This window comes from Triticum urartu, chromosome 1, assembly GCF_003073215.2.
Source record: "Triticum urartu cultivar G1812 chromosome 1, Tu2.1, whole genome shotgun sequence".
NCBI lineage: Eukaryota > Viridiplantae > Streptophyta > Magnoliopsida > Poales > Poaceae > Triticum > Triticum urartu.
In genome coordinates this window covers 116,028,841-116,100,929 of record NC_053022.1, presented here as the reverse complement: position 1 = coordinate 116,100,929, position 72,089 = coordinate 116,028,841, and the positions used below count along the sequence as shown (strand labels likewise).

At 48.4% G+C, this 72,089-nt stretch overlaps 1 protein-coding gene across 1 annotated transcript; it reads left to right on the top strand.

Annotated features, from left to right (window-relative positions):
* Positions 1-20,312: 20,312 nt before the first annotated feature.
* Positions 20,313-44,437, top strand: LOC125551105. Its single transcript, XM_048714266.1, has 6 exons — positions 20,313-20,879; positions 21,177-21,229; positions 22,597-22,634; positions 34,592-34,910; positions 35,039-35,343; positions 43,489-44,437. The coding sequence occupies exons 1-6, from the start codon at positions 20,537-20,539 to the stop codon at positions 44,087-44,089; spliced, it is 1,659 nt and encodes a 552-aa protein (XP_048570223.1). The 5' UTR covers positions 20,313-20,536; the 3' UTR covers positions 44,090-44,437.
* The last annotated feature ends 27,652 nt before the right edge of the window (positions 44,438-72,089 follow it).

The window sequence follows — 72,089 nt, the reverse complement described above, 5'->3', positions numbered from 1 at the left end:
ATTTTACTCATTCGAGGACATCCATTTGTTGCCTTGATTGTTTGGATTTTTCTCTTTTGCCAAATGGATGGACAAGAATGCCTAAGGACTTCCTCTAGCTATCTATGCTTTTCTCGTCTCAAACTCTATTCATGCTACATCACAAAGTTTGATCAAGTCAGATTCGAACCACTCTGTGTGAGGAGCACTCGGAGTCCCCGATTCGTCATAGACTTAAACTTCCAAAACCTCTCTGTGCATTTAGGTATGACGGATTCATCTATTTTGGTCACACCGAGATCACTAAGTTGATCTAGGTTTTCAATCTCGGTGCAACCGATTTGAACTTTTCGGTCACACCGAGTTGCAGTAACCGCGTGCGATTCTGCATCTCGGTGCCACCGAGTTGTTGCACTCGGTCACACCGATAGGGTCGGGATATATATACCCACGTGTGAGATTTTGGAAATTTCTTCAAACTCATCAGCCCGCGTGTGTGTCCTGCTCTGCCTCCTCGGGTCTCCGGATCGTCTCCTCACCGCCAGTGACCTCCCGCCGCTGGTTTCCATCGCCGTCAACGGAAATGTTCTCCACCGTTGTCGCTGTAGCGAACTCCCGCCGAACTAGGGTATGGGTTCGACCCTTGTGCTATTCTTTTACCTTTGATTCATAGCACATTGTTTTGCCATGATCTTTACCACGTATGCAAACACTCTATCCACTGAAAACATCCTTTAGGTTAGATTTGATTTTAAAATTTAGGGTTAGGTCTCCGCCGAACTCATCTCGGACTGACCGAGTTGTAGAAATCGGTCTCACCGATTTGGCTTAGGCCATAGCACTTGCAATTTTTGGTCTGACCGAAAACTGCAAATCGGTGTGACTGAGTTCGATTCTCTGTGGAACTCTAGCAGTCTCGGTGCCACCGAACTGTGACTCGGTCTGACCAAGTTCACTAGTTTAGGTTCCAAAAGCTGCTTCGGTATCACCGAGTTTACAAATCGGTAGCTCCGAAATGCTTTCTGTGGAGAACTAAAACTAAGTTTTTAAGTCATCTGTTTTGCAAAACCTCTTCACTTTGTGATGCTCATCCACTCTATCTCATCTACATCTTTTCATAGGGTCTAATGTCAGTGAGTTTGCAGAGATATCTGATCAGAGTGACAGTCAAAACAGGTCTGAGGAACATGTGCAGCTGAGTGAGGGTTCAGATCCCTCGAGCACTTCTGATGATTGCAGCAGGAGCACTCCCAACAACTTGCCAAAGACAGCCACCAGATCTAGGAAGGAGATAACCTCAGAATCTGAGGATGAGGATTATGTTGCCACTGAGGAGGAAGTAAGCTCCAAGAAGAAGGTGCTGAAAAAGGAGTATGGCACAGCTGCTACAGTTAAGCCAGGAATGAATAAGAAGGCTCCAGCAAAGAGAATTCCTATGTCTAAGGCCATAGCCTCTACTCAAGAGATAATGGAGTTCACTCTTGAACCCAAAGAAGGGGAGAATGCAAGAAAAGGAAGGGGAGGGTCAAGAAGACCATTTCCAGAGTCATTGGCAAGCCCTCCATGATGAGAGATCCCTCTGAAGAAGAGGAAGAGGATGCTGCACTGGCACCCAAAGCTCAGAAGCTTATGGGAGATGCTATAAAGTCAGGGGCTACTCCATCAAAGCCCAAGATAGCTCCCAAAGCTCCAGCTCAGAAGCCCAGTAAGCCCAAGAGGAACACCAGAAGTATACCTGCTGAAGAAAAGAACAAGGTCCCAGTGCCTCAGGCTGAAGAAGAAGATGATGAGTCTCTTATTTTGAGAAAAATGAAGCCCAAGATTCCAGTCCACAATGATGCTCATCCAGTCACTGAGAACATGCACATCAGGAAAGATTCAGGACTGAGATTGTGGAGAGAGTCTGATCCTTATGCTGTGAGGAGGAGGACAGCAGTTGACTACCGGTTTCATACAAAGGAACAACAAGACTTTTATGAAACTATTTTGCTTGACAAGAAGCCCATTGTCTGTGACATGAGATGGGTTGATTGGGAATACATCCAGGAGAATGAAGATCACTTTCCAGGAGTTTATGATAGCTTTAAAGCATGTGAAGTAGATGAGTTTGTTGGACAAAAGCTCACAAAATGGAATGATGAACTGATCATGTAGTTTTACTCCACTGCTCACTTTTACCCAGATGGGAATATCATATGGATGTCAGAAGGTACTAGGTACCAATCCACAGTTGAAGAATGGGCAAAATTGATAAATACCCCAGAAGAACATGAAGATGACTTGGATGCGTATGCCAAGAAGAAGAAGGACCACAACACTATGGCTAACATGTACAAGGAGATCCCAGATAAAGCTTTGGAGACTCACAAGCTTGGATCTATACATTTCTTGTTGTCTGGTCTGCCTACTATCAACTGGATCCTAAGGCACACTCTGCTACCCAAGTCAGGAGATCGCAAGATGATCAGAGGGCACTCTATCAACCTGCTACAGCTTTTTGATGTCCCTCAGAAGTTCAAGGTTATGAGTCTGATTGTAGAGACAATCAAGAGGATTGCTGCTGACCAGAAGAGAAGCTGTGGGTATGCTCCACACATTCAGGAGCTCATCAACTCCAAGATGGGCACAGGAACGTATCTTTTTGATAAGGAGCATCTACCCCTGTATCCTAATTTTGAAGATAATACTGTTGTGATGAATGAGGAGGAACCATCATCAGTTCAAGCACAGGAGAAGAGAGCTAAAGCAAAGGCTGAGAAAGCTGCCAAGATGCCAAGTGTTGAAGAGGCATCTCAAGTTTTCCTGAAGAGCAAGCAAGATCAACTTGCATATCTGATCCAGTCTACACTGAGGATTGAGAAGGGCTTGGCCACCCTGACTCAAAACCAGGAGAGCCTGGAGAGGATCATAGAGACCAAATTTTATGATCTTGATCTAAAGGTAACTGAGATTCAAACAACAGTTGAGCAGCTTCAGGAGGAAGCAGAAGAGAAGAGAGGTAAGGCAACCACAGATGCATTTCAGCGAGTGCCAAGGAGTCAGAGATCTGCTGCCGTGCCAGTGATAGATTCCAGAGCTACAACATCAGCACCAGCAGCTACAGCTCCAGTGCCACCTCCAGCAGCCACTCCACCAGCTCCAACTACATCAACAGATGCCTTCGTCCTTGGAGTTCTCTCCACACCACCTCCCAAAGACCAAGCCTGAGAGACGCATAGCACTATGCATATTTGAACTTTTTGGTAACTTGTTGCCAAAGGGGGAGAAATATGTATAGATCATAGGCTTCGAGAGAGTGTTTTGCGTCTTTGCATTTGGTTGAACTTTTTATTATGTGAGATACTTTATGTCCTTGTGTGAGATACTTGTGTGAGCATGTGATTGATCATTTGCTACCTTAATGCTTGTTTAGATGATACTATCCTTTATATCCATATATGATCATTCACTTGCTTGGTGATGAGTGCATGCTTTTAATTTCTATCATTTTGAGTGCTCCACCAAGATGTATGTGACATGGAAGAGTAACCCATGATCCTAATCGATTGTGCATTTGCATTCAAAAGCAAATTTTAAATAATGCACAAATTTAGGGGGAGCTCTTGCTTATCACATACTTCTCAAAGTGACGATGTTTTTCAATCTTATTATCATCTGTCGAAGCTTTGATCTATATGTTGTCATCAATTACCAAAAAGGGGGAGATTAAAAGTGCAACTATCCCTGGGTGGTTTTGGTAATTCCTAACAACACATAGCCCATTGAGCTAATGCTATTTCAAGATAAATATTTCAGGAAAGCTCAATGTTTGGCATGGCATGGATTAGAAAGTGGAACCCTCAAAATACTAAGAACACATGTTGGCTCAAGCTCAAGACTCTACATTTTACATTTAGTGATCCAAGATCACATTGAGTCCATAGGAAAAGTCAATACTATTAAAAGGGGATGAGGTGTTGCTTAATGAGTTACTTGCTCAAAATGCTTAGTGATATGCTCCAAAACCCGCAACTACTTTCTCATATCCACATATGTCCCAAACAAAAAGTCAAACTCGGCCCCACCGAAATTTCCTGCCCGGCGTCACCGAGTTCACTTGACATAGCCACTGCCACAAACCCTAGTCATCTCGGTCTCACCGATAGGGATCTCGGTCTCATCAAGATGGGATTGCAACCTCTCTATTTCCCTTCATAATGTTTTGGTCCAACTGAGATGAGTGATCGATCCCACCGAGATTGCAATGCAAACTCTCTGTTTCCCCTTCGTAACGTTTCGGTCTAACCGAGATGAGCGAATCTGTCCCACCGAGTTTGCCTGACCAACTCTCTGTTTGCCTATTACCAAAATCGGTCCCATCGAGTTTGTGTAATCGGTCTCACCAAGATTACGCTACGCCCTAACCCTAATGGAATCGGTCACACCGAGTTGACATGTCAGTCCCACCGAAAATCCTAACGTTCACATTTTGAACTAAATCGGTCTGACCGAGTTTCATGATTCGGTCCCACCAAGTTCGGTGATTTGTGTGTAATGGTTAGATTTTGTGTGGAGGCTATATATACCCCTCCACCCACTCTTCATTTGTGGAGAGAGCCATCAGAACATGCCTACACTTCTAACATACATTTTTTGAGAGAGAACCACCTACACTTGTGTTGAGGTCAATATATTCCTTTCCAACCACATAAATCTTGATCTCTAGCCTTCCCCAAGTTGCTTTCCACTCAAACCCTCTTTCCACCAAATCCAATACTATGAGAGAGAGAGCTAAGGGTTAGGGAGACTATCATTTGAAGCACAAGATCAATGAGTTCATCATCAACACACCATTTATTACCTTTTGGAGAGTGGTGTATCCTAGATTGGCTTTGTGTCACTTGGGAGCCTCCGTCAAGATTGTGGAGTTGAACCAAGGAGTTTGTATGGGCAAGGAGATCGTCTACTTCGTGAAGATCTACCATAGTGAGGAAAGTCCTTCGTGGGCGATGGCCATGGTGGGATAGGCAAGTTTTCTTGTTCATGGACCCTCCGTGGACTCGCGCAACCGTTACCCTTCGTGGGTTGAAGTCTCCATCAACGTGGATGTACGATAGCACCCCCTATCGAGACCACGCCAAAAATCTATGTGTCTACATTATGTTTGCTCCCTCAAACTCCTCCCTTTACCTTCATATGCAATTGTTTTACATTCCGCTCCTATACTCTTAGAATTGCATGTGTAGGTTAATTACTTGACTTGTGCTAAGTTGTTAAAATCTGCCAAGACTTAAAATTGGGAAAAGGCTAGATTTGTTGGGGTCAAGTAGTCTAATCACCCCCTCTAGACATACTTTCGATCCTACACATCATCCTACAACAAGAAACTTCAAGCAAAGAGCTTCATCATCATCTACCCCAACCGATGAGACCATCAAGACAAGTTCCTTCAAATGCTTCACATGCGGAGGCCGAGGCCACAAGTCCTTTGAGTGTGCCAAAAAGCGAACCATGATCCTCAACGACGATGGTACATATGACTCCATGAGTGAAGGAGAAATGGAAGCACTTGAGAAAGTAGCAATGCATCGGCAAGTGAACGAAGATGAAGAAGAACAAGACTTTTGTGACGAAGATTCAAGCCCCGCTCTCATTGTCTCCAAGGTCTTGACTCTTCAACATCGACAGGAGGAAGACCAAAGATGCCATATCTTTCATACCAAGGCCGGCATCAATGGAAGGTCCATCAAGGTCATCATCGATGGAGGGAGTTGCCATAACTTAGCAAGTGAAGAACTTTGCTCCAAGATCCAATTGACCAAGATGAAGCACCCACATCCATACAAATTTCAATGGCTTAGTGACTCCGGCACTATCCAAGTCGATCATAGGGTACAAGTATCCTTCAAAATTGGAGCTAAAGAAGACATTTTGGAGTGTGATGTCGTTCCAATGACCGTTTGCCACCTTCTTCTCGGGCAACCATGGCAATTTGATCGAGGTGTCATCCACAACGGCCGTACGAATCACTATGTCTTCAAGATGAAAGGAAAGGAGTACGTACTTTGCCCTATGTCCCTAAGCCAAGGGATCGCCGACAAGCAAACCACCCATCGTGGAGAGAATAGTGAGAGAGAGAGAGAGAACCACACAAAAGAGAGTGAGCGCCACAAGCCCAAATCGAGTGCCTCCACGATGAGCGACAAGAAGAACTTAGTCCTATTTGCCACCAAAAGTGAGATAAGAGAAGTGTGTGAGAACCCATCTAGTGTCATGCACTATGTCCTTTTGTGCAAGGACGAGGCACCAAAAGCTAACACCTCTCACAATCTACCTTTAGTGTTATCTTCTATATTGCAGGAATTCCAAGATGTTTTCCCCGACGAGCTACCTTCGGGTCTAACTCCTCTACGAGGCATCGAGCACCAAATCGACCTCATCCCCGGATCTCCCCTTCCTAACAAGGCCCCCTACCGCGTCAACCCGGAGGAAACTAAGGAGATCCAACGGCAAGTACAACAAATCATCGACAACGGCCACGTACGAGAAAGTTTGAGCCCTTGTGCCATCCCGGTAATCCTTGTTCCCAAGAAAGATGGTACATATCACATGTGTTCCGATTGCCGTCCTATCAATGCTATTACCGTACGTTATCGTTACCCTATTCCACGCCTAGATGATATGCTTGATGAGCTTAGCGGAGCTACCATTTTCTCTAAGATTGATGTTAAGAGTGCCTACTATCAAATACGCATCCAAGAAGGTGATGAATGGAAAACCGCACTTAAGACCAAGTTTGGCTTATATGAATGGCTTGTTATGCCAATGGGTTTATCCGAAGCACCCGGTACCTTCATGCGCCTCATGCATTTTTTTGACCCTATATTGGTGTATTTGTTGTGGTCTACTTTGATGATATTCTTGTGTTTAGCAAATCTCTCAAAGATCATGTCACACACCTTAGGGCCGTGCTTCAAACTCTTAGAAAAGAGCACCTTTTTGCTAATATGGACAAATTCCTTTTTGGTGTTGACAAGCTTGTTTGCTTGGGGTTCGTTGTGTCTTCTAAGGGTGTTCATGTTGATGAATCTAAGATAAATGCTATTAAAACTTGGCCCCAACCAACTAACTTGCAACAAGTGTGTAGCTTCCTTGGCTTAGCAGGTTTCTACCGTAGACTTGTGAAGGACTTTAGCACCATTGCTTCACCTTTGCATGCTTTGAGTAAGAAGAATGCACCCTTTGTTTGGGGACCATCCCAAGATATCGCATTCAATGAGCTTAAGAATTTACTTACTCATGCTCCCGTGCTTGCATTACCCAACTTTGACAAACCCTTTGAGATTCATTGCGATGCTAGTGGTAATGGCATAGGAGGTGTGTTAACGCAAGAGAAGCTCCCCATAGCTTACTTTAGTGAGAAACTTTCCTGAGCGCAACTCAATTACCCCATCTATGACAAAGAGCTATATGCTTTAGTGCGAGTTTTGCATGAATGGGAACATTATGTTCGCCTTCATGAATTTATCATCCATACTGACAGCGGACTAAGGCATAGCCTAGTGGTGGGAAGGGGCTGATGCCTTCCCACCCACCCAGGTTCAAGGCATGGTACTTGCAATTTGGGTTTGTTGCACCAATTATACTATAGGGGGTTCCCTTACGGTCTTTCTGTCAAAAAAATATCATCCATACTGACCATGAAACACTTAAATACCTTAAGGATCAAACTAAGTTGAACAAGCGTCATGCTAAATGGAGTGAGTTCATTGAGTCTTTTCCTTGTGTCATCAAGTACATTAAAGGTAAGGAAAATGTTGTGGCGGATGCACTTTCTCGCATATGCATGCTTGTTACTAAACTTGAATTGGATGGCGTTGGCTTTGAGCACATAAAAGACTTGTATGCGCATGATCCTACCTTTTCTATTCCTTATGCCAAATGTTTGACGCATACATCTTGGGAACATTATTACATGAAAGATGATCACCTTATGAGAGCTAACAAACTTTGCATCCCCGAGTCTTATCTTTGTTTGCTACTTTTGCAAGAATCTCATGCGGACGACTAATGGGACAGTTTGGACGCGACAAGACATTCGCTACGCTCTCCAAGAACTATTATTGGCCCAAGATGTTTCACGACGTCAACTGCTTCACCAACCGATGCTCTACATGTCGCAAAGCTAAGTCTAAAGCTCAATCCCATGGTCTCTATATGCCTCTACCAATTCCGTACCAACCATGGGAAGATATTAGCATGGATTTTGTGCTTGGTTTGCCTAGAACTAGAAATGGAAAGGATTCCGTGTTTGTTGTTGTGGACCGATTCTCTAAGATGGCTCATTTCATACCTTGCAAGAAGATAGACGATGCTTCACATGTTGCCAATCTCTTTTGTAGGGAAATATTGCGCCTCCATGGAGTACCAAAGACGATAGTCTCAAACCGCGACGTCAAGTTCCTAAGCTACTTTTGGAAAACCTTATGCGCCAAGCTCAGAATCAAGCTACTCTTCTCCACGGCTTACCATCCACAAACCGACGGCCAAACGGAGGTGACCAACCACACACTCTCCGCTTTACTTCGCGTGCTAATCAAGAAGAACATCAAGGAGCGGGAGGAGTATCTACCTATCGCCGAGTGCGCCTACAACCGAGCAAGACATACGACTACCGGCAAGTCCCCCTTCGAGGTCGTCTACGGTTTCAACCCATTGTCCCCATTGGACATTCTCCCTCTACCACTACAAGAGCGCACAAATATGGACGTGAGTGCACGAGTTAACTATCTCAAGAAGATGCATGAAGATACAAGGCACACCATTGAGCGCCAAGTACAATGACTCGCGACCAAGCTCAACATCAACAAGCACCCCATGGTGTTCAACATTGGAGATATTGTGTGGCTACACCTTCGCAAGGACCGCTTCCCCCACGAACACAAGTCCAAACTTCGACCACGAGTGGATGGACCCTTCAAGGTGCTTGAACACTACAACAACAACGCCTACAAGATCGACATTCCACGCGACAAGTACTCCGTGAGCGACACCTTCAACGTCAAAGATCTCTCTCCCTACCATGGTGATGAAGATTTCAATCCAAGGTCAGATCTTTCCCAAGGGAGGGGAGATGATGCGGAGCATCCTACGGTCATCCCCATGGACCTACTGTCATCTCACGAAGTGCCAAGAGGACCTATGACACGAGCTAGAGCTAGAGCTCTCGAGACCAAGGTGACTTCTTTCCTTAGTGATATCACATATGATCCACTCGAGACATGGCTACTACCTAAGTCCGAGATGTTGTGCATGATTAGGTACCAAGAGGACCCTCCCAAAGATGCACGTGAAGACGGACAAGTCCCTAAGTTCATGGATGAAGAGAACCAATGGAAGGAGTCAAGAGCAGCTCCCAGGCCCCGGACATCCGGCCTTGACCCTGGACATCCAGCCCCTGGAGCATCATCCGCCCAGACGCCAAGCACCTACAGGCCCTGGACATCCGTCCCAGCCCGGACATCCGGCCCGAAGCCCGGAAATCCGGCACCCTCCAACCAGAGAGCGTCAAGGCCAGCTCCTCCAGCCCCGACATCCGGCCCCTCGCGAACGCCCAAACATCCGGCCCGACGCCCGGACATCCGGCCTCCCCTGACTATGTACAGTGTAAGGGCCATGGCCCATGTACCCCTTCGCCCACCTAGACTATATATACTCCTCCTCCCCATCTTTCTAGGGTTAGCATTGGTTTAGCTCATACTTGAGATAGAGCTTTGCTCATCCATATGGATCTACTCCTTAAGAGAGACCGTGACCCCTCTTCGGAGAAGATCCATGTTGGATTCAAGACCTCCTCGCGGAGAAGACCATCAAGACCTCCTTTGGAGAAGAACCGGTTACCCTTTGTATCGTCCCATGTTGACTTTGGATCGTGTGATCTCTATGTGTACTTAGATCTAGCATATGTGTGATCGTACTTGTTGGTTTGAGTGATTCTCTCGCGTTTCCCCTCGTGTTTCCCCTCGTGTTCTTCGTGTTCTTCGCGGGATCCGTTCCTTTCATGAAAGATCGGCCGTATAGGGTTCCACCCTACATCATTAATTATGGAATTTAACCTCCTCATAGCTTCCTTGTAGTAATGAGAGTTGACAAAGGAAAAACTAACTTGGCCTCCAATGATGTACTAATCCAAAATGTACTCTCCTTGGAGTAGTCTTCAACTAGCATTATGGAGTGCCAGTGAATTATTCCAAAAAACAGCCAGACTGTGTAAATTGTGTTGCAGCTTGTCTTAGTACAAGAACTCCGATCTAATGCTTCCTACGAGTAGTACCAGCAGCGCGTGCCTCGGGACTTGTTGATGTATACGTGGAACAATAGTGAAACTCGGCAGCTCATGTGAACCGCGCGCGTACGGCGGTTGGAGCAGTATTTTTGTTGAACTCAGCAACACGCGGCAGCTACAGTAGAAATTGATCTCTTATCCGTATTCGACGGCTCATGTAGCATCGGCGGCACACCAAACACCAAACCCTAATTTTTCTTCATACTGCAACCTTCAAAATTAATCACACTTTTGATCACCAAACGATGGATTTGCCGGATCAGCACAAGGTTTTTCCATGGCGGCTTATCATGCGCGATTGTCCATGTCGGCTCTTCTTCATCCGATCAATCATCAACTTCTCGATCCCTTAAGAATTCCCTCCAAGAACTCAACACCACATTGCGCTGGCCCCATGGTGGGCGCCAACTGTCGTGGATTTGTCACGACATATGCCCTCGTGAAAAGGACTTAGTCGTGGGGCCAACGCATCTATGTGGTAGCTTGAGAGGGGTTGAGTGGGACGAGAGACGCGAGGTTTTAGCCAGGTCCGGCCCCTCACGGTGGAGGTAAAAGCCTACATCCTGCTTCATTGATATTGATTATGATGATCACAATTACAAGGGTGCTCTATTTCGAGAGCTATAGACTTGTCTGTCTAACCCTAACTTGTCCAACTCGTGAAAACTTGTTCAACTTGGGGTGCCCCGCCCCTCCTTATATAAGTTGAAGGGATGGGTTACATAACTAGTCCTAGTAGGACTAGGACTATTCTATAACAAGCGGAATCCTAGTCTTGCTTCCTTTGCAAGGGGAAACTCCTTATTCCTTTCCTCTTAAGCAGACCCACCATCACATAAGTTGGCCTTCCCATGAGCCGCCTTATGGGCCATTGAGTCTTGTCATCCATCTGACCTGCCCGCCAGGTCACTAATGAGTCGCCAGGCTTGGCTGGGTCATCGGCGAGTGGAGAGATCCGGGCGGGTCACTTAGTGAGTCGCCAAGTTAGGGTGGGTCACCAGTGAATCGCCAAGTCCGGCCGGGTCGTACTTCCGGTCGGGTCATACCGCGGGGTATATCCCCGACAATACTCATGTCCATAACTTTCCAATGATATATCGCAAGCCCCATTTGGACAATGTCCGCGGAAGTTCAACCTAGCACTGGGGGAAGTTCAGGTCAAACAACTCAGGCAGTAAAATTGCAATAGAGGCATGTTTCATCATGACCCGAGAGCAAATCCATCAATGAGCGAGATTCCTATTTAAAATGGGCATTTAGTTGCTAAAAATCATTTGCAGATTACACTTACATCACAAAGAACACGACTGGCCAGAATAATTCGCGCGGGAGACACGATTGTGAAGATAGCCCGAAGGTCGGGTTCCTACAGAGGGAAGTTCAGGTTGTGATCAGAATAATATTCTGATCTCGTGGTCAGAATAGTGTTTACGTATATATATATATATATGTGTGTGTGTGTGTGTGTGTGTGTGTGTCTGTATAGAAGTACATATATAGATATAGATATGCATGTTACTAGTCTAAATTGTTCTCCACTATGAGTAGCCTAAGTTACTCCCCACTATGACTACTAGACTTAGTTTTTTTCGAGAGTACGCCAATGGCGTACCTTATCTTTGTAGAAGAAGAGCAACAAATTTACAAGAGAAGCCATGAGGAGGATGCAAACATCCCACCTCGGCCACACCTGATTACACCCCACGCACTATCACAAGCCTACTCTCTCACAAAGCGTGACAACCCGCCTACTCCTAGACCGCCTCTCTCCAATCTTGGATCTCCCGCAGGATAGCCTCCACCACCTGATGTGGTGATTTCTGTTGGGCTGTTCTATTGAATACATGTGCATTACGTTGTTTCCACAATGCCCAAGTCACCGCAATCACAAGAGTGTCGAAACCACACTTGAGCTCTTTTCGGAATCCCCTCCTGGCCTCCAACCACCAATCCAACAAATTGTCCTACATCATCGGCCTCGCCACGTTCAAGTTGAGCTCTTGAAGGCATTCATGCCACACTTCCCTAGCGTACATGCATTGGACCAAGATGTGCTCTGCGTTGTCTTCCTCCTGCAAGCATGTGAAGGAGTTTGATGGACGCTCCTGTAGCCCGTGCTTCGCTCTCCGGTGCGAGGTTCAGATGCGGTGCTGTATAGCCAGCCAGACAAATAGTTTGCACTTGAGAAGTGCCCAACTCTTCCAAATGCATGAGGCATACGCTACCTGCTAGATCCCCTGGCACAATCGGTAATACGTGGATCTAGCGGTGTACTTCCCGGACGGGTCCACCGGCCAAGAGAAACAATCGGCCCTGTTTGGATCCCGAGGCACAGTGTTGATAGCCAGGTTGAGGTGTACGAGCTGCATATGACCCACAAAGGTGAGGTATCCATCCATATCCTGCAACCATCTGTCATTTTCCAATGCATCTCTCACCGTGGGTCGGTTCCTAGTGCGAGTGTCCACCAATTTGTGCAACAAAGGTGCTATGTCCGCCACTGCAAATCCAAGTATCCATCTATCTCTCCAAAACAAAACCTTGCTGCCATCGCCCACCTCAATCTTGACAAGGCTATCAAAAACCTCTCTAGCGTCTTTGTCCTCCATCATAACTAGCCCCTGTCATGGCCTCGTAGGATCCGTCCTCTTTAACCATTCCAATCTCACCCGAAGAGCAAGGCCTTGGAGTTCCAGGTCCCTCACCCCCAAGCCACCCAAGTAAGTTGGTCTGCAAATCGCACTGCAGGCCACCAGGCGCTGTCCTCCATTCACTTTCTCTTTGCCCGCCTAGAAGAACGCGCGCATCCATTGGTTGATCTCCTCCAACACCCACGTCGGGGCCTCCGCAATCATGAAATGGTGAATGGGTTTGGCTGCGATCATAGACTTGGCAAGAACCAGCCGCCCAAACCTCTGAAGCAGTCCTCGTTGCCACGCCGGAGCAGCCTTCTTCGCTTGATCCACCATGGGCTTCCACTCCGCCCTGCTGAGCTGATGAATCGCTAGCTGTAGACCCAAGTATCTGCATGGGAAACTCCTCACATTGCATTGCAGGATAGTCTGCAAACACACTCTATCCGCCACCTCCCCTTGGATCATAACAGCCAATGATTTTTGGTAATTGATCTTCAGCCCCGAAGCCTCCCCAAACACCCATAGCACTTCCTTTACGAATCTCAGATCCACCTTTGTGGGCTTAACAAACAGCGCCACATCGTCTGCATAGGTAGACACACTTTGCTCCATCGAGACCCTAGTGAATTTACTCGTCACACCCATAGAAGCAGCTTTGGTCATTATCTTGGACAATACGTCCATCGCAATGACGAACAACAACGGTGAAAACTGGATCCCGTTGCCTTAGGCCTTGCACATGTTGGAAGCTTCTACCAGAACTCCCATTAACAATGACTTTCGTGGTGGCTTTCTTGAGAAGAATGGACACCCACATCTGCCATTTGGCTCTAAATCCCTTGTGCGACAACACCTTAAACAAAAATGGCCAGGCAAGCGAGTTAAACGCTCTGGATATGTCTAGTTTAAGGAACACTCCTGCCTTTCTCTGAGTAATCTTTCTAGACACTTGCCGCACCAAAATGAAGTTGTCATGCAAATGCCTCCCACATACAAAGGCCGGTTGGTTCGCAGCCACGATCTCCTTCATCCTCCACCTAACGTGATTCGCAAGCAGCTTTGCGAAAATTTTAGCCACGCTATGTGTGAGACTGATGGGACGAAAGTCGCCCACCTCCTCTGCCGCTGGCTTCTTTGGGATGAGAACAATGTGCGCTCGGTTTAGTTTGCTAAAGCCCCGACCATCACCCACATACAACTTCAGGAAAACTGTCATCACATCATTTTTGATAATGTGCCACACCTTCTGGTAGAAGGCAGCGATGAACCCATCTGGCCCCGGTGCACAATCCGGAGGCAAATCCTTAATTGTGTTCCAAACTTCCTCCTCAAAAAAGATCTCCTCTAGCTCCAACAATTTGTGGGTTTCCATCTCCAGGAACTCAAGATCCACGTCATCCTCCCTCGAGTGAGCTCTACCCAATAATTTTCGTAGGCCTCCGAAAATATCTCTTCCTTCCAATGTTGTTCAGTTATCAACTCGTCATTGTGCCTCACGTGCGGGATGAAGTTCTTGGATCGTCGGCCATTTGTCACAGCCTAGAAAAGTTTAGTGTTGGCATCACCCTCCCTAATCCACCTTAAGCGCGACCTCTGCCTTTCTATGGTCCTCTGCAAAGAGGCCATGCCTAACAACGCATGCCTGATAATGCACCTGAGCCATCTCTCCTCGGAAGAAAGCTCATGGGACTCCATGGCACAATCCAACTTCAGGATGATGTAATTGGCAATGGCTATCTGTATCTTTATGTTACCCGTCTTCTTCTGCCCCCATGCCTGTAGAGCTGTCGCAGTGTTGCGAAGTAAGCAATCCAACCTCTTGAAAGGATCAAAGACATCCTCCTCACACACCCAAGCATCGCGAACCGTCTGCTCGAACCCCTCCAACTTCAGCCAATACATCTCAAAGCGGAACCTCTTCTTAGCACAGAAGGGCACCGAGGTTGTTAAATGCAGCGGGGAGTGATCAGAAATGTTTGTACTAAGAGCTTGTAGCAACACATCCGGGTAAGCTAGCTCCCAATCCACCGAAACAAACACCCGGTCAATTTTCGTTAACACCGGTTGCTCTCTTTCATTCGACCACATAAACATCTTCCCATGCAAGTATGGTTCCTTAAGCTTGCAATCATCCACAAACTCCTTGAATCTTCTCATAATCCTCCGGTTCAGATTATTGTTGCTCTTCTCGTCTGCCCTTAGTATCATGTTAAAGTCACCAAGAACCATCCAAGGCCCTGGACACACCGCCCTTCTATTGTGTAGTTCAACTAGGAATTGCATCTTCGCCTCATCCCCTTGCGGTCCATGGACCACCGTCACCCACCAAGCCGATCCATCCTTGGTATGCACCCTCCCCGTGAGTGAATGAGTATCCAAGGCAATGCTATCCACGCCCATCACCGTCGAATCCCACCCCAAGAGAATACCACCCCGAGTTTCCAACGCTGTCACATAGGCGAAGCCATCAAACGATGGCCCCAAACATTGCATTGCTATAAATGGGTCGATTACATCAAGCTTCGTCTCTTGCAAACACACTATGTTAACCTTGGCCTCCACCACAAACTCCCTCACCACGTTTCTCTTGGTTGGATTATTCAACCCCTCACGTTCCAACAAAGTACCTTTGGGTTCCAATCCGTAGATACCCGTTAGACACCCAACGCCTCAACCCGCACGACACTCATGCCGCTCCCAACACAGTCGATGATCCGGTAGCCAAGTCCCTCGCCGGCGGCACCTCCTTACCAAACAAGGCAGCGATGACCCTAATGTGCTGCTCCCTCAATGGCGAGTCAAATATCTCAGCCAACTCGGCAATGTTGTCCTCGTTGCCATCCAAATCCTCCGGAACAATCCCAAGCCCCTGCATGAGCACACTTTCTGCCTGTGTCGCCTTGCATGCTTTACTCGTCGGAGCCCTCTTAGATCCCCTAGTCGTGCGACGCGGGGTGAAAGGCTCGGCCTCCGGCCTAAGCGACAACTGCACCTCCATGAGAAGCAGGGGAGCCAACTTGAGCACAAGCTCATTGTAGAACCACTTGAGCTTCCCGTATGCCATAGCCACCTGAGGTGTCATCCCACTCGTGCATATTCGAATCTGGTTTTGCATGCCCAATCCAACATGCCGATCAGCCGGTGTCTCCATAGCCCCCTGAGAGGTCGCCACTTGTCCCAAATCCAACTCCCCCTTCATGCATGCCAAAGTGCAATCCACAATCATTAGCGGGGCGAGCTGCCGAGCATCTTGAGACAGGGCCACCCCATCGTGCGATGCGCCTTCCTAGTGGGGGCCAGCCTGCTCAATCCGCGCACCAACCAGCAGCCGCTCTAGCCTCTCCTAATCAGATGGGCCCGCCACCTGGCCCGCCACGACTAGACCACATCCATCCAGAGATCGGTTGGGCCACACCTGCCCAACCGCTGGGCCCTATCATCCAATCCCAGGCACATCGCGCCCGCCCACAGACATGCCGATCGCCGACCCCACCACCAACCACCGATCCCCCAATCTTCCAGCCAATACCTGATCTTCCTCCGGGTCCCTACGCTCGACCATGGGATTGACATCCACGGCCCCCACCACCACCTGACACGAATCCTTATCTAGGCCAATGGCCCCACCCTCAGCCTTATCTTGCGCATGCTCTGATGCGACTACCTCAGCCTCCCTCTGCTCAGCGGCCACCACCGCATTGCTAGAGGTGCGTAGCGCATTTGAAATTTGAGCCTCCAGCCGCTCCGCCTCCCCCACATGCCGCTCCACCCCGCCCAAACGGTCAAAAGCGAAGAGACGGGTCGTCAACCTATCCTGAACTGGCACTTTGGGCCCGTGGCTTCCCACCCGAAGTAGTGGGTCCATCGGGGGAATCCGCCAGTCCCCATCCGCACCAACTCCAGCCAACCCACCGACGTGCTGCCTGCCCTCCGGCGCGCCACCTCCGCCGCCCGCGGTGGCTCCTCTCTGGCGCGAACTCCAAACTGCCAGACCAGCCTGCGAGTACTCGGTCCGTCGCCCATGTCCGGCTTTGAACCCGGCAACCCACTCTGCCCACTATCCGACGAGGCCCCCAGAAACCATGGCTCCTCCCCTTCCGAAAATGTCATCATCGAGTCCATATGAATGAGAACTTTGTGCTGTAGCGTCTTCGGCTCGAATAGCTCCCGCTGCTCAGACGGTTCCGGCACCGCAAGCCACCGGTGAGTCAGGATCTGCTCTGGCTCCGTCGTCCATGCCGTAAGTTTGAACGACGACATGTCCGCCCGTGACGAGGTCTCTGGTGCCACTGCCTCAATGATGCAAGACCCGCCCAGCAAGCTGTCCATCACATCAAGCTCCTAGGCATGCGGTGGAATGCCTTCCAACTCTAATCCCACCTTAAATTTCATGGCGGCAAACACGACTTGCGTCTGTCTGATCCACTGCCTGAATGACAGCCAATGCCCCCTGAACTCCAGCACCGGGCGGAGCCCCATCCTACTCCGATCCTCCCTCCTCGCGAAGACCACGAGAAAATCCTCCGGCCTGAACCAATGCACCGAAACCCTGTCCGGCGGGATGCCAATCCCGGAATCCAGCGCCTCCAGCACCAACGCCGGCGAGACCACCTCCCACGTACACCACCATGGCCTGCTAGAGCCTCCCCTCCAACTCATCCATCGCACCGGGTCCTCTTGACCACGCAAAGCTCGCCCGACCCGATCTCCGAGTCTGAATCCAGCTCCAGGCGCGGCGGAGCAAGATGGGTCCATGCCGGAACCTCTTGAGCAGGGCGCGACGAAGGAGGGGGCAGAGGTGGAGGAAGATGCCTCGGCTGCACCTCCCCACCTGCCGTGCGGGGGCCCGACAACACGCCCTCCATCCCTGACCGGCGCGCGACCTTGGCCGCAGCCTCACGCCTGAGCTCCTTGACCAGGGAAGGACTGCGCGGCCGCTTACACTGCGACGCGACATGGCCCGACAGACCACACCGGAGGCAGACGACGTCATTAGTACAATCCTTGAAGAAGTGCCCTTTCGCCAGGCACCGGAAGCACTTGTCACGCATATCCGACGAGACCTCCTTGCGGGGCGGCGACGAGCGGCGCTGGACGGGAGCCCGCCGTCCCTCCTCAAGGCGCCGCCGCCACATGGTCTTCTTAGAAGCAGGGGCCTCCTGCCATTGCGAGATCCGCCGCGACGAGCCCACCCCAGCACCTGCTGCGGCCGGAGCAGCCAGCACCACTGCCACCTCCGACTCCTCGGAGGCCGACGAGATCCCCAGACCGAAAACCACTGGCTGCTCTCCTTGGACGGACGAGGTGACCGATTGTGGGCTCTTCGCCATGGAGCGAATGGGGGACGGGGAGAAGCGGGGAAGGGAAAAGGCCGACAACCCGAGATGGACCGGACCCGGGGTGGCCGCCGAGGCCGGAGTGGCGCACGGCGGGAAGGTGGACGTCGGCGCCGGAGTGACGCACGGCGGGCTCACGCGCTCCCCAATTCCTACTAGACTTAGGCCAACTCCACCGTGCGACCCCATTCTGTCCGGCCCCGTCCGTTTGGGGTAAAACGGACAAATGAGGCGGCCCAGCGCACGACGGCCCGGACCCATCTGGTCCATTTTGTGTCCGGGTGGACCCATTTCGAGCGCAAACTTGCGCCGGGTTTGGGTCGCCACGGAAACCGAATGTACGCGCCGCTCGTCCGTGTCTGGCCGCGTGGCAGGGCGGCCACCTATCTCCCACCCGCCAACATCAATGCGCACGGGCGGCAGGCCCCACCTGTCATCGACCCAGTGGAAGGTCGCCGTCCTTCTTAAACGGGGAACTCGTGGACCGGTCGTCGTCCACACTGCCCCACTCCATCCCGCGGCCTCCTCGAAACCCGACAGCGCGAAACCCTAGCCCTCCCCCATCCTCGAGCTCGCCGGCCGGCCACCTCGAAGCCATCGGCTTCTGGAACCGCAAGGGGAAGCACGACCGCGAGGCCGACTCCTTGTCGGGGCGCCGCGCTGGCTCCATGAAGAAGAAGGAGGAGCCCGCATCTCCACCACGCCGGGCCCCCACGCCGCCCGCGTTCTCCATCGCCCCCATGTCCGCCGGCAAGCGCGACCGGCATTACATCCGCGCGTCGGTGTGCCGCCGTTATTAGGAGATGAGGACACCGCTCCCCTAGAGCAATGTCCACCTCCCCAACAACTGGCACTTGTCCACCGACCGTGTGCCAATCCCGCCGGTCCCGGCGAGCGGCCATGCGCGCCGTGAAGAGATCGAGCGCCGTCGCCGCCTCCTCCCCGACGATCTATACTACGACGACAGGTATGCCCTGGACTTCGCCCTCTGGGACACCTGGCTCAGGGACGAGCACGGCGTGCGACGTGCCTCCTTCTTCACTGGCACGGCGTCTGGGCCGCGGCTGCCACGTCGGGAGCGCGCAGCGCCTGCTCCCCAGGAGCGCGGGCGTAGGCGGGTGTGCGGCCTCATGCCCACGCCATCGCCGTCGCCTTCGCCGTCTCCACCACCACCTCCTCGCATGACAGAGGAGGAGGAGGCCCGTCTCATGGCGCGTGTCATGGAAGACTCCATGTACACGCACGATGAGCGCCAATGGGAGGGCCTGGAGGAGATGATGGCCCGCTCCGCCGCCAGCGAGGTAGCCACCCCCGAGCTGGAGATGGTGGCCGCGGATGAGACGATGGAGGAGGAGCCGGTGGCCGCGTTCCACCAGGCCTGGTTGGCCAGGGGTGGGGCTGGTCCTGCACTGCTCCGGAGATGGCCGCCGTCGTGGGCGTGAACTGGTGCGCCACTCCGCCGCGGTCACCGGAGCGGGAGGCGTCGCCACGGGAGGAGGTGGTGCAGGCACCTCCTGCCGTCCAGCCCGCCCGCGTCTACCACGCACCGCCGGCCCACCTCTGGACGCCACCGGCCTACGTCGACCTCGTCAGCGACGACGACGACGCTGGCGGCCACTGAAGACGGCGACGGCGACGACATCGACGGGCACGAGCAGGAGCGCGCTGGCGGCGCCGTTTTTTATTTTCTTTTTTTATGTTTAGTTATGTCCAGTTAGACGTGAAACTGAGCCATTTTGTGGCGACCCTAACTTAAGTTTTAAGTTTTTTAAACTGCGTTTATTTACTTTTTAAGTCATTTTATTTAAGTTTTTATGTTTTTTTAAACACGTCCAACACGGACAAGATTTGGGGTGCGGCCGCGTCCTGGGTGCACCCATGATCCATCGAACAGACGTGGACATGGGTGAAACCATTGCTGCACCAAAAGGAAAAAGTCGTCCGTTTAGGGTCATGCGGTGGAGTTGGCCTTAGTTGCCCTTGTGCAGCCAGCCAACCAAACACACCCTTGATTTCGTGTCCGCTCTTATCCCCCACTCCACGTTCTCCGCATAGGACGTCACCAATTCGCTCGACTATCTCTCGCTCCTCGCCGCCGAACCAATCCTTCCATCAGCCGCGGCTGAGCCAATCCTTTCCTCAGCCGCCCTCCATTCCATCCGCCACCGGCAGCGGCGGCGCTCCTCGCATCACGTCTCCACGCGCTACGTGGGCGGCATTCTGCTAGGCCAACCATCCGCCGTGAAGAACACAGACGTCTAATGGCGCCGCAGCTCCTGGGCTACTACTCGGTCTCCTCCTGGCCCCGGCTCCCGCAGGTTCCCCCGTGGCCCTGCGCATCCCACGTCCAGCGCCGGGTGATATGCTTTGGGCCGCCCCGCTGCCGCGCCGGCGCAGTCAGGGTGTTAGCGGAGGTGGACCCTGCGCTGGCCCTGGACCGCGGTGCGAAGGCGGTGGAAATCCAGTTTCCGACTGAGGAGGATGGTGTGGGGAATGAGGAAGACGGCGAGGCAGTGGACGAGAGGGAGAGGATGAGGCGGATGCGGATATCGCAGGCGAACAAGGGGAATACGCCGTGGAACAAGGGCAGGAAGCACAGCCCAGGTAGGATTGCACCCTAGTTTAATCCTTCAGTGGTAACTTTTGTGGAAATGTTTGATTAAAATGGAAGAAAAAGAGAGAGATTGGTACTGGTAGGTGGAAACTGTGTGATAGCAACGTGAGAACTCAACATGCCAGCGGCCACCTTTTAGGAAATTCATGTAGATGTTCTGTTCCAGAAAAACATGGAATAACTGCAACGATGAAGGTTTAAATGGATCTAGTAAATGACTTAGATAAGAGTTGCATATTGATTTGAGGAAACGGTAATGCCTTATTAAATTTAACTTGCATGTGTAGAGACGCTCCAGCGGATTCGGGAGAGGACACGGCTTGCTATGCAGAACCCCAAGGTGAAGTCATGTAAGAATTGTTGTTGCTATTTATATGTGGCGTCATGTCTTTTAATCCCTTGGTATTTGCGTAGTGTTACTTGAGCTAACTATTTCATAATGTAGGATTGTAGATAGCTAATTGAATACATTTAATTAATAGCAATATTGCTACAAGCCAAAATTGTTATCTTATATTGGATCGATTGAATGCCTGGGCACAATTGCATTTGGGTAACGCATGGTCTCTACCTCTCAAGTTTGCATCATCTGAGGAGATTAACCATCTCTAACTAAACTGGACAATACAAACACCCTTATGTCTTGGGGTGCTACAACGTTCTGGAGTTGCTTTATTTCATGGTGTAACAGATTGTCACCATACAGCTTCTATGTAGCTGTTTGTTTTGCAATGCAAAGGAAGGATAAAAAATTTCAGGACAGTGAGTTGGATAGATTATTGAAAAAATGTACGTTTAAGTATGCTTGGTTCCACATTTCTGGCTGTGGATACATGCAAATGCAGATATCATAGCCTAGAAATCTGGCATGTTTGCAATGAAATGTTCATCCAACCACATTTTATTTTGAGACACTTTCTAATTTATTGAATCATATGCTGATCGGAAGCAATTAACTTGGAATGTTTATGCCATCATTTCTTTTTGCTTTCTGCTGGGTATGTTTTGCAACCTTGCCAGGTAAAGCATGCTGAATAGTATTCATAAATGGTTCCAGGGCATCTAAATTTACTTATCACCAAAGAACTAGCCATGTACAGGGGTGCGTGGAAGCTTGCTATCCATGTGCCAGAACCATGAGTTGGTCGCGAGATCTTATGGATCTCACCTCTAGCCTACCCCAACTTGTTTGGGACTAAGGCTTTGCTGCTGTTGTTTGAAGTATGTATTAAGATGTAATTTTCCTGAATTCGTTTGCTATAGTTCTCTTTAAAATTGGGATCTTACATGAAATATGCAGTAATATGTTGATATGTTGCAGCAACATGGGTACTGCATGGCTGGTAATACAGATACTTCTACATATATAATGGGAAATGATTATTGTTATTATTATTGGTTTAATTACTTACAAATTAGTATAATGGTGTGGCATTACAAACTAACCACACATGCTACTTACAAACTATAATGGTGTGGTATTACAAACTAACCACACATGCCATAGCAGGCACAAATGTAACACTTGGTCCAACCGCAAAGGACCAGTGGGTGCACTAGTGTACGGTACTAGGTGTGATACCCATCGAAGCCTATATTTTTCTTGCATTATTTACTTGGCTCATTAATACTGTGTCAGTATGTTCAAGTTTTTGTCAGAAACAAGTTAATGCATTGTTTAGCTTGGCTAAAGAGATTGCTGTGCAGGTTAAGAAAAAGCTGATGAATCTCGGACATGCTCAGAGGTAGGCCCTTATTCTTAAGATTTATGTAGTACATTGATAAAACATTAACAATTATCGACAAGGTATTTTTCTATTTTCTTGTGCAACGTCTTACTAAGGGCATCTCCAACAGTAGAAGCTTATATGAGCACCTAAAAAAAAGGCAGCCCGGTGCATGTTGCTCCCGCTTGCGCAGGGTCCGGGGAAGGGTCCGACCGCCTTGGGTCTATTGCACTGGGCTGCCCCCCTTGTTTTTTTAGGTGCTCATATAAGCTTCTTCTGTTGGAGATGCCCTCGGTAAGACGTTGCACAAGAAAATATAAAAATACCAAGATGAAGCACTCACGTAAGAGCCGCAGCCTCCAACGCACATAATAAATCCATGGGTGCTTGGACCATTTAATTTGAACCAAAAGCCCACCTAAGCGTCGCCTCTAAATCAGGCACTCAACACCAACTATGTGACCGGGATTGGAGAGCAACGGCTGGGAATTTATTCCCTAGCGCCCATTTGTAGCGCCGCGTTGGAGATGGCCTGAACCATTATCCTCCATAATTATAACACCCTGCTGTGTGCTGTGCTTTGTAATGGTGGGTTTAGTCCCACATGGTTTACTTTAAGATGTATTAGAGTTGCGAACCATACCAGCTGGATTGACGCCCTTAGAGTTGCGAACCATACCGGCTGGATTGACGCCCTTAGAGTTGCGAACCATACCAGCTGGATTGACGCCCTTAGAGTTGCGAACCATATCAGCTGGATTGACGCCCTTAAGAGTTGCTAACCTTACCAGCTGGATTGACGCCCTTAGAGTTGAGTTGCGAACCTTACCAGTTGGATTGACGCCCTTAGAGTTGCGAACCATACCTGCTGGATTGACGCCCTTAGAGTTGTGAACCATACCGGCTGGATTGACGCTCTTAGAGTTGCGAACAATGCATGACTTGATGAAGTAATTGTTGTTGTTTCCCGCCACATTTAGAGAGACTCTTAAGATATATGATTGTGTTCATGGAAAATAATATTTTTGTAAGTACATGTCTCCTTTTTTGTCCTTGCTTGCATTGTAAAAGACGTGTTAGCAATTTTGGCCTTTTGGTGATAAAAATTAATTTTTTGTAAACATTTTTAATATGAGTATCAAAGCACTTCTACATCAACATGTTCTCTATATTTTATTGAATATGTTCTTAAATGCCGACCACGCCCATTAAACTACGGAACAATATATCTATCAGTGGTGTGTGATGAAAGCCTACTAGATTTCCTCGCACATGTGTGCTTCCATTTCACCTCAATTATTGATAGCCGTCCGATAAAATTGTGTGACATCAGTGACGGTGCCATGGCCCAGGGTTGCCTTCAGCCACCAAAAGTCGGCCCATCAGGTTGGCACAGGACCCCTAGGCCGGTATACGGCTCCGGACTCCAAATGAGCTCTCCAGAGCTCGTTTTGTCAACTCATGAGTTTAGAAATTGACAAGCAAGCATGATGACCTACACAACATAGACACAAACGAAAGAATGTGGGCACGTGGCATATGTACACATCATCCATCATGATGTGTATGTGCATGTGGGAGTTAGCACAAGATATGCAAGTAAATTTGATGCACGATACAAGAATACGTCATCCATGATGCAATGATACTTGTTATGCTCAACACATGGGGGACAAAAGGTGTAACAAGTATATGATGCATCAATACTAATATGCATAGCATTCATATCAATGTAAAACATATTACGCACACAATTATGGGAGCATGCAAAGTAAAAGATAGAGCAACCTAACAAGGAAACTATGGGGATGTCCTCATGGGCAATAGTATAAGCATGGTTGCAAGCAAGACAAAGACTTGAAAGAATACAAGGAGAAATTGAACAACATCTAAACAATGCATGTACAAAGCACGTTGTTCATGGCATGACATATGAAGGGAATTGCTCAAATGATGCAAAGGGAGCACGCCAATATCATCACAAGATATGCAAATACCATAGAGCAAAAGTTTGTCATCTCTGCCATATTCATAACTCAAGTTGAATTTAATGGGGATGGCATAGTCACCATGATAAGATTGCAAAGATTTGAATTTTCATATCTCATTCATAGCATATGACCAAGCAAGAGGGTTATCGAACATGATATGATATATGAAGTTATGACAAGATATCCTATGTAGCACGGTATCACAACTACTCAACATAACATACTCATCATCACACACATCATAGACGGGTGTCAAATCAAAGCATGTAGAAGGCCTAATAGCATGTGACATAGTAATAGGAGCGTCAGAATCATGCAAGCAATCCATATCCACTAGAGGGACACACACATCACCATCACCTATTTTGTTACCTTGGGAGTCCCACTCATGTGAAGTAGCTGTGGTGGAAAAGACCATCTTGTGGCCAACGTCATCATCTTGATGGAATCATGTGCGGGGTGCATCTTCTTCCACCATGGCCATTGTCTTGTCCAAAGGAGGGCCGAAGTTGTTGAGGATCGAGGTGTTATCATCCATGAGACCTAGCACCAAAGGAGAGGACACAATAAAGGTAGAGGTTAAGTTGTTTGCATTGCAAATGGCCTAACATGATGTAACACCCTCGATGCGACTATAGCTCCCACGTGTCGAGGCACGACTTAGAGACATAATCGCATTGAAGGCATATGTCGCAAGTTAGGCAATCTTCACAACATCCCATGTAATATAGATAATAAAAGGGGAGATAACATAGTTGGCTTACACTCGCCACGTCAATCAAGTACATAAAATAGCATTACATCATCCAAACACTCATGGCCTGACTACGGCGCCAAAATAAAAGACAACCCAACATGCGACACGGTCCCGATCACCCCCAACTGGGCACCACTACTGATCATCAGGAAAGGAAACATAGTAACGTTGAGAGTCCTCGTCGAATTCCCACTTGAGCTCGAGCGCGTCACTTGGAGCGGAATCATCAGGCCCTGCATCTGATGTAATAGTAATCTGTGAGCCACAGGGACTCAGCAATCTCGCACCCTCGCGATCAAGACTATTTAAGCTTAACAGGTAAGGTAAGGTAAATATGTGGAGCTGCAGCAAGCGACTAGCATATATGGTGGCTATCCTGTTCGCAAAAAAGAGCGAGAAGAGGAGGCAAAGCGCGAACGGATAACTAGAGGGCAACCTGCGGCAAGCATTACTCCAACACCGTGTTTACTTCCCGGACTCCGCCGAGAAGAGACCATCACGGTAACTCACACTATTGATTCATTTTAATTAAGTTAAGGTTCAAGTTGTCTACAACCGGACATTAACAAATTCCCATCTGCCCATAACCGCGAGCACGACTTTCGAAAGTTCAAATCCCTGCAGGGGAGTCCCAATTTAGCCCATGACAAGCTCTCACGGTCAACGAAGGAATAGACCTCCTCCCGAGACGTTCCGATCAGACTCGGTACCTCGGTTCTTCAAGACACTTCGACAGGTTAAAACAAGACCAGCAACACCGTCCGAATATGCCGACAAATCCCGATAGAAGCTGCACATATCTCTTTCTCAGGGCATACTCAGATAGGTCAAGCTACGAGTAAAACCAACCCTCGAGTTTCTCCGAGGTGGCCTCGCAGGCTGCCTGGTTCGGACCAACACTCAGAGGAGCACTGGCCCGGGGGGGGGGGGGTTTAAATAAGATGACCCTCGGGCTTCGGAAACCCAAGGGAAAAAGAGGCTAGGTGGCAAATGGTAAAACCAAGGTTGGGCATTGCTGGAAAAGCTTTAATCAAGTCGAACTATCAAGGGGTTCCCATTATAACCCAACCGCGTAAGGAACGCAAAATCCGGGAACATAACACCGATATGACGGAAACTAGGGCGGCAAGAGTGGAACAAAACACTAGGCGAGAGGCCGAGCCTTCCACCCTTTACCAAGTATATAGATGTACTAAGATAACAAGATAATATAATGATATCCCAACAAGTAAATAATGTTTCAACAAGGAACGGTCTCCAATCTTCACCTGCAACTAGCAACGCTATAAGAGGGGCTGAGCAAAGCGGTAATATAGCCAATTAACGGTTTGCTAGGACATGGTGGGTTAGAGGTTTGACATGGCAATTTGGGAGGCTTGAAAAACAAGTGGTAGGCATCGTAGTATAGGCATAGCAAAAGAGCGAGCATCTAGCAAAACAAAGATAGTAGTGATTTCGAGGGTATGATCATCTTGCCTGCAAAGTTGTCAGAGTTGCATGGATCCTCGAAAGCAAACTCAACGGGCTCCTCGTTAGCGAACTCGTCTCCCGGCTCTACCCAAACAAGACAAACAAGCAAACGGAACACAATCAACCACGTGCAAAGCTCAAACAATATGATGCAATGATGGTATGCTATGCGGGATGCATATGCAAGATTTGATAAGGGATGCATGAACCTGGCCTCAACTTGGAATTCCAAGTGTGCCACTGGAAAGGTGAGATGAAATCGCTTGAAAACGATATAAAGATCACCGGAATCGGAGTTACGGTTTGGAAATGACAAGCAATTCAAATATGACCACGTTCTGCGATTTACAGCAAGTAGCCATCTAAATGCAACGAGATGAACACGCTACAACACCCAAACATGGCATCAAAATACATGGCAGGAATTCATTCAAGATGCTTAACAAAAGTCTAGCACTGAGCTACGGCCAATTCATCCATTAACAGGTTCAAACAAGCATGGCAAAAATGCATATGGTAAACAGATTTCAGACTTAGTGAAATTAACACTTGTTTGGAATCTCAGATCAGATAGCACTCTTTGGAGCAACAAAACTATATGCTACAAGACCTGAACATGGCAAAGTAAAGCATGGCATGGAGCTACTCAAAGAGCTTAACAAAAGTCCCTTAGTGACCTTGAGCCAAAAGGGATCAGAAAATACAATTGCAAGCATGTGAACATGGCAAAAACATAATCAGTTCTCAGACTTAGTGAAAACTGGAGCATGCTGAAACAGATATCAAGTAGGCATGTTTACGAGTTCGATGCACTCACTATAGAGCAAGTCATGACAATCTGAGCATACACCCATCAAGAATACACAAAATACAAGCTAGACATGGCAAGAACAATAGCATAGCATGCACGGATCAACTGCAACATCCTCGGCAAAATTGCTAATAAGTAGACAATCTGACCAGATTCACGAAATAGCAAAAGTAGAGCTCGATTGACTCAAATTAGGGTGCTCCATAATTGCAAACAAAGACATGGATGGATAGAGCACTACAAGATTAACAAAACATCCTTACTGATCATCCTCAAAAGAGGCACGGATCACTAGGAAACAACATGAACATATGGCCATATGAGATAAACAGCTCAAGGACTTAGTGGAAATGCTAAGTCCTTGAAATCAGCATTACCAAGTGTCTCACTTTGCAAGCTTGTGCTAGTCACCACACACATCACAAAAATACATGGGTTGCATCTCTGAAAAGATGACAAAACCCTTAACAAAACATATGTAGAGCTCATGGACATATCATGCACACAATAATCATGGCAAAAATGACAAATATCTAAATGGAGCAGCAGATCTGACAATAATCTCAAGTAGCCCTCTTCTAACAGCATTTCGGGCATCAAGATGAACTCAAATGAAAATGATGCAATGAGATGAAATGATGTGCTCTCTGAGACGAACATTTTGATATGCTATATGCGCGAAACGGAGCTACGGATGCAAAGTTACGGCATGATGAATATGGGCATATGAATTAGGGTTTCGGGGATAAAAGTCAACCCTCGAGATTTTTGGATCCAGATCTGCACTGTTCACGCGCGGGTTACGAGGTTCGACGGCCGGAGCTCGAGTTCGCCGGAGAAGCAGGGGCGTCGCCGGACTTGCCGATTCCCGAAGCGAGGAGGGGCGGAGGAACGGCCGGCGAGGCGGTCCAGCGCCGGCGCGGAAGAGGAGAGGCGGCGCGGCGGATGGTCGGCGGCTCGGGCGCGCGGGCTGGGAGGTAGGAGAAGGGCGGCGGGGCGCGGGCGCCGGTTCGGGCCCTCGGGGGCCGGCTGCGGGCTGGGCGGGCCGCGGCGGTGGGAGGAGGCGGCCGGCCACGTGGCGCCTCCTGATTGGCGCGGGCGGCGGCGGCGACTTCGTCCGGCGGCGGCCGGACGTGTCTGGTGGTGGCGGGGCGATTTTTAGGGTTTGGACGGGGAAGAGATCCGGATTTTTGGAGGAGGACCTATTTATAGGCCTAGAGGGAGCTAGGAGTGTCCAAATGAGGTGCGGTTTTCGGCCACGCGATCGTGATCAAACGCTTTAGATGATGGAGAGGGTTTTGGGCCAAATTGGAAGGGTGTTGGGCTGCAACACACACGAGGCCTTTACGGTCCCTTTGGAGTATCAAACGAAGTCCAAATGATACTAAACTTGACAGGCGGTCTACCGGTAGTAAACCAAGGCCGCTTGGCAAGTCTCGGTCTAATCCGGAAATGTTTAATCCCCACACACGAAAGATAGGTAGAAATGACCACCGGAGGAGAACGAAGCGCCGGAATGCAAAACGGACAACGGGGAAAATGCTCGAATGCATGAGATGAACACGTATGCAAATGCAATGCACATGATGACATGATATGAGATGCATGACAACGATAACAACACGGAGACAAAAACCCGAACCCGAGAAAAATAAAATAACTTAACGCCGGAAACGGCAAGAGTTGGAATACATATTGGGTAAATCATATCCGGGGTGTTACACATGACCTATCAACTACCTCACTCATCTCTTGTGGCTCACTATTTCCCTCAAGGTGGATGGACCACACTCAAACTCACATATGATGGAGTCACTCAAGTGATGGTGGTGGTTGTGGCTCTCCTCACATAGGAATTGGGGCATCGACATATGTGGGGCTAGTGGTGAACTCTCACTCTCAATATGCGTGCACATATCTCTCAAGTCACACTATACGCCGCCATAGTTGAAGGGAAAATCCCATCCTCAAGCATCCCGTCACCGTTGCCAAGGATGAAGGTCCTAGAAGGTGGCACATCATCACTCGCCTCCATGATTGAAGGGAATATCCCATGCTTGACCATCTCACTATTGCCTCCAAAAGTGGAAGCTTGTTCCTCGCTCGCCACCAAGTCACTTGCCTCCAAAGTATGGTCCTTGAATGGGTCCATAGTCATAGTTGTCGTTGTGCTGTCTTGAAAAACGCTTATAGATGGAAAGAACCTCACTGCGAGAAGTCATAAAATAAAGCCAAGTGTAACGAGAGAAATCATCTATGAAAATAATATAGTATCAATGGCCCCCTTTTGAAGCGAAGCGAGCCGGACCCCATACATTAGAATGGACCAAATTAAAAGGACGCTAAGACACCGACTCACTAGTAGGGTAAGGTAACTGAATCTGTTTTCCTAGTCTACAGCCCTGACACTCTAAATAGACATCTCCTGAGACAGACCCCAGAAGACCTCGACGAACTAATGACGACAAGCGAGACCCACAAAGATGACCAAGTCGATGATGCCACTGCTGGAAGGAGCTGGTAGCTGAAGCGACAGAAGCGGATGGACTGGCGATAGTGGTGGCAGCAGAAGGAACATGAAGCCAGTCTAGCTCCCAAAGACCCTGAGAGTCACGGCGGTGAGGGCCAGCCCCAACCGAAGTGTGCGTTCGACGATCCTGGACAGAACAAAGAGTCAACGTCAAGGATGACGCGACAACCAGAATCAGTAAGTTGACCGGCAGAAAAAAGATTCATGGTAAGTCGAGGAACATGAGCAACATCAGGAACAGAGTAAGAATGTGTGGTAAGATTACCTCGACTAGCAACAGAAAGAGGAGTACCATCAGCAGTGAGTACGTGAACAGGAAAATCAAGCGATTTAAGAGAGAACAAATTTGAAGAATGAGAAGACATATGAAAAGAAGCTCCGGAGTCCAGAACCCACGAGGATGTACCTGACTATGTAGAGGGTGGTTGCTCAGTGCGGAAAGCATTAGTCATAGAACCTGCAGTACCCGTCGAAGGAGAACCTGAAGCGGCAAGCAGACGCTTAAGTCGCAGAATATCCTGCTCAGTCAAGGCGGTGGCTGAAGATGTCGAAGTAGAAGAAGTCCTCGAAGCTGATGATCGCACCTTACGCAGGTGTTTCTTCTTCTGGAAGCACTGAGACTCAACATGACCATCCATCTTGTAGTAGCCGCAGTGAGGACGAGATTGACCCTGGCCGCCCGTAGGAGTAGGCAAGAGCGGCGGAGCACTCGAGTGGGAAGGAGTCGGTGCAGCAGGCATAGCAGGAACTCGAGTACCGAGCACAGAGGGAACCTCAAGTAAACCAGCGCCACAGAGGTGAGTCTCCTCAACACAGATCTCAGAAAGCGCCTCCATGAGGGAGATGCGACCACGAGCAAACAACTGAGCGCGCCGGGGCTCAAACTCCTTACGGAGTCGAGACAAGAACTCGTAGACACGATGAAACTCCAAATCAGCCCGCACAGCCTGGCAACACTGACAAGTACGACAACCAGCAGTGCGGAGAGAATCAAGCTGATGCCAGATAGCAGAACTCTGTGCATAGAACTCATCAACAGCGGAGTCACCCTGCTGAAGAGCATGCTCCTGCCGAACCACAGACAGGTATAAGGCATCACCAGAGGGCTGATAGCGCTGACGAAGCCGAGTCCACATCTCAAATACAGTAGAGAGGAAGCAGCACTGACAGTCAGCTGCACGGAAAGACGCTGTGCCGATGTGATTGTGCATATCCCTGGAACTTGAGAGCTGAGGTGGAGGCGTTCTTGTTACATCTTTGTGTACGGTTCAGAGCTTGCACTACTTGTCTGAATAAACATTGGATACTCCTAGTCTGCATTGGTCGATGCCGCTGTCCGTGAGCACACGGACGACGCAGCTGGCACGAGGCTGATGTTGGCCGGGCTCCTGTTGGCGTACGCGCCGACACCAACAGCATTCAGCACGCCATGCCAGCGGACAGCGCCGTGGAGTGCCCGCAGCCTGACGTAGTCCCTCCGTAAACTAATATAAGAGCGTTTAGAATACTAAAGTAGTCATTTAAACGCTCTTATATTAGTTTACAGAGGGAGTACTTGGCAACAGCGTCCTAGATCTCCAACCGGGTGACCGGCACCAGCGGTGAAGGCCTAGATGGCGAAACGGTCGCGCTCAATCGTGCGCGTGCGTCGATTGTGCCAGGAGTTGGGATCGTCCCCTTTTTTGGGCATAGTGTTTCCAAAAGGAAATCCATACCAAGAGGGGTGGTAGGACGAGAGAGCAAAGGGACACTTGGATGTGGCAGCAAGCAACCACCGCCATGGCTCCATCTTCGACGGATCTAGAAGCAGAGATACGGACGAAAGCTTGAAGCCAAAATTCAATTTACTGAGACCCTAACTACAACTACGTATAGAAGAGTAGGATCCCTCGCGCAACTCAACTCTGGCAGTTGCCGTGGATGAGAGGAGAAGGGCCGACGACGAGGAATTTGGGAGGGGTTCTAGAAGGCTCGTTTGTTTGGCGAGAGAAGGAGAAATTTCCAGGGTATCGGCTTTGTGTTTCGGATGTCTTCTCCAAAATTCTGTCGAATGTGTGGGGTGTTTATGCAAAATGTGCTCCGGAACTACCCACCTCAGTTTCAGCCTTACATTCCAGATCGAACGGTCAATATGGCATAGAGGCAGACACACCATCATCACCAATTGCCATTTTTATAGGAGTATAGATGCCCGGAGGCATCAAGTCGGACTTCCGGGATGATGTCCAGACAGTCCGGCAGCTGATCTTCAGCAACACTTCTCCTTCTTCTCTATTCGTCGCTGCTTCCAAGCTTCCCTTGATGATGGTGTAGGCGTACTCTCGTGCTTGCACTCCTTGATATGTGTGAAGTTCCACTCTGGCTTGGATGCCGGACAGTCTGGCTGATGGTCAGACAAAACTCCGGACAGAAAGTCAGAGGGCCCTTTCATCAGGCTTAACGTTTTGGGTACTGATGCCTGGAGGCATCAAGCTGGACTTCCGAGATGATGTCCAGACAGTCCAACAGCTGATCTTCAGCAGCTCTTCTCCTTCTTCTCTATTCGTTGCTGCTTCCAAGCTTCCCTTGCGGATGGTGTAGGCGTACTCTCGTGCTTGCACTCCTTGACATGTGTGAAGTTCCACTCAAACCTATGGATGCATGAGGGAGGAGGGTCAAGCAGTATACCGTCCTCGAAGGGGTCAAGTAAACACAAGAAAAAGAGAAGATTCACCTTTATATGTATGATGTGGGAGATATGCATGTCTTTGACGATGGGGCATACTGACATGGTGATATCCGGAGGCACCCTCCGCACCAAGGAGGTTTATGTGTCGCAGCCACTTGGTTTCTTTGTCACTTGAGAAGAAGGAAAGGTGTTGCGACTATGAGGGGGTACTATGTACTGTGCCAAGCCCTGCGTGCATGTAAGGCATGCCTCATGCCTCACTGAAGTGGCTTGGCTTCGAGCAGAGCGCCCAGGAGCACGATGTACGGACGCGTCCATGGCAGGGTGTTCTTGCTCATTGGCATCAATGTCTACCATCTGGTGATCACCAGATCAGACACCCGATTAGACCATGATGAGATCACCCGATTCAAGGAAGAAATGAAGACGGAATTCCTTATAGGTTATCTTGAGCTCATCTCCTTCTACCTGGGATTGAGTTACACCCAAGGCAAAGATGGGACACTTTGAATCAGGGGAAGTCGTCAAGCGCATCCTTGACATAGCTGGGCTGAGGAACTGCGATCCCTTGCCCACACCCATGGAGGCGCGACTCAAATTGAGTTGTGAGAGCACAGCAGAGGAGATTGATGCCACAACATACCGGCGGATCATTGGAAGTCTGCAGTACCTCGTCCACACACAGCCTGATCTCGCCTTCTTGTTGGGTTGAACGAGCAGACTCATGGAGCGCCCCACGGTGGAACACATGAGCGCCGTGAAGCAGCTGCTACGCTACAGCCGGCATGATTGACTATGGTCTCTCCTACCCTCGTAGTACAAAGGGCGCAAAACTGGTTGGCTTCTCGGACAGCAATCAGACCGGCGACATCGACATGAGGAAGAGCATGTCCGGAGTAAGCTGGCAATCTGCGAAGCAGTGAGTTTTGGCTGCGTCTTCCTGTGAAGTAGAGTACGTTGCTGCAACAACGGCGGCAAGCCAAACCATCTGGCTGGCACGGTTGCTTGGTGATATGAAGGGGAAGAGGGACACCATGTCCGTGCTCGCACTCAGCAAGAACCCAGTTTTCCATGAGCAATGACGAGTGCAGCAGCGGATGGCAATGACGAGTGCAGCAGCGGATTGCAATGATGGTTCCTGCACACATGTAATGGCACCACTATTTGTGTTAGTGGCAGCACCCATGGAGAGTGCCGTTGAGGGCATCGGCGGGACTGGTTTTGATGTCTTAAGATAACACAACCTGGCTGCTAGCTCGGGAATTGCAAGCATACTACTCAGTAAGGATGGCAGTTGGCCCATAGTTTAAAGTATGCCAGGGACTCGAGCTTGTCTCAGTTTCGGCATGATTCAAGTGTTTGCACATGCACTTCAAGAGATGGAGCGTGGCCTACACAAGCTCATGCACTATAGCGAGCTGATCCGAAGAGCTCGTTCGCTTGATTTCGCAATGTTTGCACATGCCACTTCATACTCCCCTCGGCCATATCCAAACCTGCAACTGTGCCACAACCCACAAGTCTAAACTCTGAAGTACCCAGGAACTAACCTCAAAGCAAGAATATTTAGTGCTTAAATAGTAGTGTAATAAGTTAACTGCAGTTCTTTAAAAAAAAAGTTAACTGCAGTTTTTTAAAAAAAAAATGTTAACTGCAGTTCCTTAGTTTCATGATTTCTAGAACTACCAAATCGATTTAATTGTAGATGCTTTTGTAGTAATTGCTATTTTTGTTTGTACTTAATACAGTGAAGAGACCAAAATTAAGATATCATTGGGAGTGAGGCGTGGGTGGAGCTTGCGTCTACAGAAGCTAATGGTTCAGGATGGCTGCTTTGTGGAGTGGCGGGAAATGATAGCAGATGCAGCTAGGAAGGGCTTTGCTGGTGGAGTTGCCTTCCAATGGAATTCACATAAAATATTGACTGAGCAATTGCGGCAGGAATGGTTGGAGAAAGTCCAGCAAAGACGATCAATGCCTAGGCCGACAGGTAATAGAAGAGCGCCAAAAACTCCAGAGCAGAGGAGAAAAATTGCAGAAGCCATTGCTGCGAAGTGGTTGGATCGAGTAAGATTATCTATGCCTTGCTGAACATATTTCATGGTTCTCATCCTCTCATTCCAATGTCTTCGGGGCAATATATGGCTTATTCATATTGCATAAACTAATGGTAGAAACGATTGATTTTCTTGCAGGAATACCGTGAACGTGTTTGCAGTGCAATTAATAGCTATCATGGAACATCTTCTGGATCTAAAGTACCGCGTAAACAAAGAACTCCGAGAGAACCAGGTGCAAAGCGTGAAAAAAAGAAATCTATTCAACACAGAGCTGTCAGCTTGGACGATGCACATGCAAAAACTGCTCCGGTTAAGAGAAAGAAAAGTGCAACTCCTTACAAAGATCCTATGGCAGGTGAGAAACTAGAGATGATAACGAAGATTCGAGCCCAAAGGACAGCACTGGAAATAGAGAAGAAAGAGGCTATTGAAAGGGCCAGGTATGTTGTCTTATTTGCAATTAGAAAAGGGTAAACTGCATGAGGCACATCTTTGCTAACAAATATCAGCTATTGATTTTCTGTGCTTAAAATTTTGTTACTGCACTTTGATGTGTTCTTTCAACTAGACTTTGACTAGTTTTGACAAATATGAAAATAAGACAAAATAACCCAGCAATGCTGGCTAAGCCCCCCCTTATAATTTCTGTTTGATTGTTGCACTATCCAATGTGTTTAATTTATGAAAAGTAGTCAAAGCTTAATAACAGCCACATTGTCGGACCCCGGATTTGGTATATTCCAAGTTTAGCGCAATTGCCTACAAGGTATAGAATAGAAGCCATATCCTACCCGCAAAGTGTACTTTCGTACATGCACGCACTATGACACGCTGTGGGGTGAGACGTAATAAGTATCATCATAGAACTCGAACGATAACATATATATAAGGTATGGAGCTCACATGAGCTAATAAGTTATTGTTACAACTAGAGATCAACATGACCCAACATTACATCATTCAACGAAGTGAATAGTCTGGTTATAGGCAAAATATCAAATGTGCCCAAGAGGTTGGAGATAAACGAAAGGCCCTCCCAAGGCTCAGACCACCTGGGACCTTCTATCTAACTCGTCGTCAGTAAGTTTTGCAAAGTAGCCGCCTTCAATGTCGGTGAAGTCCTCTGCTGCAACTTGGTTTGAATAGCAAGGGTGAGTACATGACGTACTCTGCAAGACTTACATTAGATCTACACTGAGTATGCCTCGTCTCAAAGTAAGGGTATGTGGTTTGCTCCTATAGATACACTACAACTTGCGTCTAATAGAGATAAGGAAAGAGAGTGCACTGGCTTTCATTCCACCTTGTATCTCCCACGAGGAAGAATCCGCAAGGCACTCACACCGTATGTTTTTAAAGCGGTTAAGGGAAGCGAGGCGCTGAGGGGGCACCTCACTGCTTAAGCGCTAAAGCGTAAAGTGAGGTGACGCTTTGGACAGACTCTGAACCTGATGGGCAGTAAAATAGAGTGCCATTTAGTGAGACATACGTACCTTGATTCTAATCCACCAGTGAGCACATATGCATTAGTAGCCATTATTCTAATCCATCCACTAAGCAGTAAGCAACTAGCCAACTACTATAAGAGAGGTAGCAGCAGCACCTAGGAGCAGAGGAGCTGTGCATAGCATAACACATAACAGAGCAGGAAAGGCATGACAGGCTGGTGCAGATCTGAGCATGCAAGAAAGAGCAAAGGGAGGGGAAGGGGGAGAAGAGAGGGCAGGAGCCATGCAATTGTGGTTGCGCAAGAGGAAGGGGGGAGCTGCTGCAGCCGGAGAAGAGGAGCGAGAGGAGGAAGCTGGTGCTGATCTGAGGAGGAAGCTGCTGCCAGAGGAGAGGAGAGAGATCTGAAAGCCTGGAGATTTGCACGTCCTGGTTTTGGTTCTCTCTCTCTTTCCTCTCCTGAAACTGTTTCACATGTGAGCCCAGTTTTCCCGCCCTTGTGTTCCCACCCAGCCCTTTTTTCCCGCCAGAAATCTCTGTTCCCTGCTTGGCAAGTCTATGGCGTCCTCTCTGTACTAAAGCGCCAATCAGGATGCCTAAGAGGGCGCTTTAGACGCTTTAATGTCTAAGGCACACCTTAGACACATGTGTAAAGTGAGCCGGATGCTTTGAGCCTGGAGGGCGCTCTGAGGGACGCTTTACAAACAATGCTCACACGGCGGCAAGTTTATTAAATATTTGTTGAAGTTGTTCTATGATTAAGTACAAAATGTTGAAGTCGTCCATAACATGGACAGGGCTATTCAAATAGATTTAACCCTGCAGGGGCGCACCAATTTACTCTAACAAACGCCAAACGCTCTTTTAGGGGCTGTTTGGATTACAACCCGCACTTGCGGATCCAAAATTTTGGTCGTTGACCAGGCTTGGCGTCCCGTTGGGATGGGCACCAACTTTTGGTGCGCCCAGCCCACCCAGGCTCCTCCGGTTCACTTTGACGCCAAATCATTGGCAAATCTCGGGCGCCTATATCCTGCACCAAGTATTTGGCTCGCCAACATTGGCATGGCCGACACTGGCGAGAACCAAACAACCCCTTAATGCCCTCGAGAATAGCGCACACGGGGTGTGCTGGCGGAGGGAGAGTGGCCACGACACTTCCCATATGTTGCAAACAAGTCCAAGGGGCTACCCAACCGAGTTGTGCCTGAATTGTGAATCTAGCCGATGCTCCGAAACAGACTCAACCATTGTGAGCGGCTAGAGGCCGCAAGATAAACGGTTGCCGTGCCACATTCCTATATGCAAGGTTGTCAGAATCACAATTCTATTGTACGATTCTATCACTTTACGATCCAAATGAACCCCTATGATTCAATGATTTTGATTGTTAGCACTCCCTCCATTTTTGTATACAAGGCCACAAACGTATATTACAGGTAACAAGGCAAAAGTTAATGCATGCTCAAGCCAATGTTGCAAGCCATCTTGTCTTGTTGTTTAACGTGTTAATTAATGTGTATTTTTCTCTTCCACCCACAACAGGCCAATGCTCTCACTCCTTTTTGGTTGATTAATGAGGCGCATTCAAGCCAACCTCACACCCGCTTGCATGCAAGATATAATTAATGTCCTCCTTTGCTAAAATGAGGCAAACACAATTAATTTCGTCTTGATTAGTGTTAGTGGCCTTGTATAATTGCAAATTGTAATTTTGATAGGGGCCTTGTATATAAAAAGGGAGTATCTATGATTCTGACAGTGAGGATTCTATGATTTGCGATCCTACCATCAAAGCTCAACCATTGTGAGTGGCTAGAGGCCGCAAGATAAACGGTTGCTGTGCCACATTCCTATATGCAAGGTTGTCAGAATCATGATTCTACCACTTTACAATCCAAATGAACCCCTATGATTCTATGATTTTGATTATTAGTATCTACGTTTCTACGATTCTGATAGTGAAAATTCTATGATTTACGATCCTACCATCAAAGCTTCGATCCAATTCAGAATCACGGTTCTGACAACCTTGGCTATATGTATGCAACGGTTAGCCATAACATTAACAACAACACCATCATCATAAACATCTCATTCGCAACACAACTAGACGTAGTGGAAAGCCCGAACTATGTGGCCCATGGAGAGGTTTGAGGTTTAGGTCTAGGTCGCAAGGGGTCCCATAAATTCCCCAGCGAGAGGTTGAGTAAGCTTGGTCTTGGATCAAGATAAAACTCGGGTCCTAGTGTCGGCTCAAGTGGAACAAAACACCGATTGCATAAAACATGGCCTCCCACCTTTGCCTTCATTACATATTAACATAAGTATATCCATAGCACAACATAAATGTATCAGAGCCAGGTTCAACTACCCATAGCAGCATCAAGTAGATATTGTTAGGAAATATGCAACTTGTATTTTCAGGTGGACCTAGGCCGATATATATACATGTAGAGGTGGTAAATATGCATGAAACCCCTCATACCTTAGGGAAAATAAAACAGGCTATACATGGAAAATAATATAACTCTTAACACTACCCCTCAAACTCATGGTGGATCCACAACACTTAGTTTGGAGAGATAAAATCCATGCTCGGCTCTAGTTTGGTCCTTCGTAAAGAAATCCGTCAACTGTAACTTGGAAGGCACACACTGAAGAGCAATAACCTGATCCTGCACACGAGGGCGCACAAAAGAAGCATCAACACCAATATGCTTGGCGAGCTCATGTTTCATAGGATCACGCGCAATACTTCTAGCACATGTATTATCAGACAAGAGTCTAGTAGGTGTAATAATAGACACACCAAACTCCTGAAGTAATCACCATAACTAAGTCATCTCTGCCGTTAAAAGAGCCATAGCTCACAACTCAGCCCCTGCACTCGAGCAGGAAATTGCAATTTGTTGCCCTGTCTTCTAGGCAATGAGAGAGCCAGCAAGAAAAACACAGTAAGAAAAAAGTGAACGACGATCCGAGCATCGCTAACCCATGTAGCATTCGAATAGTCTTGAAGCTGTAACAAACTGGAGAGGGGAAAGAAAAGACGGTGAGAGAGCGCATCACGAAGATATTGAAGAACACGAAGAAAGTGACTATAGTGAGCCGACGTGGGACCAAAAAGAAACTGATTCAAAATATGAACAATATGTGAGATACCCATACGAGTGACAACTAGATTGACTAGACTCCCAACAAGATGACAATAAAACGCCAGATTAGACAAAGGGTCACCATCAGTAGCACGGTGAGGTGAATATTGAGCTCCATGGGAGTCTCAATGGTGCGCTTATCAGTAAGAGCAACACAGACAAGATCATTGATATACTTTTCATGGGAAATAAAAAAACCATCAGAGGTAGTAGAAACCTCACTCCCAAGAAAACAATGAAGAGGGCCAAGATCAGACATAATAGACTACTCACTAAGACATGCCTTCACAAAGGCAATGTACTTAGGGTCGTTGCCAGTGATGATCATGTCATCAACGTATAGGAAAAGAGTCCAACCATGAGAAGAAAGGTGGACAAACAACGCAGGATCATGAACGCTTGCCGAAAAACCAGCAACAATCACCACAGAGGCGAAACGCTCAAACCAAGCACGAGGGGCTTGCTTAAGGCCATAGAGAGAGAGAGAGAGCGACGGAGATGACATATCATACCATGAGGAACAAAATACCCATGTGGTGGTTGCATGTAAACCTCCTCACACAACTCACCATTAAGGAAGGCATTCTTGACATCAAGCTGAGACAGACCAATGGCTAATAGAGGCCACACCAAGAAATGTGCGAACAATGGTCATATGAGGCATAGGAGAAGAAGTCATCATAATCACGACCATGCTCGTGTTGAAAGACACGAGCCACAAGACGAGCTTTGTAGCGCTCAAGAGAACCATCCGTGTGAGTCTTAACCTTATAGACCCCGTTAACAAGTGAGGAGACGGGAGCCACAAGACGAGCTTTGTAGCGCTCAAGAGAACCATCCGTGTGAGTCTTAACCTTATAGACCCCGTTACAAGTGACGAGACGCGCACAGGGAGGAAGAGAAACAAGATCCCACGTGTCGGTGAGCTCAAAAGCAACAATCTCCTCTGCCATGGCAAGCTGCCATTTGGAATGAACAACATCACGATAAGAAGTCGCAGCGCCAGTGCTAGAAAGACCATAGCGGTCAACGGGTGAGTACGTAAACCATAAGTAGGCTGGCACAAGGAAGATGGCGCATTAGTAGACGCATCCACAACACGTGAACGACGTGTATAATACTGAGGAAAAGATGGAAGAATACGAGGAATCACCGGAATAGGCTCAGGTGATGGAGACGGGGATACCACTGGCGATGAAGGTGCAGATCCCGTGACAAGTGAGGTGAGGGTGAGGAAACCGTAGGAGATGACGACGTCGTATCTACAACAGTCGAATTAGTAGAAGAGTGGGGTGAGTGGACAAGGACTCAACATTAGTGATAGAAGTGTCGGGGAAAAGTGAGGAAAGAGATATCCTTCACAGAAAAGGTCGAGAAAGATGGAGCCGGGTAGAAAGGACGAGACTCATCAAAAGTCACACCCCGAGAAATACGTGTGTTTGGTGCGTTCCGGGGGGGGGGGGGGCATAGCAAACACAACCAAACAAATGAAGTGTCGAATAATCAGGAGAATGATCAAAAAGACGCTCAAACGAATGCCACCTTACAAAGCAGCAAAGGGCTGGATGTTTATGAGATAGGTGGAAGTGGAAACAGCCTCAGCCCAGAAGTGAGGTGGAATAGAGGTGGCGATCATCAATGCCTGAGGCGTCTCAACAAGGTGACCATGCTTGTGCTTAGCCACACCATTCTGAGCATGGGCACTGGGACAAGAAAACTGAGCAGGAGTGCCCTGCTCAGCAAGGACACCATGCAACATCTTGGAGATATACTCACCAGCGGAGTCATCACGAAACACACGAATAGGCCAAGATACTTGAGTGTGGGTCATAGCAGCAAAATGCCTATATATATAGGCAGAACCTCACTGCGGGAAGACATAAATAAAGCCAAGTGTAGCGAGAGAAATCATCTATAGAAGTCCTTAAACTGGAAGAAGAGCAGCAGCCAACCCGAAGGAGAAATTGCAGCGACGGCAACACAAGATTGGACGGGGAGGGCGAGTTGTGGAGCCCAACAAAAAACCTTAAACCCGGGTTCATGATACCATGTTTGCATGCTATCTCTATCGTGTAGCCCGTGGGGCTTATATTTATTACATAAGACTTGGTGTACAAGGAAAGGAAACATAGCCTAATAGGTCTCCTAGATCTAATACTAATACTCCTTAACAAAGTAAACCAGAACTAGGGAGGTGAGTCTCCTCAGCATAAATCTTAGAAAGCGCCTCCATAAGAGAACTATGGCCACGAGCAAACAACAGAGTGCACCATGGATCAAACTCCTTACGGAGCCGAGAAAAGAACTCCCGTAGACGCGATGAAACTCTAAGTTGGACTGGACAGCCTGGCAACACTGAAAAGTACGACAACCAGCAGTGCAAAGAGAGTCAAGCGGGTGCTAGATAGCAGAATTTTGTGCGTAGAAATAATGAACAGAAGATCGTCGGCGACGACCAATGGCAATGCCGGTGCTCGGGTGCGTGAGCGGGCCAGTGATCTACGGCGAACTAGCATGATCCAAGGACGTATACGACCTTGAGGCTCCATTGGGCGCTGGTTTGCTTGCCACCGACGTCCGTGACCTCTAACAACGGCGAGCGGTGACGTCTTGCTACTGGACTACACGCTAAGGGTAGCTACCAAACATTGCAGAAAATAGGGGGCTTCGGTATAGGAGCTCACCATGAACACAACGGTGTGCTTGGATCGGTCAAAGGACGTGCGGAAAATAGGGGCTTCTGTAGGTGGAGGAGGAGAGCGGCAACGTCGAGGGAGGGTAGAGGGTGGCTAGGGCTAGGTCGGGGGCAGCTATATAGGCCGAGGCGACGCTGTTCAGCCCGTCAAATTGACGTTGCCGTCAACGTGATCGTGGGATCATGCTGCCATACAGAGGTAGGGAATAACCAGTGCAAAGGGGTATTTGGGCTGTGGGTTGTGTGACTTAAAAGAATTCCTTCTTCTTTTTCTTGTACAAAAAATGGAATATCTTCTGTTTAAAAATGTTTTGGAGGTTCAAATGAGATCCAATCTTTATGAAAAATTTTGTGAACCTTCTCTGGAATATATCAAAGCCTCACAAAAAGATTCATAATTTTTGGAATCATGTTTATATTTTCTGAAATGTAAATCCATTTAAAATCAATTTCGGGTTTGAACTAAATGTAGGTGATAGGTTAGGGATAAAATCATGAAACAAATTGGGTAGCCTCTAAGTATTGTAGAAAGGCTATGTGCTAAGTTTGAAAGGCTATCATGCAATACACCAAAAAGGGAAATGGTTTTGTAATTCCCTAATAAAATAAAATGATAAAAGTAATTATTGTTTGAGTTTGGTTTATCTGTGAGGGTTTAACCACATATCTCTATCGTGTACTAATTACACACATGACACATCTAGTTCGTTTGTTACTACTGGGAAAAATCAAAACCACATATCTGTGAAAGTCTTTGGAAAATCCAAACAATATACATGTCAGTACAAGGTTTGCCCGTCTCCGGTGAGGGAGGGGCGATGATGGCGGCGCGTCTTCGGCTCGCTCCAGTGCTTGTAGTCGTTGCTAGGTGGTCTACAGGCATAGATGTAATTTTTATTATTTCTTGTGTTTTTTGTACTGCCATGATGTTTGATGAATGGATCGGAAGTTTTTTCCGGAAAAACAAAGAATGAAAAGAAAAACATAAGTAATAACATACAAATATATCACATTAGTGCACTGCAATCACACTTGCAGTTGAATTTCCCGGGGTGCTTTTACTTCATACCTACTCCCTCCGTCCCATAATATAAGATCGTTTCGCAAGCTAAAACAGCTTGCGAAACAATCTTATATTACAGCTTGCGAAACGATCTTATATTATGGGACGGAGGGAGTAGTTTACACTACTTCCTGTCAGAAAACTAACATGCTATCTGTACATGCAAGACATTTTAAAATTTAACTGTCTCATTGTAGTTGTTTTCTTATTCTTTTACCATCAGGTCACTCATTGTAGAAGCCGAGAAAGCTGCAAATGCTCTTGAGCCTGTTGCAGCGAAAATTCCATTTGCTCAAGCATCACTTATAGAAGCTAGAAAGCTTGTTACAGAGGCAAGAATGTCACTCGAAGGTGTTGATGATAATGATGGGCCAGCAGAAAGTTCTTCTGATGATACATCCGATGACTCGGGTGTATCGGAACTGCACAAGTTGGAGAATCAAAATGACCTTATTAAACAAGAGAATAAATCTGTAAATGGAATGAAGCTACCTCCAAGGACTGTTAATGGCATGGATTTCTATTTTGATGTGTCTGCACTAGGTGAAAAGGAACAACTCAGTATGTTTCAGAGGATAGAGAACTCCATGGAAAGAGCTTATTTGCTTCCTTCAGCTTTTTCAACAGCTCAAGATGTGAACGGAAATCTTGGAACAAATGATCTATATATCAGTGAGCAAGTGGTCAATAACGACCAGATCGACCGGATTGCAGCAGATACAACAGAATTTATTTCAGCAGAGCCACTAGAGGATGTGTCCTCACCTTCTAATAAGTCTAAGATGAGATGGGTACGTGGAAGACTAGTTGAAGGAGAAGAATAAACTAGGAGGTCTAAGGAGTCAAATCCTTGGGAGACTCATCATTAGAAAATGCTTGGATTTGCTTCCATTCTGCTAGGATCTGCAATTTGCAACAGGGAAATGCAATACTTGGAAGCAGATGCTCGTTGTTATCTAACTGGTGTGGACGGGATTGATTGGGATTCATTTATTGTTGGCATGTTCCTCCCTGGAAGAAATTGACGAGCATTCCAGGGAACGGCCTTCTGATGAGCATTGTAATTAGTAGTTGGGACTTTAGAAATTGCCCTCGGGTGTAGTCAGTTATAGGAGAAAACTGACTATAAATCATGATTAAGACGATATATTTATGGAATGCAATTCCCCTCAGCCCGTGTTTATTAGGCCCCTCACTTTGAGCCAAAGTTCGAGCATACCGCGTAACAAAAAATTTGTTATATGTAACAAAACTATATAAATGAAAACTTCTTTCCAACACGAATCAAACAGTATAAATTTTACGACATTCTCTCCGCCCATAATATAAGATGTTATCACAACCTATGTTACTTACAAAGCTAGGGTTTCTGCCACCTGCCGGCGCAGCCGTAGATCCGCTCCTCCGATGGCCCTAGGGCCATGGGGACGTGATGGATCTTGGCAAGGGCCGGCGGGAGGGCTTCGTTTTTAGTTTTTCTTTTTTTTCGCTAGGGTTCGTGTCCTACTCTCAAGATGAGATGACGACGACTTTCTAAAAATGGAATAAAGGTCTTCCCGCCTAGACCCTGTTCTGCCGGTGCGTCTAACAGCGTTGGTGGATGTGTGGAGGTGTGTCTCTGGTGGATCTATCTTTAGTGGATTTGCTCGGATCTCGTCGTTGTTCGTCTATGTTCGTGTGTCTTCGAGTTGGATCCTTCTGATTTACGTTATTCTTCATCCACGGCGGTTGCTATTTTGGTGTGCTGGTCCTACGGGGCCTTAGTATGATGACTTTTTGACTATCTACTACAACAAGTTGTGCCCGACTCCGATGATGGAGGGGCAATGATGGCGGCGTGCCTCCGTCTCGATTCAGTGCTTGTAGTCGTCGCTAGGTGGTCTACGGATCTGGATGTAATTTTTTATTATTTCGGGTATTCGTTGTACTGCCATGATTGAAGATGAATATATCAAAAAATTTCTCGCAAATAATAATAATAATATACGAGTACATTGGTTGTGATAACATCTTATATTGTAGGAAAGAGTAAGCATTGTACTTTGCAAACCAAATCTATGGTTAATGTACCCAAAATACAAGAGAGTGTAATAAACCCCTTATAGGGATCCAAAGTACAATTATTATGTTGATAACTTTAGCATTAGTAGTCTGATAATGATAGCTTCGTATCCTGATAACTTTAGTAGTCAAGTGATAACTTTAACATGAGCAGCCTCATAATTATATGATTAGCAGTCTGGTAATAACTACATAACAGTCATGATCCAAAGTACAATTGTTATGTTGATAACTTTAGTATTGGTAGTCTGATAATGATAGCATAGTATCCTGATAACTTCAGTAGTCAAGTTGTAACTTTAACATGAGCAGCCTCGTAACTATATGATTAGCAGTCTGGTAATAACTACTCCCTCCGTTTCAAATTACTCGTCGCAGAAATAGATGTATCTAGAACTAAAATACATCTAGATACATCCATTTCTGCGACGAGTAATTCGGAACGGAGGGAGTACATAACAGTCATGTTGGTAACTATAACACGTGCATCCCGGTAACTATGTAATAGTCATGTTGATAGCTGTAACACACTACATAACTGTTCCAGTTGGTAACTGTAGTATGAGTACCTTGGTAACTATGTCATTAGTAGTCTGGTAACTATATCACTAGTAGTCTAGTAACCACTCCCTCCATTCCTTTATGTAAGGTGTATTGTTTTGGGCACGGTGACCAAGACACCAAATTATAGAGATATTAGGACAAAATTACCCTTGGATAATTTGTTTCTTAGGCAAGTAAATCAGTTAGATTGGGAAAGAAAGAGATATAGTGATGCGGAGCATCCTACGGTCATCCCTATGGACCTACCTTCGTCTCCCACGACACCACGTGGACCAATGACTAGAGCTCGAGCAAGGGCTATCGAAGCTAAGGTGAACTCGCTCCTCTTCAAACTTACATACTCCCTCCTTCCCAAAATCTTGGGTGTATTAGGTATTAGCATGAAAATTAACGGATTGATGGTTACGTGAGCCATCGCACAAGGTAACTGAAAAAAACGAGCGGAGCATGCACGATCTCCTTTGACCCACTCTTTGTTGACCGATCCAATCTCAAACGGTGAGAGGTAGTTCCTGTTTTCTTTTTTCCCACAAAAGTAGCTATCGTTAGTGGGGCTGTAACTGCGCGTCTTGTATTATGGGATTGCATGCAGAATTTAATACACCCAAGATTTTGGGAAGGAGGGAGTGTTTCACATGTGAGACATGGCTACTACCTCAAGCAGAGACCTTGTGTGTGATCAGGTACTTGGAGGAAGGCCATGAAGCTACTACCACCAACGAACAAGATGGCGAGGGCACCAAGTGCGAGCACCAAGAGGAAGGGTTGGCAAGATGTGATGTAGGGTGGAACCCTAGGGGCCGATCTTTCACGATTTGGAGGGGGATTCCTGAAGAACACGGCGAACACACGAGGGAAAACGAGAGGGAACACTCGAATCAACGAGAAATAGTCACACATGTGCTAGATCCATGAACACAAAGAGAGATACATGATTCAAATCCAACAAAGGGGGGGGGGTACAAGGGGCACTAGTTCATCTCCTAGAAGGAGGTCTTGAATCCAATAGGGGATCTTCCCTTAAGAGGGGGTCTTGAGTCCACTTGGGGGATCTTCTCCTAGGAGGCCTTGGTCTCCAATGGAGTAGGTATCAAGTGGATGGACAAAGCTCTATCTCTAGTATGAGCTAAACCAGTGCCAACCCTAATTCAGAGCTAGGAGACGAGTATTTATAGTCCAAGGGGTAAGTTGGGGATACATGGGTCAAAACCCCTTTCACTTCGCGCAGGCAGACCGGTTGTACCGGTCACATGAGCGGTTGTACCGCTGGGAGCTCAGGTACTGGTTCCTAGAGGTGTTCGCGGAAGTAATTAGCGGTTGTACCAGTCTTACTGCAGTTGGGGGAGACAACCGGGGCGGTACCGGTCTTGTGCCGCTCGATTACAGAAGCTGGACCGGTAGTTGGGCGGTAGTCGAGCGGTTGTACCGGTGGGGCGCTAGTTGACCGGTAGTTGGGCGGTTGTACCAGGATTTCTGGACTGGGAGATTCTCCTCTATGCTCTTGGCATCCATCTTGCACCATAACTTCTCCTTGGCTAATTCCTTGGTACCTAAGCACACAAAGCATCTCCGTTTGAGGTAGTAGCCATGTCCCAAGTTGATCAAAGGGAAGTTCAACAAGGAGAGAGTTAACCTTGATCTCGATAGCCCTTGCACGAGCTCTAGTCATTGGTCCACGTGGTGTCTTGGGAGACGAAGGTAGGTCCATGGGGATGACCTTGGGATGCTCCGCATCATCTCCACCCTCCCTTGGGAAAGATCCGACCTCCGATCAAAAACCTCATCACCATGGTAGGGAGAGAGATCCTTGACGTTGAATATGTCTCTCAAGGAGTACTTGTCTCGTGGGATGTCGATCTTATAGGCGTTGTTGTTTTAGCATTCTAGCACCTTGAAGGATCGATTGACTCGAGGTAGAAGCTTGGACTTGCGTTCGTTGGGGAAGCGGTCCTTGCAAAGGTGTAGCCACACAAGATCTCCAATGTGGAATACCATGGGTTTCTTGTTGATGTTGAGCTTGGTCGTGAGTCGTTGTAATTGGCGCTCGGTTGTTTGTCTTGTATCTTCATGCAACTTCTTGAGATAGCTCGCTCGTGCACTTGCGTCCATGTTGAGGCACTCTTGTAGTGGTAGCAGTAGAATGTCCAATGGGGACAAAGGACTGAAGCCGTAGATGAACTCGAAGGGGGACTTGCCGGAAGTCGAATGTCGGATTGCGGGTTCCGGCAAAACCTTGAGGTTCGAACTCTGGGGTGCGCACGAAGATCTCTCTCTCTCCCTAGCTCACTCTCGCAACGATCTCTAGTCCTAGCTCACCGAACCCAAGGAACAAGTGACACGAGAGTTTATACTGGTTCGGGCCACCGTTGTGGTGTAATACCCTACTCCAGTGTGGTGTGGTGGATTGCCTCGTGGGCTGAGGATGAACTAGTACAGTGGACGAATAGCCTCCTGAAGAGAGGTGTTCTTGAGCTCGATGAGCTGGTGTGCTTGAGGATGGTCCGAATGATCCGTCCACTTGAGCCCCCCTTACTACGGTGGTGGCTAGCCCTATTTATAGAGGCCCTGGTCCTCTTCCCAAATGTTTAGGCGGGCAGGGATTCCACAATGGCCAATTTTGAAGGGAGACAACTAGTACAAGTTATCCTGACAAAAGGTGGTCTTCGCCTGCCAAAGGCTCTGGTGGTGACGCCGCCGTGGGCTCCGCGGTGACCCCCGTCCTGCCGTCCTGCCGGTCTTGGTCTTGTTGCATTGATATGGAAACCTTTTCCTGATGCCTCGGGACTCCTCGCCTGCGCCTGCTTCCTTAGCACCAAAGAGAAAACTGGCATCCTGCGCCCGCTGGCGTCCGCCTGGCCTTGGTCGTCATGGCTCACGTCACGCGGACCTCGTGAGGTGCCCCTTGCATAGATATCTCCGCTCCTCAGGAGCCAGCCTAGCGAGGCCGCCCCTGGGGAGGTCTTGGTGTCGTCCGCCTCGCGAGGCTTGGCCCCTTGCGAGGGTCTTGAGTGGCTGCTGGTGAAGATGGGCCGTACCAGGCCGTTGGTGGAGCCACGCCCTGGGCCGCAGGCAGGCAAGTCTGGGTACCCCCGTTCCCAGGACGCCGACAATAGCCCCCGGGCCCAAGGCGCACTCGGGCTTGGCTTCGAGGCGAAGCCAAAGGGCAAGTGCGGAGCGCCGCGGGCCCCAACCGCCTGCGGCCTTGGCACGTGGCGATTGACGAGACGTTGCCGTCTCCACTTCCCCACGCTACCTTGATATCCGCCTGGCTAGGCGGCCACCGTTGTCTCCTCAACCCCATCTCCATTGCTGGCAGTGCACTTCCCAGCTCCTTCGTCTTCCTGAAAGCAGTGGCCTCCTCCTCCAACCTAGCCAGGATCCAACCCTCTCCATAGCCATGGCGCCGAGCGGGAAGAAGAAGGGAAAGAAGAAGCCCCAGGCTTCAGCCGAAGCACCGCCGGCCTTCAAGCCTGCCGTCGAGCGGTCGGTGGTGCTCAACCGGGAGGCGATGGACAATGTCCGCCCAGCAATCGCCGCCGACTTCAACGGATGGGGAAAGACGATGGCCTAACCCGCATCCCGCGCCGCGGTCAATAGGACAGCCACCGAGACCCCCATTCATCTTCACACCCTCTGGGCTGGCCTGATTCCCCCTTTCTCCGCCTTCTTCAACGCTGTGCTCTCCCATTACCAAATCAATATGCTGCATCTGGATCCCCAATCCATCATCCTTCTCGTCGTCTTTGCCTTTGTCTGCGAGGCCATGGTGGGTATTGCTCCCTCCATGGCCCTACTTCGCCACTTCTTCTCGTTGCATATGACCGACCCTCGGCAGCGCTCCGGATGCTTGAGCTTCCAGGCCATGGCTGCGACGGCCAGTGCGGGGATTGACTTCGAGTTTTCGCCATCTGTGAGTGGGTTCCGGAGGCGGTGGGTGTTCGTGGAAGTCGGCGTGCGCAGCCCCCTGCTCTTTCTTCCCACGGCACCAGCTGCTCCCATCTTCGGCTGGGGACACGAGAAGCTTACTGAACCACGTCTTGCCCATGTCTGGCGCCGGCTGACGAGGCTGAAGGATCTCAGCATGATGGCGCCCATGGTGGTGAAGGAGTTCATCCGGCGCCGCATTGCCACGCTCCAGGCGCGATTCTCGTTCAATGTGGACCTTCTCCGGCAGCAAGGACCGCATGAGGCTTCACGAACCCGGGCTTCCTCTTGAGGAACAACATACTGTGCTTGAGCTTCTGACGGGCGACCCATCGCCAACCGATATGTCAGAGGAGGGCTGCCTTTTGTACTGCTGCTCGAACACGGTGGCGTTCATGAGGCAAATGCCCCCTTTCGATGAATGGGGGCTTCGCCCGACCGGCCTTGAAGGGCCTCGCGAGAGCCCCTTCTTCGTGGCCCCTTGGTCGCCACCTATGCGATGCCCGCCCTAGAAGTGGGCGCAGGGGGGCGGTCGTGGTCGAACATCGGCAGCGCGGCCGCCGAGGAACCGGCGTCGCTCGGAGCTCCTGGATCGTCTTCAGCTGGGGCTCGAGACAGCCATCCCGAGGAAGCGGCGGCGGGGGCGACACAGTCCGATACTCCTGAGGCCGAAGCCCCCGGGGCCCTAACGAGTCACCATGAGGCGGGGGCTGGGGACTCCACGCGGTCTAGCGCTCCTGAGGTCGCCTCCTCAGGAGCCACCCCAGGCACGCCCGACATTGGCGACCACATCTAGGGTTTTAGCCGGCTTCGACCGAACTTCAAACCGCTCCGCAAGAGGAAGGGGTCTTCAAGCTGCAGTGGTAACGCCTTCCGGCCATTGAAGCAGAGGAAGTACATTGCCATAGACGAGTGAGTACCTTATCTTTGTAATTTCATGAGAGCGGTTTCCCCTCCTGACCGTAGTTCCTCAGGGCCCCTTCTGCCAAGGCGACGAAGTCTCCCGAAAAGCGACCTCCGCCCGCTTCAGGCCCTCTGCTGACCTTGAGCACCCCGTGTCACCCTGCCGCGCATGGCGCAGGGCCTGCCAAGGAGGTGGGTGCGCCGGCCTGGCGTCTCGACCCTACGCTCTTGTCGTTCCTCCTCTGAGGTCCTGCCTGGGGCGCGGAGAGCGTGCCGAGGGCCCCGCCAATAGTCATTGCCCGCGGCTCGACGACCTTGGCACTAGCCTCATCTTCGAGCGACGAGGCCCCGCCCCGCTGGTCCTCCGTCGAGGCTCGGAGGGCGGCCGGAAAGGCGCCGGCCTCCAGCCCCCTGTTGGGAGCAAGCGACCCGCTTCAAACTTCTTCGACGGCCCCTGGCACGGAGGACGGTCCTGGCCGTGCGTTTGGACTTGCGCGCCAGCGCGGTGCCATCCATCATGATCTCTTCCGGGAGGCAATGGGCACGCTGAGCCGGCTCGGGTGATAGAGGCGAAGGCGTCCCATCTTTCGATGAGATGGTGGCTATCGTTTTGGTGGAAGCCGACTTTGACGATCTGACTACGAACGTGCGAGGACGTCGCGCCTTAGCAATCGCTAAACCAACTCCGAGAGGTTATTGACCACGCCGGAGCACGATCAACCTGGCCACGAAGGTCTGTTCCTGCAGGCAAACGAAGAACAAGCAAGAAACTAAGATTGCAATCTGGATATTGCGAATATAAGAGGAAAGCTTTATTGATCAAGGTGGGGTTCAGTGACAACTTTGTCTGGTCGTTGAACACAAACGAAGTACGCGAAGTTGCAGCTATGTCAAACTTTAATCGAAACAAAACCCAAGTCTAAACGATGCCTTAAGGGCTATATTTATAGGGAAAAGAGAGGGGATTTTGTCCACTCTTGGCAAGGTGGGACTAAAACACCTCCTAAGTCGTTTCCCATACAATATGGACTCTAAAAATAGATTACATGGGCCTGGCCCAAAATAAGGTGGCGCAACACCAATAATAAGCTATGGACGAAATTTATGAAAGGCCATCTTGTATATTTCGTCCATCTTCTTGTATGTCATCATGGTGGCTTCAAAGTCCGGAAATCTCCACTTGAACCTCCGTTCTTGTTCTCTTCGCACGCACCTTCATCTCCATGCTTGACCATGCTCCAATGTTCATCCTTCTTGTCTGTTCTAGGCCCTTCAATTGCGAGCAACACAAATGTATCTAAGTTAGGCAGCATCGTATTCTCATGAACACTAGAAACATTACCAAGAAATGAAAGTACCTGATAATTTAATTGGCGTATCTGAGCTCTAGCAACTGTTCCAAGAGGTAAAACAGCAGGGGATATGGGTGTAACTGTGGTAGCCATGTCCTCATCATCCTGCCCTTCTTGAAAACAAAGCCGTCCTCGGCGTTGCTTAATCTGAAATGTGGCTAACAAAAGAAACAAGGTGTACACGTTGTATATGTATATGTCATCCATTTTTACTAATCTCAGTTGGGGCACATGTGACATAGTTATATAAGAGCACCCTTCAAAAGTCGTGAAATATAAAGCCAATATATTATCACAAGAAGTCAAAGGCATGAAAATATTGCACCTCAGTTTGCACATATAAGTGAAGCTCTTATTCATATCAAAAGATTGACAATGCTTATCATTAAACCATCCCAACATTGATGAACCATCACCAAGATTAGAGGTCATATCAAAATGATTAAACATTGGCAAAATTATTTTCAAACATATTTGAACCAAATCTGATTTATTCCCTGATTCACTTGATTCTTTTGCATCGATAGTTAATTCAATGGGTTCACTCAAAATTGTTTGATCACATGGCAAAGTCAAATCATTAACATAGTACTCTAAAATAGCTGGTGTGATCAAAGTAGTGGGTAGCTCATCGCATGGTGCATTTAATTTGACAAGACATTTATCATACTCATGTGGAGGTGGAAGATTAGTAGCTTTGTCATTAGCTCTGATACCACTTGATAGAGTCGAAGGTGTCCCGTCTTTCGATGAGATGGTGGCTATCGTTTTGGTGAAAGCCAACTACGAACGTGGGAGGACATCGCACCTTAGCAATCGCTAAACCAACTCCAAGAGGTTATTAACCACGTCGGAGCACGATCAACCTGACCACGAAGGTCTGCTCCTGCAGGCAAACGAAGAACAAGCAAGAAACTAAGATTGCAATATGGATATTGTGAATATAAGAGGAAAGCTTTATTGATCAAGGTGGGGTTCTGTGACGCCTTTGTCTGGTCGTTGAACACAAACGAAGTACGCGAAGTTGCAGCTATGGCAAACTTTAATCCAAACAAAACCCAAGTCTAAACGATGCCTTAAGGGCTATATTTATAGGGAAAAGAGAGGGGATTTTGTCCACCCTTGGCAAGGTGGGACTAAAACACATCCTAAGTTGTTTCCCCTACAATATGGACTCTAAAAATAGATTACATGGGCCTGGCCCAAAATAAGGTGGCGCAACACCAATAATAAGCTATGGAAGAAATTTATGAAAGGCCATCTTGTATATTTCGTCCATCTTCTTGTATGTCATCATGGTGGCTTCAAAGTCCGGAAATCTCCACTTGAACCTCCGTTCTTGTTCTCTTCGCACGCACCTTCATCTCCATGCTTAACCATGCTCCAATGTTCATCCTTCTTTTCTGTGCTAGGCCCTTCAATTGCAAGTAACACAAATGTATCTAAGTTAGACAACATCGTATTCTCATGAACACTAGAAACATTACCAAGAAACGAAAGTACCTGATAATTTAATTGGCGTATCTGAGCTCTAGCAACTGTTCCAAGAGGTAAAACAACAGGGGATATGGGTGTAACTGTGGTAGCCATGTCCTCATCATCGGGGAAGAGCTTGTGGATGTTGACGCCCGTCTTAAAACCGAAAGCCTTCGGCTGGCGGACGAGTGGGACCAACTGAGGGTGGCCATCGACCTCGGGCGTCTCCAGCGCGACCGTGCCATCGTGCTGGCTGAGGCATCCCTCTCTACCTCGCACGAAGCTAGCGCCCGAGCCTTGGAGGAGGCGAGGGAGGCTGGCCGCCGCCGCGAGGCCGCACAGAAGCGTGAAGGGGAGCTCCGAGCTCTGAACGCCTCCCTGCAGCACCAGGTCGAGGCGCGCAGGGCTGCCTTGGCGTCGATGAAGGGGTCACCTTCCGAAGAGGAAGAGATCTTGAAGCGCGAGGAGGCGCTGATGCTGGAGGCCACGGAGCACAGCCTCGATCTTGAGCAATTGGAGACGAGGGAGCGCCAAGTCACCCAGGCGGAGGACGCCGCCAGCGCGCGTGAGGCCCGATCCAGAAGGAAGTCGACCCCAGGGTGGCGAAGGCTCGTGCGGATCTTGCCAATATGCACGACCTAAAGCTGAAGATGGTGGAGGCTGGAGCTGAGGGTAGAGCCAATACCCTTAGGTCAAGGCTGTACGAGGTGGAGCGGCGTAAAAAGGCAGCTGCGGCAGCCCTGATCTCTGTCCAAGCTGAATTGGCCTCCGCCCGTGCCGAACTGCTCCCGCTTCAGCGGCGGGTTACTGGTGCTGAGTCCCTCGCGTAGCAGAGCAGGGAGGAAGTGCTCCACCGGCAGACATTGCTGCGCGAGCATGCTCCCATGCTCCGGGCCCTTAGAGCGAGGGCCAACTGGGCGCTGGGCGCCATCTGCGATGAACATGCCCCTCATCCCCACGCAGAAGACTATGCCAGCCATCTTCGCTTCTTCACTGACGTTGTGACACGCCTGGAGGACTGGGCCGAGAGGGCTCATGAGCTTGTTGAAGAAAAGAGCCGAGGACTTCTTGGGCGCACGTTCTCCCGCATTTTTAGCTATCTTCAGAGCATCGCTCCCAATTTTGACTTGAACGCCGCCATTGCTCCTGTGCCCAGAGCCATCCGGAGCAAGCTGGCGCACTGGGTGGACGACAATGTGGACGCTCTGGTCAGGGCTTTCACTTCCGAGGACGACGCGGTGGTGGTCATGGCGGACGAAGGCGGCACGGTTGATGATGGTGAAGACGATGCCAGCGACAGCGTCGGCAGCATGTCTGGGAGTGATTCGGAAGACGCTGCGAGCGACATGTCCGATCCTTTGAACCTGCACGCAAATGCTCGGGCATGGCCCCTCAAGGTGTAAGAGCATTTTGGGGAGGGGGAGCCCCTCATGTAATTAGAATATTATCTTTTTCCTTAAGCCGGACTTGAAATGTGCTTTCGCAAGCCCCTGAGCTCCTTTACGGCTTATCGTAGTAACTTACCTCAATCCAGGCCGTCCTCGAGCTGGTTTTGCAGTTGCCGATGTGCATTCCTCCCAAGGGGAGTTCTCCGCGGGCTCCCGAGGGGAGTCCTTCATGGGCTCGCGAGGTTTCGGGCTTCTGAAGAGCCTGCCGGCCCGCCCGAGAGGGCCTCGCGAGAAACGAGCGGCAGACGCGGCGGGTCGTGCGCGTAGTGCGCGCATACCATGCCGAGCCCTCACTCGCGAGGTGCTAACAGGGAAAGGGGTAGCAGGCGCGAGCTTCGAAGCAAGGCACCGAACCAGAAAACTCAGAAAATCAGCACAAACAAGAGAAGACGCCCCTCCGCACTTCCAAATGAAAATACGACTTCGAGTCCAAATCCAAAAGGCAGCAAGTCGAGCTACAAAAAAGGGGTTGAAAGCAAATGGCCGCGTCCGGCACCTAGCTAGTCTTCTTGTCTTCCCACCAGCGCGGAGCTAAGTGCTTTCACTAGATGTGAGCATAGTCATTGGGGGAGAGTGTCGATGTCCAGCGCGGAGCATGGTGCTTCCACTAGGACGTGGGTGGGAGCCCCTGAGGCCCGAGGGCGGCACTCCGGAGACTCCAGGCCGTGTACAACCCCATTTATTATTACGTGAGAGTGTCACGAGCGGAGACCTTCACAGGCGCGAGTCTTACTTCATATCGCCTGGCGAGGGCCCCGCCCTGCGCCACCCTCGACCACCATTGGGGCGTCCGGAAACCAGGACGAGACGACGGGGCAAAGAGGACGCTGGCGGCGCCCCCGGCGACCACGGGTCCTCTGCCGGGGGGGGGGGGATGCTCGCCGGCGCTTCCCCCGGTAGAGGGCCTACCTCCGTGCAACATCTTGCTCCGTGTGACGCGGGGGAGGGCCTGGCTCTGGGCCTCTCCTGCCCGGCCCCCAGAGCGTCACTCCTGCCGCTGGTTGGGCCACTGCCTTGAGGTCTCTAACTGGAGCTGCAACCTGGTTCTCCTGCAGTTCGGGGTTAGTGTAAGCTTGCTCTGGAGATATTGACCGTACCCCGCCGTCGTCTTCGCTGAAGGGACCAAAGAAGCCTCCGGGCGGCTCGGGGAAGCCATGTGCTTGTGGCCCTCTAGCCGCCCATCCCGGTCCGCGGAACGGATTGGGGCCTTCCCCCAGCAAGTATTCCGGGTTCACCATGCGGGGCACGTAGGCGTCCGTGGCCGCCTCACCAGAGCCTTTGCCCATGTACCCCGCGCCTCGTGCCACCAGTCGAGGCGCTTGGCCCTTGTGGCCGTCGGTGGCATCCTAGCGCGTCCTCGCGGCGGGCTGTCGGTGCTTGTTCCTCCAAGCTATGGTGCGGCCGTGGCCCGAAGGCTCGCGCCAGGTCTTGTGCCGGTGCTGTCGGATCCCCCTGACATCCCAAGGGGCGCGTGGGCTCGCCCAGGCCTCGCACGCGCTTCCGCCATGACCTGGGATGTGGTCAAGGAGCAAAAAGGTGGCGTACCCTTGCAGGCGGCGTCCAGTTGCTCGGCGACTCGCTCCAGTAGTGCATCACGGCCGCTATCCACCAGCCTGCACCACAGCAGCTCCCGTGCCACGATGAGCGCGGCTCGCATGTTCGCCTGCTCCCGCCAGGTGTGTGGTGCCGTTGCCGCAACGTAAACCGAAGATCGCGCGGCTGTGCACGCGCGCCGTGGCGCGAGGGCGGTGGGCGCCGCCCCGCGCTGCCCGCCCCCGCGAGTGTTAGGCGGCGCACGGGCCACCTGGAGCATGGAGTTGAGTTCTTCTGGAGCAGATGGCGGCGCCCGGGTAGGCCAGGCTGCCCAGTGGTCGGCTTGGGTCCTCGAGCCATCAGACATTGGAGTCGCGGGGTGATGGTGAGTCGGTTGACCGAGAAGAGAGCTTCAGCGCACCCCTACCTGGCGCGGCAAATGTCGGATTGCGGGTTTCGGCAAACCCTTGAGGTTCGAACTCTGGGGTGCGCATGAAGATCTCTCTCTCCCTAGCTCACTCTCGCAACGATCTCTAGGCCTAGCTCGCCGAACCCAAGGAACAAGTGACATGAGAGTTTATACTAGTTCGGGCCACCGTTGTGGTGTAATACTCTACTCCAGTGTGGTGTGGTGGATTGCCTCATGGGCTAAGGATGAACTAGTACAGTGGACAAACAACCTCCCGAGGAGAGGTGTTCTTGAGCTTGATGAGCTGGTGTGCTTGAGGATGGTCCGAATGATCCGTCCACTTGAGCCCCCCTTACTACGGTGGTGGCTAGCCCTATTTATAGAGGCCCTGGTGTTGGGTTCTACGGTAGGGTGCGTTGACTGCAAATTAAAATTTTCTTACACGCAGAATAACCAAGAACATGCTACGGGAGATGGATCACGGTTCGTTACCACTAGACACGCAGCACGTCCGCGTGGATCGTCTCCTCCTCGTCCGATCTCCCTCGCACAGGTTCGCCAGAGCGGCACAAGTGCACCGCCTCTAACGGTATCTGCGCGTGCAAGAGGAACGTCGTGCGGCGGACTGCTAGGTCCGATCACACAACCGGCGGCGAATGGAGGTGTCTATTAAGAACACATGCAAACCCTAGTGACAGCGCCGAAGCTATCAAACTCCATGAGTTTGCCGCACCCCACTTTATATAGGCGCCCGTCGCGGGCTCAATACTTGGGCCTCACACGGACCATAAAGCCCATAAGTCTACTCGGCCACAATCCAAATACAGCTCGGATCACATCCGACCAGTGTCCTCGGATCCGACCTTGTAGGTTCCTTCCCTTAAGCGCGCGACCCCTTAGGTTCAAGCCGGCTTGGTCGCAGTTCGGATCACCTCCGGACAACATGGCTGGTAGCGGCCTCTAGCAAGGCGTGCCGACCACCAAGCAGATGTTGAAGCTGGTTAGGCGAACCTGTACATCACACTTCCATTCCTTTTGCCACACGATATATGTTGTCGGGCTCAAGGCGAGTCTGTCATCCTTGTGCTAGCCCGACCTCTTTCTCGTTCCAGTGATGCTGACCACAAACCAGATTATCTCATAATCCTCGTCGCATGGCCATGCTTATCCTGGTCAGATCACACGAGGGGCCCAGAGTATATCTCTCCCGATCAGAGGGGCAAATCCCATCTTGCTCGACCATGTCTCGCAACATGGGTCTGGACAAGCCCGAAACCTACCTTTGTAAGTACCCAGTCACGGAGTAGAGTTTGGTTGGCCCAAAGCAAGTTTGTTACCATCCTGGGTATATGCGCCAGCTCAGGTCTTAGGACATAGAACATATGTTGTACTAGAGACTCACAGATGACATATCGCTGCGTCTCATAGTTGGGTCTATCCGACTCGGACCTTATCTCAACTCGGATCCGACTACATCGAATCCGACCAGATCCTTCCGAGTCCATATTATCCAGTTAGCATCCAATGCCCCATGGCTAGTGAGACCAAGCCATCGACCGTGTCATATGCTAGTCTAGATGGCTGCGTGTCCACACAGCCCTTTCGACTAGGGACCTTTTAGGACGTTCATCATACAATGCATAGTCCCACAAACAAGTCATGTACTTGCTGATACACATCATTGATAATGTCCAAGGACTATCTTTATTCATAAACACATAGGAAATATCATCATACATGATTGCCTCTAGGGCATATCTCCAACAGTCTCCCACTTGCACTAGAGTCAATCAAATAGAAATCGAATGCCCATAGCTCTAACATGCCCCTCATGCTTGGATTGTGGAAGCGGCTTAGTCAATGGATCTGCAACATTTGCATTCGTGTGAATTTTGCATAAGTCAACATCACCATTCTTTACGATCTTTCGTGTCAGGTGATATTTCCGATCTATGTGTCTGGTCTTGTGGTGATCCCTTGGCTCCTTGGCTTGTGCGATGGCACCAGAATTATCACAATAAAGGTCCAACGGTTTTACCGAGGTTGGGAAAATACCAAGATCATCCAGAAAGTTCCGGATCCAAACACCTTCCTTTGCAGCTTCACAAGCCGCAATGTATTCGGCTTCTGTGGTAGAATCGGCCACCGTATCTTGCTTGGAACTCATCCAGCTCACTGCTCCTCCGTTCATGACATACACAAATCCGGACTGTGATCGACAATCATCTCTGTCAATTTGGAAATTAGCATTGGTGTAACCCCTTACGACGAGCTTTTCCTCACCTCCATAAACTAGGAACATCTCTTTAGTCCTTTCCAGGTACTTCAAAATAGTCTTTACCACTTCCCAATGATTCTCACCTGGGTTGGCCTGGTATCTACTTGTTAGGCTTATTGCAAAAGCAACATCAGGCCGTGTACATATCATGGCGTACATGATGGATCCAATTGCCGAGGCATATGGAATCCGACTCATCCTGCTTCGCTCATCAGATGTCGAAGGACTCTGAGTCTCGCTTAGCCTTATACCATGTGAGACAGGCAAGAACCCTTTCTTGGATTCACTCATGTTGAACCGCTTCAACACGTTATCTATGTACGTGCTTTGGCTCAAGCCGAGCAGCCTCCTCGATCTATCTTTGTAGATCTTAATGCCTAAAATATACACTGCCTCACCAAGGTCCTTCATTGAAAACTTGCCATTCAATGATTCCTTGACCGAGTTCAGCATCGAAACATCATTTCTGATCAGTAGTATGTCATCCACATACAAGATCAACAACACAATCGAGCTCCCACTTAACTGCTTGTATAAACAAGCGTCCTCATCGCTTTGATGAAAACGAGACCAGTGATGACCTCATCAAAACGAATGTTCCAACTCTGAGATGCTTGCCTCGACCCATAAATGGATCTCTTGAGCTTGCATACTTTACTAGTGCTAGTCGGATCGACAAAACCCTTGGGCTGTATCATATACATGTCCTCGGTTAAATTTCCGTGAAGGAAAGCCGTTTTGACATCCATCTGCCATATCTCGTAATCAAAATATGCAGCTATAGCTAGTATGATCCTTACCGACTTTAGCTTCGCTACCGGCGAGTAAGTCTCGTCGTAGTCAATTCCTTGAACTTGTCCATAACCTTTAGCGACAAGCCGAGCTTCGTGGATCTGAACATTTCCATCCACATCGGTTTTCTTCTTAAAGACCCATTTGCAGCCAATGGCCTTTACGCCAGGCGGCGGATCAACCAAGTCCCAGACTTGATTTTCATCCATGGACTTTAACTCGGATCTCATGGCCTCTAACCATGCCTCGGAATTCGGGCTCACCATCGCTTCCACATATGTGGTCAGCTCATCGCTTTCTAGCAACAATACATCATGCACTATGCGCAATCTTTCCGACCTCCGTGGTTCTGGTGCCGCTTCCACTACATGTTCCCTGACTGACTCCGGTATGATCTCATCACCCGCCAAGCCGTCCCCGAGTGGTACTCAATTTTTTTTGAGTCGGACCGTCCTCCCACTGGCCTCCCGACTGAGAAACTCTTTCTCAAGGAAAACCCCGTTCCGAGCAATAAACTCTTTGTTCTCCTCCCGGTTGTAGAAGCTATATCCCAAAGTTTCCCTTGGATATCCCACGAATATGCATTTGTCCGACTTGAGTGTAAGCTTGTCTGACATAAGTCGCTTGACAAATGCTTCACAACCCCAAATCTTTAGAAAAGACAAACTGGGAGTCTTCCCGGTCCACATCTCATGTGGTGTCTTATCTACGGATTTTGATGGTACCCTGTTAAGTGTGAAAGCTGCAGTTTCTAGAGCGTATCCCCAGAATGACAATGGTAAATCCTGTTTGCTCATCATATATCGAACCATGTCCAACAAGGTACGATTCCTCCGTTCCGATACACCATTTCTCTGTGGCGTACCCGGAGGTGTGAGCTGAGGTACTATACCTCTGCTTTTCAAATGATCATCAAACTCCTGGCTCATGTACTCACCTCCACGATCAGATCGTAGAAGTTTTATAGTCTTGCCGAGCTGATTCTCAACCTCGTTTTGAAACTCTTTGAACTTTTCAAAAGTTTCCGACTTGTGCCTCATCAAATAGATATATCCATATCTACTCAAGTCGTCGGTAAAAGTCACGAAGTATTGATAGCCACCTCTGGCAGTTGTGCTCATTGGTCCACACACATCACTGTGTATCAGTTCCAACAGCTCAGATGCCCTCTCACAACTCTTTGCGAAAGGGGACTTAGTCATCTTGCTGAGCAAGCATGATTCACATGTCTCGAACGACTCAAAGTCGGTCAAAGTTAGGAGTCCATCATCATGGAGCTTCTTCATGCATTTCAGACTAATGTGTCCAAGTCGGCAATGCCAGAAGTATGTCGGATTTATCTCATTAGGCTTATGCCTCTTGACATTCACGTTATAGACCGGTTCCTGTTCCAGATTCGATATAAATAGCCCATCAACAATGGGTGCATAGCCGTGGAACATCCCATTCAAATAAATCAAACAACCGTTGTCCTTTAAATTGATTCCGTAACCCTGACTCATCAAGCATGAGGCAGAAATAATGTTCCGACTAAGTGCAAGAATGTAATAACAATTATTCAATTCCAAAATAAATCCAGAGGGAAGCTGGAGCTGCATCATGCCGACCTCCAACACAGTAACTCTTGCTTTGTTGCCGACCCTGATGTCAATCTCCCTTGTGCCACACGCCTAGTTCTTACCAGCCCCTGCATCGAGTTGCAAATGTGAACAACCGATCCGGTATCAAATACCCAAGAGCTGCTAGGTATGTCAGCAAGGTAAATGTCTATAACATATGCAACAAGTGTACCTTTGCCTGAAGCAGCATTCCCGGCCTTCTTGCCATGCTCTGCAAGCCACTTGCTACAGTTCCTCTTCTAGTGATCAGTTTCCTTGCAATGATAGAAAATGGTCTTTGAGTCCGGTCCAGACTTCAGCGCAGCGGCGGAGGTTACCGTCTCCGTACCCTTTGCCTTAGCCTTTTTCTTGGACCAACTCTTCTTGAACTTAGCCGATTTCTGCACCATCAACACATGATGCGTGCCTTTCTTAATATCCTGCTTTGCCACTTTGAGAATCCCATGCAATTCAGTGAGCTTCTTATCCATGCCATGCATATGATAGTTCCAGATGAACGTCCCATAGCTGGGCGGAAGAGAACCCAGAACTGCATCAGTAGCCAGCTCATCCAAGAGCGGGAAGCCCAACCGATCCAAAGCTTGCACATATCCGATCATCTTGATCACATGCGGGCTCAGTGGACCACCTTCCTTCAGCTTACAATCCATCAAGGATCGCCAGACATTGAACCTTTCGGTCCTAGCCTGCACCTGAAACATGCTCTTGAGACTCTCGATCATATCAAAAGCCCCAACATCTTCGAAATGCTGCTGCAAATAGGGCTTCATACAAGCCAACATGAGGCAGCCGATCTCGTTTGATTCATCAACGAGTTTCTGGTAGGCATTCTTGGTTGTGGTACTAGCATTATCGGCAGGTTCCTCTGGATGCGGATCCTCTAGAACATGTTCCTTTTTATCATGCTTGAGAACAATTCTCAAATTTCTATACCAGGTAGTAAAGTTTGTTCCATTCAGTTTATCCTTTTCTAGAATTGATTTCAATGCAAAGTTGGGTTGAGCAGGTGGTGCCATTGATCTACAACATAAAAATATGCAATCACTAAGCAATGTGTTTATGTAGAGTAATTCTTAGCCTTAAACAGAAATACTCCCACTTAATTCATCATCCCTCCGCAAACTCTCAGTGATTCAGGATCCGACTAGCACATGCGACTAGTGAGCTTTAGCATCACTGCTAGACAACATGCCTATCCGGTAAGCAACTCCTTGCTAATCGTATCTCTATACGACTCCTGTCGGTCGGGTAGGTATCTCATACCCCGGCTCCCGACCTGTTTTGCCACAAGGCCCAAAACCGTTTTGATAGCCTTGTCAAGTTAACCTAATGCAGTGCATGTCCGTGTCCGACACGAGCCCTTCAGTTCAAGGACACCTAGCAGCACCCCAATTTTATGAGCCCACTACTAGACGTACTTGACATGCGAAGGTGCAACATCGGGAATGGCAATTTACTTGATATTCATGAGGGATCTTTCTACCATTCTAACATGCATAGAAACAAAGAAGCATAACAATCACAAGTAAAACATATATTGTGAAGTAGTATGGCTCCTTCGTGGATGTTCTTCCAGGTCGGCTCCAACTCCGATGACCATCTAGAAACTCCATCTTGTTTGTCACGCCGGGCCGCCAAGCCGCCAACCTGATCTCTATTATCCAACTACTACAACTAGTAATGAATTTTACATAGAGTCATAAGTCGACACACAGGTCGTTATACAATATAATGAAAGCACTTTGGCTCCTGCCGGCTGACAAACATGACATGCAGGCCATGTATAAATTACACACATGCATCACATACACATGAGCCATACCATTCACATCAAACCTGCAAAACAAAGTTACGCATAGAATCACATTCTACCGGTTTGAGTGACCGTGTATGAGATACAAGGCGCGGCGCACACGGCGGTCCCGCTAGCCGGTTAGCGGACGGGGTTTGAAGGGGCAGCACCCCTCACGGGTGCGGGCAACGCCCGACATTTTCGGAAATCACAGATTACATCTGAACTCTGATCACGTCGAATTCTTTGATCTGAACGATCTTATCGATCATCGTGAGCCCGATTCGGATTTACGTTTCACTGTTAACCACGATGGCGGATACCGACCGGTAGGTGTAGGTTGTGTCACGACCTCATCGACTCCGATCATCAGAAAACATAGCCACATCCATCCCCATGTGCACTTGATCTCATCAACTGTGCACACAGCCGATCTCATCAACGACAACAGATCTCATCTATCGCCTCCACATATCCAATATGCATACGATCTGAATCCAAATCCTATAGCAGAGACTCTAATACCACTTTGGGTTCTACGGTAGGGTGCGTCGACTGCAAATTAAAATTTTCCTACGCAGAATAACCAAGAACATGCTGCAAGAGATGGATCATAGTTCGTTACCACTAGACGCGCAGTGCCGTGCAGCGGAAGAAGAGTTGGGGCAGCACATCCACGTGGATCGTCTCCTCCTCGTCCGATCTCCCTCGTACAGGTTCGCCGGTCCGAGACAATAGTCTTTGGCACTCCATGTAGACGCGAAATTTCCCACCAAAAGATATTGGCAACATGTGAATCATTGTCTATCTTGTTACATCGGATAAAGTGTGCCATCTTAGAGAAACGATCCACAACAATAAATACTGAATCTTTTCCATCTTGAGTACGTGTCAAACCAAGCACAAAATCCATACTAATATCTTCCCATGGATGATACGGAATAGGAAGTGGCATATATAGACCATGGAATTGAGCTTTAGACTTAGCTTTGCGACATGAAGAGCATCGATTGGTGTAGCAAGAGATGTCGCAAAACATCTTGGGCCAATAGGAGTTCTTGGAGAGCGTATCAAGTGTCTTGTCGCGTCCAAAGTGACCCATAAGTCCTCCTCCATGAGTTTCTTGCAAAAGTAGCAAATGAAGAGAAGACTCGGGTATACAAACTTTGTTAGCTCTCATTAGATAATCATCCTTGATGTAATGGCGTTCCCAATATGTATGCGTCAAGCATTTGGCATAAGGTATAACAAATGTAGGATCATGCGCATACAAGTCTTTTATGTGCTCAAAACTAATCACATTCAACTCAAGTTGAGTTACAAGCATTTTTATTTCCTTGGTTTCTTCGGGGTTAACGCGGTAAGGTGCCTGATAACCCACAAGTATAGGGGATCGCAACAACTTTCGAGGGTAGAGTATTCAACCCAAATTTATTGATTCGACACAAGGGGAGCCAAAGAATATTCTCAAGTATTAGTAGCTGAGTTGTCAATTCAACCACACCTGGAAACTTAGTATCTGCAGCAAAGTGTTTAGTAGCAAAGTAATATGATAGTGATGGTAACGTAACAAAAGAATAATGAAAGCAAAGTAATATTTTTGGTATTATGTAGTGATTGTAACAATAGCAACGGGAAAGTAAATAAGCGTAAACCAGTATATGGAAAGCTCATAGGCATCAGATGAATGATGGATAATTATGCCGGATGCGGTTCATCATGTAACAGTCATAATATAGGGTGACACAGAACTAGCTCCAATTCATCAATGTAATGTAGGCATGTATTCCGAATATAGTTATACATGCTTATGGAAAAGAACTTGCATGACATCTTTTCTCCTACCCTCCCGTGGCAGCGGGGTCCTAATGGAAACTAAGGGATATTAAGGCCTCCTTTTAATAGAGAACCGGAACAAAGCATTAGCACATAGTGAATGCATGAACTCCTCAAACTACGGTCATCACCGGTAAGTATCCCGATTATTGTCACTTCGGGGTTAACAGATCATAACACATAATAGGTGACTATAGACTTGCAACATAGGATCAAGAACTCTCATATATTGATGAAAACATAATAGGTTCAGATCTGAAATCATGGCACTCGGGACCTAGTGACAAGCATTAAGCATAGCAAAGTCATAGCAACATCAATCTCAGAACATAGTGGATACTAGGGATCAAACCCTAACAAAACTAACTCGATTACATGATAAATCTCATCCAACCCATCACCGTCCAGCAAGCCTACGATGGAATTACTCACGCACGGCGGTGAGCATCATGAAATTGGTGATGGAGGATGGTTGATGATGACGACGGCGATGAATCCCCCTCTCCGGAGCCCCGAACGGACTCCGGATCAGCCCTCCCAAGAGGTTTTAGGGCTTGGCGGTGGCTCTGTATCGTAAAACGCGATGATTTCTTCTCCCCTATTTTTTTCTCCCCGAAAGCAGTTATATAGAGTTGGAGTTGGAGTCGGGAGGTCTCCAGGGGGCCCACGAGGTAGGGGGGGCGCCCTAGGGGGGGGGGCGCCCCACACTCATGGCAAGGGTGTGGCCCCCTGGTCTTCATCTTTGGCGAGGATTTTTTATTATTTATTGTAAGATATTCCGTGGAGTTTCAGGTCATTCCGAGAACTTTTGTTTTCTGCACATAAAACAACATCATGGCAATTCTGCTGAAAACAGCGTCAGTCCGGGTTAGTTCCATTCAAATCATACAAGTTAGAGTCCAAAACAAGGGCAAAAGTGTTTGGAAAAGTAGATACGACGGAGACGTATCAACTCCCCCAAGCTTAAACCCTTGCTTGTCCTGAAGCAATTCAGTTGACAAACTGAAAGAAATAAAGAAAAATGTTTACAAACTCTGTTTGCTCTTGTTATTATAAATATGTCAAGCTAGCATTCAAGTTTTCAGCAAAGATTATAACTAACCATATTTGCAATAATTCTCAGGTCTCATGATTACCCATATCAATAGCATAATCAACTAGAAAGCCATAATAATAAATCTCGGATGACAACACTTTCTCAAAACAATCATAATATGATATAACAAGATGGTATCTCGCTAGCCCTTTCTGAGATCGCAAAACATAAATGCAGAGCACCTTTAAAGATCAAGGACTGACTAGACATTGTAATTCATGGTAAAAGAGATCCAATCATAGTCACACCCAATGTAAACTAACAATAATGAATGCAAATGACAGCGGTGCTCTCCAACTGGTGCTTTTTAATAAGAGGGTGATGACTCAACATAAAAGTAAATAGATAGGCCCTTCGCAGAGGGAAGCAGGGATTTGTAGAGGTGCCAGAGCTCGGTTTTGAAATAGAGGTGAATAACATTTTGAGCGGTATACTTTCATTGTCAACATAACAACCAAGAGATGGTGATATCTTCCATGCTATACACATTATAGGCGGTTCCCAAACAGAATGGTAAAGTTTATACTCCCCCTCCACCAACAAACATCAATCCATGGCTTGCTCGAAACAAAGAGTGCCTCCAACATACATCAGGTCCCAGGGGGAGTTTTGTTTTGCAATTATTTTGATTTAGTTTGCATAAAGCATGGGACTGGGCATCCCGGTGACTAGCCATTTTCTCGTGAGTGAGGAGCGGAGTCCACTCCTCTTGAGAATAACCCACCTAGCATGGAAGATACAGACAACCCTAGTTGATACATGAGCTATTCGAGCATACAAAACAGGATGATTATTTGAAGGTTTAGAGTTTGGCACATACAAATTTACTTGGAACGGCAGGTAGATACCGCATATAGGAAGGTATAGTGGACTTATCTAGAATAACTTTGGGGTTTAAGGGATTGGATGCACAAGCAGTATTCCCGCTTAGTACAGGTGAAGGCTAGCAAAAGACTGGGAAGCGACCAACTAGAGAGCAACAACAGCCATGTAGATGCATTAAAATTAATAAACATTGGATGCAAGCATGAGTAGGATATAATCCACCATGAACATAAATATCGTGAAGGCTATATTGATTTGTTTCAACTACATGCGTGAACATGTGCCAAGTCAAGTCACTTAAATCATTCAGAGGAGGATACCACCCTATCATACCACATCATAACCATTTTAATAGCATGTTGGCACGCAAGGTAAACCATTATAACTCATAGCTAATCAAGCATGGCACAAGAAACTATGATCTCTAATTGTCATTGCAAACATGTTTATTCATAACAAGCTGAATCAAGAACAATGAACTCATCATATTTAGAAAAACAAAAGAGGTCGAATTTGTACCAGCTTTTCTCATCTCAGTCAGTCCATCATATATCATCATAATTGCCTTTCACTTGCACGACCGAATGATGTGAATAATAATAAGAGTGCACGTGCATTGGACTAAGCTGGAATCTGCGAGCATTCAATAAACAGGAGAAGACAAAGCAATATGGGCTCTTGGTTAAATCAACAATAAAGCATATAAGAGCCATTTCAACAATTTAATCATGGTCTTCTCCTACTGACCCCCAAAGAAAAGAAATAAAACTATTTACACGAGAAAGCTCCCAACAAGCAAAAGAAGAACGGGAAATCTTTTTGGGTTTTCTTTTTAATTACTACTACAAGCATGGAAAGTAAATTAGTTAAAAGCTACAACTAATTTTTTGGTTTTTTCTTAAGGTTTATTAAACACACAAGAACAAAGCATAAAAGGAAATAAACTAGCATGGATGATACAATGAAAAAGTATGAGCACCGATATCTAGCAATGAGTGTGTGTGAACATAAATGTAACGTTGGTGAGAAATATGTACTCCCCCAAGCTTAGGCTTTTGGCCTAAGTTGGTCTATGGCCACGGCTGGCCTGGCTGATATCCATAATAATAATTGGGGTCGTATGATATGTCTCCAACGTATCTATAATGTTTGATTGCTCCATGCTATATTATCTACTGTTTTGGACTATACTGGGCTTTATTTTCCACTTTTATATTATTTTTGGGACTAACCTATTAACCGGAGGCCCATCCCAGAATTGCTGTTTTTTTGCCTATTTCAGTGTTTCAGATAAACAGAATATCAAACGGAGTCCAAACGGAATAAAATCTTCGGGAATGTGATTTTCTCACCGAACGTGATCCAGGAGACTTGGACCCTGCTCCAAGGAACAAAAGAGGCAGTCACGAGGGTGGGGGGCGCGCCCCTGCCTCGTGGGCCCCTCGTTGCTCCTCCGGCGTACTTCTTCCTCCTATATGTACACACGTACCCTCAAACGATCAGAACAGGAGCCAAAAACCTAATTCCACCGCCGCAACTTTCTGTATCCATGAGATCCCATCTTGGGGCCTGTTCCAGAGCTCCGCCGAGAGAGGGCCGTCATCACAGAGGGCTTCTACATCATCCTAGCCTCTCCGATGAAGTGTGAGTAGTTTACCTCAGACCTTCGGGTCCATAGTTAGTAGCTAGATGGCTTCTTCTCTCTCTTTGAATCTCAATACAAAGTTCTCCCCCTCTCTTGTGGAGATCTATTCGATGTAATCTTCTTTTTGCGGTGTGTTCGTTGAGATCGATGAATTGTGGGTTTATGATCAAGTCTATCTATGAATAATATTTGAATATTCTATGAATTCTTTTATGTATGATTGGTTATCTTTGCAAGTCTCTTCGAATTATCCGTTTGGTTTGGCCAACTAGATTGGTAGTTCTTGCCATGGGAGAAGTGCTTAGCTTTGGGTTCGATCTTGCGGTGTCCTTACCTAGTGACAGAAGGGGCAGCAAGGCACGTATTGCATCATTGCCATCGAGGATAACAAGATGGGGTTTATTTCATATTGCATGAATTTATCTCTCTACATCATGTCATCTTGCTTAAGGCGTTACTCTGTTTTTAACTTAATACTCTAGATGCATGCTGGATAGCGGTCGATGAGTGGAGTAATAGTAATAGATGCAGAATCGTTTTGATCTACTTGTCATGGACGTGATGCCTATATACATGATCATGCCTAGATATTCTCATAACTATGCTCAATTCTGTCAATTGCTCAACAGTAATTTGTTCACCCACCGTAGAATACTTATGCTCCTGAGTGAAGCCACTAGTGAAACCTATGGCCCCCGGGTCTATTCTCATCATATCAATCTCCATCACTTTAATCTTGCTTTGCTTTTTTACTTTGCTTTTACTTTTTACTTTGCATCTTTATACCAAAAATACCAAAAATATTATATCTATCAGATCTTACTCTCGTAAGTGACCGTGAAGGGATTGACAACCCCTAATCGTGTTGGTTGCGAGTAGCTATCGCTTTGTGCAGGTACGAGGGACTTGATCATGGGCTCCTACTGGATTGATACCTTGGTTCTCAAAAACTGAGGGAAATACTTACGCTACTCTGCTGCATCATCCCTTCCTCTTCGGGGAAAACCAACGCAAGCTCAAGACGTAGCAACAAGGATTTCTGGTGCCGTTGCCGGGGAGTCTACGCAAAAAGTCAACATACCAAATACCCATCACAATCCCTATCTCTCGCATTACATTATTTGCCATTTGCCTCTCGTTTTCCTCTCCCCCCAATTCACCCTTGCCGTTTTATTCGCCCTCTCTCTTTGTAACACCCCGGATATGTTTTTCCCAATATGTAATCCAACTCTTGCCGTTTCCGGCCTTAAGTTATTTTATTTTCTCGGGTTCGGGTTTTTGCCTTCGTGTGTTGTTGTCATTGTCATGCATCTCATATCATGTCATCATGTGCATTGCATTTGCATACATGTTCATCTCATGCATTCGAGCATTTTCCCCGTTGTCCGTTTTGCATTCCGGCGCTTCGTTCTCCTCCGGTGGTCATTTCTACCTTTCTTTAGTGTGTGGGGATTAAACATTTCCGGATTGGACCGAGACTTGCCAAGCGGCCTTGGTTTACTACCGGTAGACCGCCTGTCAAGTTTCGTACCATTTGGACTTCGTTTGGTGCTCCAGTGATTAACCGAGGGACCAAAAAGGCCTCGTGTGTGTTGCAGCCCAACACCCCTCCAAGTTGGCCCAAAACCCACCAAAAGCCTCTCCATCATCTAGAGCGTTCGATCACGATCGCGTGGCCGAAAACCGCACCTCATTTGGACTCTCCTAGCTCCCTCTATGCCTATATATACCTCCCCCATTCCAAATCTCGGATCCCCTCCTCAAAACCCTAAAAATTCGTCTCCGCCGCGCCGGACATTGTCCGTCCGGCCGGACACGTCCGCGCCCCACCTCCGCGCCAATCTGCGCCTGCCACGTGTCGCCGCCGACTTCCTCCACCGCCGGCACGGCGAGCCCGTGGGAGGCCCTCCCGGCCGGGCTCCCGCGCGCCGCCGCCCGCCTCCTCTCGCCCGGCTGCCGCCCGCCGCCACCGGACGCCGCCGCCCGCCTCCTCTCGCCCGGCTGCCGCCCGCCGCCACCGGACGCCGCCGCGCCGCCGCAGACCTCGCCGGCCAGCCGCCTTCGCAGTCTGGCCGCCCCGCGCCCGCATCACCACGGGCCGGTCGCCCCGCGCTGGAGCCGCACCTCGTCGCCCTGCCGCCCTCGACCGCCGACGCGCCAAGTCCGGCGACCTCCATCTCCGGCGACCCTCATCTTCGGCCGACAAACCTCGGGCTTTGCGAGCTACTACAGTAGTCGCCCGGATCTGGATCTGGATCGGATCGGGTTGACCCCTTTTTCCGTCCCTAACCCTAATTTTTTTGCCTATGTTCATCATGTCGTATCTCCTCATCCGTAGCTCCGTTTTGGGCATATAGCATATCAAAATGTTCGTCTCAGAGAGCACATCATGTCATCTCATTGCATAATTTCCATTTGAGTTCATCTTGGTGCCCAAAATGTTGTTAGAAGAATGCTATTTGAGATAATTGTCAGATCTGCTGCTCCAATTGGATATTTGTCATTTTTTCCATGATTATTGTGTGCATGATATGCCCCTGAGCTCTACATGAGTTTTGTTATATGTTTTGCCATCTATCCAGAGGTGAAACCCATGTATTTTTGTGATGTGTGTGGTGACTAGCACAAGCATGCAAAGTGAGACATTTGGTAATGCTGATTTCAGGGACTTAGCATTTCCACTAAGTCCTTGAGCTGTTTATCTCCATATGGCCATATGTTCATGTTGTTTCCTAGTGATCCGTGCCCCTCTTGAGGATGATCAGTAAGGATGTTTTGTTAATATTGTAGTGCTCTATCCATCCATGTCTTTGTTTACAATTATGGAGCACCCTAGTTTGAGTCAATCTAGCTCTAGTTTTGTCATTTCGTGAATTTGGGCAGATTGTCTACTTGTTAGCAATTTTGCCGAGGATGTTGTAGTTGATCCGTGCATGCTATGCTATTGTTCTTGCCATGTCTAGCTTGTATTTTGTGCATTCTTGATGGGTGTATGCTTAGATTGTCATGACTTGCTCTGTAGCGAGTGCATCGAGCTCGTAAACATGCCTACTTGATATCTGTTTCAGCATGCTCCAGTTTTCACTAATTCTGTGATCTGATTATGTTTTTGCCATGTTCACATGCTTGCAAATGTATTTTCAGATCCCTTTTGGCTCAAGGTAACTAAGGGAATTTTGTTAAGCTCTTTGAGTAGCTCCATGCCATGCTTTACTTTGCCATGTTCAGGTCCTGTAGCATATAGTTTTCATGCTCCGAAGAGTGCTATCTG

Excerpts from the sequence above, each read along its gene's own strand:
- LOC125551105 (XM_048714266.1), top strand. The coding sequence starts at position 20,537 with ATGGCGCCGCAGCTCCTGGGCTACTACTCGGTCTCCTCCTGGCCCCGG. Across the intron at positions 34,911-35,038 it reads CTGCGAAGTGGTTGGATCGA|GAATACCGTGAACGTGTTTG; the intron begins GTAAGATTATCT and ends ATTTTCTTGCAG. Across the intron at positions 35,344-43,488 it reads GAGGCTATTGAAAGGGCCAG|GTCACTCATTGTAGAAGCCG; the intron begins GTATGTTGTCTT and ends TTTTACCATCAG.